The sequence below is a fragment of the Haliotis rubra genome, unplaced genomic scaffold (assembly GCF_003918875.1).
Source record: "Haliotis rubra isolate DU_JTF1 unplaced genomic scaffold, ASM391887v1 Scf28, whole genome shotgun sequence".
NCBI lineage: Eukaryota > Metazoa > Mollusca > Gastropoda > Lepetellida > Haliotidae > Haliotis > Haliotis rubra.
Genome location: NW_025766891.1, coordinates 1,814,460 through 1,886,548, shown reverse-complemented (window position 1 = coordinate 1,886,548; position 72,089 = coordinate 1,814,460). Strand labels below are relative to the sequence as shown.

At 40.8% G+C, this 72,089-nt stretch overlaps 2 protein-coding genes and 1 long non-coding RNA gene across 4 annotated transcripts; all 3 read right to left on the bottom strand.

Annotated features, from left to right (window-relative positions):
* Positions 1-18,335: 18,335 nt before the first annotated feature.
* Positions 18,336-30,961, bottom strand: LOC124281126 (uridylate-specific endoribonuclease-like). Of its 2 annotated transcripts, XM_046717142.1 has the most exons (7): positions 30,809-30,961; positions 25,364-25,483; positions 24,287-24,409; positions 21,420-21,573; positions 20,473-20,672; positions 19,365-19,591; positions 18,336-18,696 (listed from the first exon to the last, which is right to left on the bottom strand). In XM_046717142.1, exons 1-7 carry the CDS (start codon positions 30,870-30,872, stop codon positions 18,466-18,468), a joined length of 1,119 nt encoding a protein of 372 aa, XP_046573098.1. In that variant the 5' UTR covers positions 30,873-30,961; the 3' UTR covers positions 18,336-18,465. The 2 variants fall into 2 exon arrangements, with proteins under 2 accessions (XP_046573098.1, XP_046573099.1); XM_046717143.1 differs by lacking the exon at positions 24,287-24,409.
* Positions 30,962-32,139: 1,178 nt separating this feature from the next.
* Positions 32,140-61,587, bottom strand: LOC124281179. Its single transcript, XM_046717209.1, has 13 exons — positions 61,524-61,587; positions 59,815-59,928; positions 55,122-55,238; positions 54,308-54,425; positions 52,465-52,664; positions 51,174-51,397; positions 49,574-49,788; positions 43,921-43,972; positions 38,693-38,821; positions 37,117-37,343; positions 34,926-35,125; positions 34,093-34,319; positions 32,140-33,324 (listed from the first exon to the last, which is right to left on the bottom strand). The coding sequence occupies exons 1-13, from the start codon at positions 61,579-61,581 to the stop codon at positions 33,094-33,096; spliced, it is 2,112 nt and encodes a 703-aa protein (XP_046573165.1). The 5' UTR covers positions 61,582-61,587; the 3' UTR covers positions 32,140-33,093.
* Positions 61,588-62,424: 837 nt separating this feature from the next.
* Positions 62,425-62,697, bottom strand: LOC124281096. The gene is made up of 2 exons (XR_006899842.1): positions 62,668-62,697; positions 62,425-62,615 (listed from the first exon to the last, which is right to left on the bottom strand). It is a non-coding gene; the product is annotated as an uncharacterized LOC124281096 (long non-coding RNA).
* Between the last annotated feature and the right edge of the window lie 9,392 nt (positions 62,698-72,089).

Genomic DNA, 72,089 nt, shown 5'->3' with positions numbered 1-72,089 from the left:
CTGCAACTGTCGTCGAACTTCCAAAACAGGTTTAAGCTGTGAATCCCTGGTGAAAAGTAATCTTCACACAAATGCTTGTCTTCGTGAAATGAGATGTAATGCAAGATGTCCAGGGAAGGAATGAGCCAGTTTTATGCAAATGAAAAGCTCCCAAAAGTTACTGTTCCAGAAACTTTCAGCCTTGACTACAAGTCTCAATATGGTACCAAGCACCCTGCTGTCATATGAACACTGCCACTGCTTATTGCATGTTCAGTAGTAAGAACAACTTCACTTGACGAGTGAACACACGCATATGAAGAACCGTTCTATCAAACGTGACAGCGCATCATCTTCAGATGAATCGGGTCATACTCTATTTCAGGTGACCTCTATTTCACAAGATCTTTGATCGCATGCGTTGTTCACACTATTAACACTTTTCAGGAATTAACGGAAAGTGAGTCAGATAAACTTATCCTCCGAAAGCCATTCTAAAAAGAATTTGTTCAAATTGCGTTCGCATGAACCAAAGGCTTCCACTTATGGTGTAAATATAATGCAAACACTGGCACATTGCGATTAGTTGTCCAAAGGTTTGCTGTGCGTTCAAGAACACTTCTCCACTTTGTATCGTACACCCATACAATGAACTTTTTAGCATTTAATACCTTTATAGCATTTAATAACTTGTGCGAACAAATCATTGCCTCATCTTTAAACAACATCTATTCATACAGGAACTGATTTGTATGATTATGTATAATTTCAGTACAAGCAATAGCCCGTGATAATGCCGATTTTCACCAATAAAATTACTAAAAAACTTTATGTAGCTTAAAAATTCTTCAGTGATATTCCTATGGGGTCGTCGGGGTAGATTAGCTGTTAATCTGAAGACCCGGGTTTGATTCCCCACATGGGTACAATGTGTAAAGCCAATTTCTGGCGTGCGTCTTCGTGATATTGCTGGAATATTGCTAAGAGCGCCATCAAACTCACTCACTCACTCCTATACATATTCTGAAAATTTCTCAGAATAGAAGAAAATGTTACTAGGTATGAAATCTGAATTGTGATTTGTTTACATTAAAAATGGCCCGTCTCCCTGATTACAGTGTTCGTTTTACGCCTGATTAATTTCTCCTGGTTTCTTCTGGACACAAACAGTGTCTAAAATGGTCATTGGTGGCTAGAGTGATCATTGGTGGATAAATGTATGACGAACAAAGAATGTCCGTATTACAGATGAGTTTGAAACATACTTGAACAAGTCGTTTCATAACAGAGCGATGGGGTAGCCTAGTGGTTAAAGCGTTCGCTCGTCACAAAGAAGACCCGGGTTCGAATCCCCACATGGGTACAATGTGTGAAGCCCATTTCTGGTGTCCCCTGCCGTGATATTGCTGGAATACTACTGAAAGCGGCGTAAAACCAAACTCACTCACTCACGTTTCATAACCGACATTCACTAAACGTAATTTAAAATTCGAACCAATATAGCAGAAAATCCACTTCCGTCTTCGCGTATGCGTAATTTCTGAAACATTCTAAACAGTTCTTGGGTTTGACTGCTTCGTTTAAGAATGATGTCACGAAAAACAGATCCCGTAATCAACTTTCAAACGCATTTCTCCGAGTAAATATCTAATATTTACATTTCACAACATACAATATGTTTCAGCAATATTTTCATTTGCCTAAGGTGATAGTAGATGATGTGCTATTTAAAAAGTGGGTGTATGTAATAAAAATGTGCCATAATCTTTGAATTGTATATCTCTGATATTGATAGTTTAACAGTGTACCAGGGGCATCTGACTGAGAGTTGTGTTAGTGGTTGAACGTCAGATTTTGTTAGATAATTGGCCATCCTATTGTTCATAATAATAATAATAATAATGTGTCCATGTATAAAGCGCCAATCTCCACACCAGGTATGCTCATAGCGCTAACAATCAATAAGGCATTATTGAAGTCCATAGAACGTTTTGTAAAGAAAGGTTTTGAGATGGCACTTAAAGTGTTCAAGGGTTGGAGACAGCTTAAGTTCATCAGGGGAGGGAATTCCATTTGACTGATGCCATGTTCTTGTAAGACTTGCAGCCAAATGATTTGAGGTTCCACTTTGGTACATAGAGCAGATTAGCCGAGGATGAACGCAGAGTTCTTGTTGGCATGTTGGCATCAAGTTATTGTCCATGCATATCAAGTGAATCACCCCAATTCATCAACACAATTATGTATTCTAGGTATACTTCTCACCGAATGTCCAATATCAACTTGGTTCGTTCCATCCCATTTTTATCAATGAAATGTATAGCAACACATGTATAACTATAAATTTCGAATTTTTCGAAAGGAAAACGCAAACTCCAAATTCATATACAGTCACACAAGTTGGTCCCCAAATAAAATCACAATGGAATATCACCTGCTTGTTGAATATAATACAGGTAATTGCAAACCAATTTCAAAATTTGTGAAGTGTAAAATATTGTTATTATTCGACTTCAAAGTGAAGGTTGAAAAGGAGACACATATATTTCCGTGGAGATTCGGGGGTCAGCCCTTCTATAAAAACTCAGATAAAACCTGGTTTGGAAATAACCCAATGCCACCAAACCTCCTCACATCTTGCCGTGTTCACGGTGCTAACAAACTGTGGACGCCCAGTTTCGACCCTTGCCGAAGAAATTTCGATCGATCGTGGCGTCACCAGTGGCTATACCTGTTTGCTGGTTGTTTAATTCCGCTCTCAGCAATGTTCCAACTATGTGACGGATGTTTGTAAATAATCGGGCCCGGACCAGACAATCCAGTGATTGAGATCATGAGCATGACTAGCATCAACCAAGACAGCTTGCTCACCACCCGATCCCGTTAGTCACCTCTTTCAACAAGTATGGGTTGTAAAAGACCCATTGAAACATAGATCCGCACGTGTAAAAGAATTTGTCCTATGTCCTGCCAACTGCTCAGTCAAATTCAGTTTTTCATTTAACTTAAAATTCAAATAAAACGGCGACGTCAGGCCAAGCCGATGTGATCGATAAACAAGATCTATATTAAAATCTACACGGCTTAAATTGTGAAGTGCGTCAAAAGTTCGTTCATGATTGTTCTTGTTTTTCCAACACGACGTGATGTGTTCATTAAATATTTTAATGCCAATACTATGTGGTGCTTATTTTTGTCCTGTTATTTACCTGTTATCGGCAAATCTGTGTCAAACAAAAGTGAGAAAAAACATATGAAACTAAACAAATAATTGCTAACATCTGAGTTAATTGAGCAACATCTGAGCGTGAGTTGTTCACACGTTTTATGATGGTATAGATTCGAGAAGATAGGGTTCGAATTGGTCTTCAGCTGCTCATGATGTTTGTTGTAAGATGCGACCAACGGGATCGGGTTGTCAGGTTCGCTGACTTGTTTGACACAAACAAACAAACAAACGAACAAACAAACAAACAAACAATTAGTCAAAGTCACAGAAAAGACCTGTATGTTAACGTTCTTATTAAGTTACGACATATTTCATGCCCATGGTCCACATGACGAAGTAACGACAACTTCCACCTCACTGCAACCGACCGCCTCCGTGGTGTAGTGGTTCGAGCGTCCGCCCGGAGAGCGGAAGGTCGCAGGTTCGATCCCCGACCGCGTCATACCAAAAAGACGTTAAAATATGGTACTTGTTGGTCGCTGCCTGGCGCTCGGCATTAATGGGTACAACAAGGACAAGTCGGCTCGGAGTCAGTATAATGTGTCTAAGTGGGGTATTCATGCTTCACTGCGGCATGGTATCTCAGTGGGCTAGCACTATAAAACCAGCTTAAGTCTGGGCTAGTACAAGCAGCCGCACGTCGTTATATGAGCGAAATATTCTCAAGCACGACGTTAAACCCACTTTCACTTCACCTCACTGCAACCATTACTACAACCTTCTGCAAGGACCCATTCTGCTGGCTGCTGTCATCCTTAAATCCGTGAAGATCCGGGGTTCGTATATTGATCTTCAGCAACCCATGGGTTGCTAGGTTGTCCACTAACGGTTCGGGAGGTCAGACTCGCTGATTTGGTTAATCGAAGCTGATGTTGATCACTGGATTTTCTGGTCCAGACTCGATTATTTACAGACCGCCGCCAAAAGCTGGAATATTGCTGAGTTGGGCGTCAAACAACACACAATCAAATCAAACAATTAAATTTGTTCAGGTGTGAAAGACTCAATAAGTGAGAACAAACAAATGAAAACTCTTTATTTTGATTAGGAGAGTAGTACGCTATACTCTACCAGAGGGCTAACAGTCCGCAGATGACGTCCAATGACGAGTTAATGTCAGTACGTCTTCATTTAATATCAGACTAACTGACTGACTGAGTTTGGTTTTTAAGCCGCTTTTAGCAATATTCCAGCAACATCACGGCGGGGGGACACCAGAAATGGGCTTCACACATTGTGCCCATGTGGGGATTCGAATCCGGGTCTTTGGCGTGACGAGCCAACGCTTTAACCATTAGGCTACCCCACCGCCCCTCTAATATCAGACATTTAGTGCTCAGGTTTAAGGAGTTGGTATCAACACCACAAAGGTCATCGACCATGGAAAATGTAACAAAAATAATGATGCTATAGAATATTTTGTTTAAAGCGGTCACTCAATAGTATGTAGGTGGTAGGATGGAAACAATGACCCTGGTTCACAACGCTTAAAGACATCAGAAACAAATCAAAGACACTATTGTTACAGGCAAACTATTTACACCATTCGAATCACGAGCCTCGATTACTGCTAGACCTGAACAGCTTTTTATCTGCTATTTTTCCAGACTGCCTGGTTTTCAAGAATGTTAATCATTTTTTTAAGAAATGAGGCAGAATTATATTTTATTAATTACTAGAACATGTTTTATAGCCTTGACTAATTGAAAATCGTTTCTTCGAAATTTCTTTTATATTTGCTGAACGTTTTAGTCCCAAGTTTAAAGCAAACATTATAGAAACAAAACGAAAAAAAAAAAAAAAAAATAAAAATCTAAAATAACCTATTGTGCGTGTAAAACATTTAAACGAAAATTACGTGATATTTATGGCCAATTTTCAGTGTATTAATTACATGTAATGGCACGTGTGGAGGAGATGGTAGTCTCCGGTTCCAATCAGATAAGCAAACGGCGCCAAAGTATTGAAAAGACAATAAATAAAAAAGTCAATGTAGTGTATCTATAGTTCATTTTCAAAGAGTCTCTTTTCCGACTCATAATTGTATACTGGAACTTTTAAATGTCAGATTATGATGAGAGGGCCACATCAAAGAAATTAGTTGTTCGTTTGAAAAGTGTTTTTGTTGGCAAACTATTTGGTAATGATTTGAATAACATTTAAGAGTTGCAACAGACCCGCGACGACCCGGATAAGAATAAGTGTTCAGTCACACTAGCTCATGCTTGTCGTAAGAGGCGCGGTGGGGTAGCCTAGTGGTAAAAGCGTTCGCTCGTCACGCCGAAGGCCAGTGTTCGATTCCCCACATGGGTACAATGTGTGAAGCCCATTTCTGATGTCCCCCGCCGTGATATTGCTGGAATATTGCTAAAAACGGCGTAAAACCATACCCAGTCAGTAGTCGTAAGAGGCGACTGACAGGATCGGGTGGTCAGGTTCGCTGACCTGGTTCATGTATGTCATCGAATCTCAGCTGCATATATCGACGCTCATGATGTCAATCACTGGATTGATGTTCACGAGATCTAGACATGATATGTTCACTGCAGTGAATGTATTGCCGTAGCCGGAGCTACTTCTATGGAATAAATGTTAATGTACACATATGCATTTCACCAAATACATTTGGTCAGCAAGCACATGCATGGGGTGACCAACCTCCGGCGAAGAAAACTCGTACAGATCAGCTGATCGTTGCGTCATTCAGAGCACCGGCACGGAGTCATTGAGTCTGAATAACTCTCAAGTCAACGCCTCTCTTGCAGTGAGTTTACATACGTTGCGAAAACTTGTTTTACGAGTTGGCACATTGAAAAAAATATATGTACAAGTGGCTGTATTTCACTCGATTGACAACGCTTTAACTTGTCTGTAGCTTATTGACACTGTAAATGGTTCAGTTTTTTCTCTTGTCATTGTCTCACCTGGTGTCATCACTGATTTTCAGTAAGTCAATCACTTGATTCACAGTTTGTTTCCCCCTTTACATCAGAAGGAATTTGCCCGGAGAGCGGAAGGTCGCGGGTTCGATTCCCGATCGCGTCATACCAAAAGACGTTAAAATATGGTACTTGTTGGTCCCTGCCTGGCACTCGGCATTAATGGGTACAACAAGGACTGGTCGGCTCGGAGTCAATATAATGTGTCTGAGTGGGGTATTCATGATTCACTGCGGTATGGTATCTCAGTGGGCTAGCACTATAAAACCAGCGTCAGTCTGGGCTAGTGCAAGCAGCCGCACATACACATACACACGCATGCACGTCGTCATATGAGCGAAATATTCTCAAGCACGACGTTAAACCCACTTTCACCTCAGCTCAGAAGGAATTTGATTCTAAGGATTGTCTAGACTAGGTATTCCTTTGCGTTAACGTTCATTATTAGCATATTCCTGAAAACAGGATGTTATCACTGATTTTTAGTGATCTGTTTTGCCCTTTAAATCCAACATGTTTTGGAATCTGTATCGGCAGATATTCGAGACTGGCTATTTTCTGGCTTTGACGTATAATTGTTTGTCATTGTTTTAACAATGAAATTTATTTAGTAATTAAATGTTTTTACGTAGAAACACCACGTGTAACGACATCGTAATATTTCCATGCTGATTGCGTATTGATTCGTAATTAAAGTATGTTAATATTTTCCGGTTAGCGAATAGACATTGTGAACATTATTCACATATCAGTCGAGCATGTAACCGCCAGGCTTTAAATTGCAACACGTGAATATTTACTTCGGAGATAAATATAAATTTAAGAAGACTCAACCGGCTTTCAAAATTCTATTAATATCCGTATGGGATTGAGATGATAAATCCGTTAAGAGTGGTTACAAAAGAAAACAACGAAAAAGCTAAACAAAAAATATGAAAAACAAGAACACGACGAACAAAGGGAATAAACGATTGATTAAATAATCATTTATTAACACACAAACTATTTAACTGTCAGGCCGCGTCATCCTAAATAACCCCTCCCCCATCCACCCCGACCCTCCCGTAGATCTCCTCATCTTCTCGCTGGGCGGGAACATGCAGGTGCGTGGATGCTTGTTAACAACCAATACATCCTTCATTAAAGATCGTGTCCCGGCGATGAGGCTCACTTAATATCACATGGCACTATGCGGGTTGTGGTTTTATGTTAACGATGGCTAATTTCCAAAGTTCAAATGGATATTAGTGATTCTGGAAAGTTCATATACGTCAGCTTGGAGATGTAAATCAGCAGGAATATAGAGACTGCAATATTCATCACCGTGTGAAGCTGTAAATGCCATGGTATTGTTTCGGTTATGAAGGTGTTTTTAAATCAGTACATGGTAAAGATTGATATTGTGGTATTCGCTAAATTTACAGTAGCGAAAGTCTTAACAAATATCGTAAGATGTAAATACTTCTCGAATCAAATATTTTCGTTTTGTAAAAATCTCTTTCGTGATTCAATAATATTCAAAAGGGGGTTTAGTCTACTACTACTACTACTTTAACGGGATCGGGTGGTCAGGCTCGCTGGCTTGGTTGACATATGTCATCGGTTCCCAATTGCGCAGATCGATTATTTACAGACCGCCGCCATATAGCTGGTATATTGCTTAGTGCGGCGTAAAACCAAACTCACTCACTACTACTACTACTACTACTACTTGTACTACTACTACTACTACTACTACTACTACTACTACTACTACTGACTGATAATAATACCCACCTCACAACATTCCAAGGTTTTCCATGTCACATCATAAGAGTGGTGTACAAGATTGACATAAGCAGTCAACGAAATTAAAAAGCTCTCGATATAATGGCAATACTACTCGGGTTAAAATATGATAATTCATGATACATTATAATACACCATTTATTCTTCACTGAAATAGCAAGCAATGACATCTCAGTGATGCGTTTTGAAGAACAATATTGCATCACTAAATCAGTCAAAACTTGCTGCCTAATTAATTTGGGGATTGAGTAGCCTAGTGTTATAGCGTTCGTCAGCTGAAGGCTTGCGTTCGATTCCCCACATGGGTGCAGTGGCACACATTTCTTCTGTCCACCGCCGAGACGTATGGGATAACACTATTCCGCCGTTCCACCGCTGTATATCTCTTCCTTGAACACATTTTTCACGTCGGTCGCCAATACAATGTTCAAACAGCCTACATGTCATGGAAAATAATTGTGTGTCCATGAACGGTTACACAGGTAACTGCACAAAAATACAACTTCGACTTCACACATCCCGTCGCCGCGAAACCGAGAAATTGCTTACTCATTCATAAATTACCATATGCCTGCGTAAGCTAGTTTCGGTGCCATTCTTAGTTCAAAATTATTTTTCTAAATGTTGCTCTAAAGGTAAAGCCCCAAAACAAAAGTAAAGAAAAAAAGCCGTTGTTTCGTATGGTTCCATTGGGAACTTACAAAATCAATGTATCAGAGAATAAACTATATGTGGACATCATGTAGCTCGTATCATACGGATGTGGATTTTACACCTGGAGTACAAAGGGCCTCGTTTTCTCTAAACATGGTTCACAGTTTAAGTGTACATTTCAAAGTTAGATGGGTACATATCCAAGCTTGGCTAGATAGATCAATTGACATTATCAATATAGAACCCAGTGGCATTTGTGACAATTATCTTTTCAAAATAATACATATTTACAGTATTTATGCATTTTCGAAAACTATCTCAATCGACTAATATTATAAGCACTCTGAAATGATATTCATTTTGCTCACGTTGATCGCATAATGGACACGGAGTGAGTGAGTTTAGTTTTACGCCGCTTTTAGCACTATTTCAACAATATCACAGCGAGGGACACCAGAAATGGGCTTCTCACATTGTACCCATGTGGGGGATGGAACCCCGGCGTACATAGCAACCTTGTGCTACTTATTAATTTTCAGCTGTAAATGTTCTCCTCTAAACTAACCAAAATATTTAGACACTTTAATTTCAATTTTCATAATACTCGTTCTAACAAACCATCATATTCTCCATTAAGTTACATCGTGGACTGTTTTTAATAGGAGGTATCAGTTTGATGAAGTACAATACTTAAAAACATTTTCTTCTCCAACTGTTCGTGGCAGCAACACTAAACCAAAACGATAAGAACTCAAAACATGTCTCATATTTGAGACCAAATTTGTTTATTTTATGTTTTTGTTTGTAGATTTGACACATATATACACCACTAGGAACACGCTGATATACAACGGATATCGGGCACAATCGTAAACTATAATATAAGTTGTTACCGCTATGTATAACAGAAGAAGGTTTCAACTTGCAATGTAAATGGTGCCCTTCTGAGGCTTGTCACTGATTGCTCTGTTTTCATGCACAGACTTTAAAGCTACATTCACATTGTAACATATGTTATAATTGGGATCGCCTGACTGTATTTCTATGAACCTACTGATACCTCGTGTCTCACCTACTGATACCTCGTGTCTCATAGGCCTACTGGCCGGGTGGTGTATATTGTAATCTGTCCTGTCTGTATGTTCATATGTTTCTATACCGTGTGACACGTAAATAAAATATTACTCACCTACTATTTACTCATATAAGGTGCTAGAGGTCCGACTTGTAAAAGTTTTTACAAGCCAGAATGTTAATTTAATTTATACTCTCAAATCTATTGATCCTCCAAATTTCAAAGACGTACATAAGATTCTACATCAAGCAATCAAAATTCCATTCAGATATGAAGATGGTTACAAGAAAAGTATTTGAATTTAAATTTCAACTGAACATGTGGTCGCAACCGTTTTCCTAGACTAACGTAGTGTGTATAACGTCATATTTTTCACACACATCAAATACACCCTAACAATTTTTCTAAAATTATAAAATCTTCACTATTACTTGCAAACACCTTTCACTGAAAATTAAAAATTAAAGGTGTATGTGAAAGAAGTTTTTAGAACAATAACTAGAAACACTCAAACAACGCCCTGTAGTATTTCAATGGCGGATCAGATCAGATCGGCGATATGTCATATTTTTCACACACCTCAAATACACCCTAACAATTTTTTTAAAATTATAAAACTAACGCCTAGTCTCTAAATATATATTATTTTAAAACAAACAAATAATGCCTTTTAAATTGAAACGAAGCCCATGTGGGATGACAGACACAGGCCTGAAAGTGAGGAAATCTAGACTTGCTCCATTCAGGGCTTTAGCATTGTAGAAAGAGGAATGGAAAATAATACGGTTGAGGGACTGTGAGACAGACAACGGTTCTCCCCAATTCTTCTCCGCGAGGAACAAAGCGGACAATGGTTGGGGCATGCGAGTCAATAAAATTGGGATCGTTGCGTGTGATTGTCCCGGAATGTGCTCTTTGGTCATCAGATCGGAACGCAGCGAACACTGCTCGTTTTCATCCAAATTACAAAATTGCTATCTATTATTGTCAATTTGATTAAATGTATCTGCGGCTTGTTCCAATTTTCAGAAAAAACCCTGTCATCGTAAATATAATCCTTCAATCCCGAGTTTACAAACTGAAAATTGCAATTTTAACAAAAATCCGAAATAAAAAATGAAATAATGTTTGAATTTCTAACGCAACGTGGCTACACACGTGTCAGAGAAGATATGACAATAATATTAATGATTTCCTCAACGAGCAGGGTGAACTTTAGCTGCGATGATTAGAGCTTAGATTTAGGCTTGAACTTTATACAAGCAGCTGCGAGTTATTTAGGCCAATTGAAATCCGTCAACAAAGTTCTCTGTGCTAATAAATAAAATATTTTAACCGATTAGTCATCGCACACGTGGAGATATGATCGTCGTTGCTGAAGCGCTTGACTTCAAATGCCAGAATTGAATGTAACGATTTTAACAGAAAGGACAATAAAGATAGTTGATGAAATAAATGCTGTATAAGTGAATGATAAATATGGAACCATATCACGAATATCGGTCAATCTGTACTTCAAACACGTTGGGCAATTTAACTCAAAAGATTTGAATTTAAATAAAAACAAAACGCTTTTAGAAAGTCATATGAAAAAGAAAACGAAATCTAAAGAAATTTTTAAAACGCAGTCAAAATAGACTCTGGAAGTCTCAATAGATTTTCTTCTATCACATGTGATAAATATGGAAACATATCCCGAATATCGGTCAATCTTTTCTTCAAACACTTTGGGGAATTTATCTCAAAAGATTTAAATTTAAATAAAAACAAATCGCTTTTAAAAATTCAAATGAAAAAAGAAAACAAAATCTAAAGAAATTTTTAAAACGCAAACAAAATAGACGATGGAAGTCTCAATCCATTTTCTTCTATCACATATCGTTGCTTGCTAACAACCTTTTAAATAGATACATTATCAAGTCATGAATCCGACCGACACCTATAAAAGAACAATCACTGTCGTAATGACAGCAATCAGATATTCGATACTAATAACTTCTCATATGACACGTCCTTTAGTGTACATGTGATCCATCCTCGGGGTTGTCAAACGGCGATAAACTGATGAATATGGACATATAATCAGAACGGTAGATGGAATAATAACGGAGACGCATCAACTCTAATTTGTAGCTTATTTGGCGTGGTCTGTGAATTCTTCACGTTTGACACCATTAGGCAAAATAAGTAAAAAATGACACATCGGAAATGTCATCTCTCGCTTCCTCGTACACAATGACATTACGTGTTGTCATTAGTTGTCATTAGCTGTCACACGGTGCCATTGTCATAATGGGCATAATAGATCGAGGAATTAATTACAATGCCGAAAGATGTTTAGAATGTGATTTGTTATTAACAAGCTATGTGGTAAATAGAGGCTAGTTTTAATTTGTTGATACGGAATAACCGTTTTGGACAAATGTTTGCATTTGATGGATTTAGTTAATGTTATTCTTTCGCTATCGGACCGCCTCCGTAGTGTAGTGGTTAGAGCGTCCGCCCGGGGAGCGGAAGGTCGCGGGTTCGATCCCCGACCGCGTCATACCAAAAGACGTTAAAATATGGTACTTGTTGGTCGCTGCCTGGCGCTCGGCATTAATGGGTACAACAAGGACTGGTCGGCTCGGACTCAGTATAATGTGTCTGAGTGGGGTATTCATGCTTCACTGCGGCATGGTATCTCAGTGGGCTAGCACTATAAAACCAGCTTCAGTCTGGGCTAGTACAAGCAGCCGCACATACACATACACACGCATGCACGTCGTCATATGAGCTAAATATTCTAAATAAGTACTACGTTAAACCCAATTTCACCTCACCTCACCTCTTTCGCTATCGCGATTGGTGACTTTTCAAACAATAGATATGCAGGTACAATACACCTTGAACTAACTGGAACGTGTATGACAACTGACATATTAGTCACTGTCTTGGTAAAGTACTAATTCTAGTAATTTGTTTGGTTAAGTGAGTGAGTGAGTTTTAGTTTTACGCTGCTTTTAACAATATTCAAGCAATATAACGGCTTGGGACACCTAAAATGGGCTTCACTCATTGTAACCATTTGGGGAATCGAACCCGTGTGTTCGGCGTGACGAGTGAACGCTTGAACCACGAGGCTACCACACCGCTCCTCGTCTGGTTAAGTCACGTCTGGGACTAGAACCAACTCTCTCAAAATGAGGCCCATATCCCCCCAGAACTCAGCAGCACTGTCCACGAAAAGGATGTGACACCAACGTGACAAGTGTAAGTTAGCAACCCATGGCCGAAGGCTATGACGAATGGTTTTGATCACACTTTCTCAGTAAAATGCAAATGCCAATTCTAAACGTTACACTGCACTGTGCATTTGTGGTTCAACAGTTAAATGGTTCTCTCTCACTTAAGTGGCGCAGGTTATCGTATCCCAGTAGCGTAGAACGATGCGCATGATGTCAATCACTGGATTGTCTGGTCCAGACACTTGTATTTACAGACTGCCGTCATACTTCTGAGTTAAATAGTACACCCACACACACACAAATAAAACCGCAAATAAAAAAAACAAACCCAAACACACAAACAAAGCAAAATTACTTTCATACGTTGGCGCAGGGTCTTGACGCAACAAGCATACTTATAAGACTGTCATAGTGATAAAGATAATTTTAATGATAATACCGCTTCCTCCTCTCCTTCACTTGGATGACATCGAGCTCCTTTGTCAAAGGTGACGCCAATCTGAAAAGCAACAATTCTCCTTGCCAAGTCCTTTTCTAATTACAACAGTATGACTCGACTGATGCAATACTCTGGCAAGGTAATGGATGATGGATCAGTCATGGTACAAGGGCGGGTCATCTTGTGGAAGATCAGGCCTACACCAGTCTTGGGATGCAAGTTCAGAATGCCCAAATTCAAGACAAATCTCGCTAAAAGAAAATCTGGAGCTCATTGCTAAATGCTTGAACAAGGTCACAAAGACCTCTTCTGTGCCAGTCCGATTCCTTTGGCGTAGTTGATTGGACAAAGCAAGACATCCTGACATCAGAGCCCATCATCCACGTTCCTCTCTTATATTTTAATCGTTTATATATGGCAATCTATTCGAATGGTCTGGGTAGGATTAATGTAAATGCTCTTATTGAATTATATTGTGTACCTCTGCACATATGTATTTATCTGATGAGTCTCTGGTGATGCATGTCAAAACTCGTGATGAAAGCAATGAGTTTCACAGCTATTGTAAGCCAGGATTCGAGGCTGATTTTGTTGATGGTGATGTACTACTGGACGGTACAGCCATAGGAAGTCTGCCCAGAGTCGGTCATTAAGGAGAAGATGACTGAGAAACAACAGTACCGTGTCCATATATGCACTGTGAGCTACAAAATAACAATCTGATCGACCCTTTTGCCTGGATAAGGTCGACTGGTTTAAAAATGAAACAGAGGGCTTTTTTTCTCCCGCCTAGGACCAGTCACTTCCCACTCGTAAACGCAGAAATATGATTTTTTAAGAAAATGATAACATCAACTTCAACTCTGCAATGAGTTTACTGAGAATGTTCAGCACCTTGTCAGTAGTTGTCCTTCCTTGGCACAAACAGCATGTCCCATAGGGCATAATAACATTACTCATTACCAGTATTATCATCTTCGACATCGATGTGGCTTTCACCCCGAGGTCCATGCATGGTGCTACATTGAACATGTCCAGAGAGTCATGGAAAATGATGCGTTTAAACTTCTTTGAGACAGGCCCATATACAGCCTGAGACATATTCCTGCTAACAAACCTGATCTTGTCCTTTTTGATAAAGCCAATGAATATATGTATGTTATTGAATTGTCTGTCCCTTTTGGCAGCAATGTCATTGACAAGATTCAGGAAAAACATGATAAATAAAGAGGACCTCATTGCATCCCATGTACACTGTTTCAGCTCCCAAAACCATTGGAATGGTACCTCCTGATCTCCACTTGGAGCACGGCACTTCCGAGACTCTGAGTAATGCATATTCTTCGGAAATTTCTTGGTGGGTTCGGCTTGGCAGTGAAGTCCAGTTCGCTGTCGACCCATCTTGAAGAAGGGACACGGGTACCGGACCTGATGATGAGCTTACCACCCAACTCCTCTCTGTTGCGTTTTATTCTTAATCTGCAAAACATGATAATGTTATGTATATTACACTACATGTCCATCTCCCAGCCGTGTATACAAACCAAGTTGCTATGGTAAAATTCATGGGTATATATGATGCAGCAGCCTCCACTGACTTCCCTAATGGCTCAAGGCAAAACTGTTGTGTTCAACATACTCCGATTACCCTAAACCTCCGAGGTGACACGCTCGCCAAAATTGTCCAACAATTTTATAACACATAATTTGCCGTGTACGTTATTTATTGAAAGCATCTACCCAGGCGACGGGCAGACGACACACAAGTCAGGCAATTGGTTCGCGTAGTGGTTAAGCAATGCTGACCTTTATTTGACGGGCAGAGGCGAGGTGTTGGGATTCATGGACGGACAACACGTTCACACGCATGCCGGAAATGAATCACCACCGAGCTCTGTCTAAGAGCCATAATAACAAGGGGCGGGGCACCTGACCTGACATTTCCATCAACAAGGGACAAACAAGTGCGCTTCATTTTCCGACTTCTTCGACACACACGCTCAGTCACACAGATTCCTGACTCCACTCTTGTGATCCTTTAGTCTTCTCTTGTGCCTTGGTAACTCGCATTGTGTCTGTTGCTCTCAGCAATGTTCCAGATACTTGTCAACACTGGTTCACTCACGAAGATATCCCGACTCAAATATTTCGATGTATTAACTCGCATTGTGTCTGTTGCTCTCAGCAATGTTACAGATACTTGTCAACACTGGTTCACTCTCGAAGATTTCCCGACTCAAATATTTCGATGTATTAACTCGCATTGTGTCTGTTGCTCTCAGCAATGTTCCAGATACTTGTCAACACTGGTTCACTCTCGAAGATTTCCCGACTCAAATATTTCGATGTATTAACTCGCATTTTGTCTGTTGCTCTCAGCAATGTTCCAGATACTTGTCAACACTGGTTCACTCACGAAGATTTCCCGACTCAAATATTTCGATGTATTAACTCGCAATTTGTTTGTTTGTTGATCTCAGCAATGTTCCAGATACTTGTCAACACTAACTCAGTGTCCCAGATGCCCGACTGCACTCTTGTCCTCATGTGACTCACAAGGTGTTTGTTTGTTGCAGACAGTAATGTGCCATACACCTTCAACACATTCTCAGTCTCACATATTCCTGAGTCTTCACTCGTGCAAATCTACAAACTGTTTGCTGCCTTCACCAATGTACTAGACTCACTTCAACACATTGTCAGTCGCACATGTTCCCAAGCCTTCTCTGGTGATAATGTACCTCGCGGGGTTTTATTGCTCGCTGGACGGCGACCCTTTTGGCCAAACAAACCAGTGGACAGTAGCAGGAACACCACCGCGATCCACGACATCGAGAACACCTTAAACACCTTGTCACCCAGTCTGACCATTTGGGTGCCTAATTATTTATACGATTATTTGACCGCCTCCGCGTAGTGGTTAGAGCGTCCGCCCAGAGAGCGGAAGGTCCCGGGTTCGATGCCCGGGTACGTCAAACCAAAAGACGTTAAAATATGGTACTTGTTGGTCCCTGCCTGGCTTTCGGCATTAATAGGTACGACAAGGACTGGTCGGCTCGGAGTCAGTATAATGTGTCTGAGTGGGGTATTCATGCTTCACTGCGGCATGGTATCTCAGTGGGCTAGCACTATAAAACCATTTTATGTCTGGGATAGTACAAGCACATAGGTGGATCCAGAGAGGGGTGCAGGGGTGCGCAACCCCCTTTTGTCCTGAAAGTTTATTAAATGACCATTGAAACTCTCGTGAAAATGAAGCGCGCACCCACCCCCTTCTCAAGAGTGTGCAAAACACACACCCTCTCAGAAAGCTGTACCCGCAAGCAGGCACACGTACACACGCATGCACGTTGTCACATGAGCGAAATATTCTTAAGTACGACGTTAAACCCCTTTCACCTCACCTCACCCCTTTTCACCTCACCTCACCTCACCTCACCTCACCTATTCGATTATTTACTGAATGTCATCATATAGCTGGTTAATAACGAAAATAAAAACAACAAAGAAACAAAAACAAAAAAAATACAAAAAACCCCAAAACAAACAAAGAAATGTCAGAGTTGGAGTTTTTGCCAACAGCAGTGTTTATTGTCGGTATAGACTGATAATGACACGACACTCAAACACCTGAACTGACTGACCCAGGTTCCCGGTGCGGAGACCCATTCTGGCACTCAGACGACGATTCTCAGTCTAGGTAGAAAGTACTGAGGTGTCAAGTTGACACTCCCAGGATGCGATAAGAACTGATAGGGTAACTAAAAAGGCTTTGTTTGAGTGTTGGCACACGTGACTGACCTGCTTTCTGTCAAGTATTTTAATATTAAAGAAATCACAGGTGTCCAGTCCAGCCACTGATGACCCCAGAATCTGATCTCGAAATCCGTACTGAGTCCAGTTGGCGATTGGCCGAAGACACTCTGTTTTCAGTTTATCTGAATTTCTAAAATATGAGTTCTTCTGAGTGTGAGTTCGAATCCCGCTTTTGCACCGATTTATATTCTTAATTTGCCACCACTAAACCCGTGCCCACTGCTTTCAGGGTGACCATCCAAAACCTGCATTTCCGTGGCATTTTTGCGGACAAGCCATTAAGACAGAATATTTATTTTTTGTGTTTCTCATCGCCCGACCCTTTTAACTTTATTGCCGATCCCCCCCTCGTCCAATTGTTTTCCCTTCCAACACCGCCGACTCGAAGCTAAAACGTACCGCCTCGTCGTATAAAATGTTTGTCTTGTAATCAGTCGCTGCCAAAATTCTAAAGAACGCGAGAAATTGTAATAAGAATTACAATAAATGAGAATCAAGAACATTATTCAGATAATTTTGTCTTTATTATTATTTTTTCCTTTTGTTCCCGACCGACTGATCCCTGTTCAGAATTTGGTGGTTACGTGAAACACATAAAAACATGATACTCTTAAATGAGTGGGTGAGTGGGTATGATTTTAGCAATATTCCAGCAATATCACGGCGGGGGACACTAGAAATAGGCTTCACACATTGTACCCATGCGGCGTTTCACATACTCACTAAATGTGCAAGTTCCCAATTAAAATAGGGTTGGGGTTGTTTGAAGCTATGTTTTATATAGCATATATGCCGCACTCGGAGACAGCTAACATTGTCGTAGATACCATCATTTTGTCAAAACTGTTAATTGAATAACCTTTGGGAATGGTGTCGTCCCTGTTTCATCTCGCAAACGTTGGGGTTAACATCGGTTCACAAATGAATATATTTTTAAAACTTCGATGCAAAATTAATTGTAAAATGTGCGTAAGAAATATTATTTTGATATATTTTTCAGCAGGAGCTATTTTAATGACACGTCTTTGTCAAAACTGTTAATGGAAAGACCTTTAATATTGGGAATGCCATCATTCCTGTTTTAATTCGCAAACGTAGGGGGGTAATTATCGGTTCACAAACGAACATATTTTCAAAACTTCGATTGAAATATATTGTGAAAAGTACATAAAAACAACATATTTTGAGATTTTGTTTCAGCACGAGTTTATTGAATGTGAGGATTGTCATTTTGTATCTGTGAATAAAATACTCGAGCGATGCCTTGATGTGAATGCCTGTAGTTACGGGCATGGGCTGTGATATTTTCCACCACTGGTCTAGAAGACGACGTACGCCGTTGCTAGTTGGGGCCCAGCCGCGTTGGAAGCGTCGTACTGTTTTATCCGGAACTGGTAACCATGGAGGCTGAAAGCACACTCCGAATTGGGTTTGGTGAGGAAGCACACGGTGCCGAGAGCCATGTCGAAGACCGGACTGGAGCCAATGATGAAGGAGTTGGTGTCTTTGTAGTGGCCGTTCCAGGTAAATGGGAATTTCAACAATTGTTGCTGCAAATGTATAATCGTTGGGATTAGTATGTGGGTTAGTGACTTGGTTTACTATAGAGGCCTATTTCCCTATCTGACGTTGTGTCAACCTGGTCCAAAACGTTTCTCAGCTACAAAAAAACCCACACACAACGTTTTCGCAAGATCGGTAACATCATGACACAACGTTGTCACAACCTTAGTATAACGTCATTTTATAACTGACTGAGTTTGGTTTTACGCCGCTTTTAGCAATATTCCAGCAACATCACGGCGGGGGACACCAGAAATGGGCTTCACACATTGTGCCCATGTGGGGATTCGAACCCGGGTCTTCGGCGTGACGAACCAACGCTTTAACCATTAGGATACCCCACCGCCCCTCATTTTATAACATTATTTCACAACGTAATAACAACGTTGCAAATTTACGTTGAGGAAACGTTATAATTTGGGCTCCTCACAACGTTATAACAACGTTTCTTATAACGATAGTGTTTTCTGTAAAAAAATTCACTTTGTGATGCTTTTATTCATTATTCAGCTACAGCTTCAGAAAACAAAACAAAAACCAAAAACAACAAAATAAGAATATAAATTGAAAATTTCTGGTCTCCCCCGCCGTGATATTGCTGGAATATTGCTAAAAGCGAAAACGAGCCGAAGGTTCAGGAGCAAGATGTACCTACCCCGTGCTGTTTGCTGTATCCCAGGTAGTTGATGTGACCAGCCTTCTCCTCGTAGTAGAAACGCACCCAGTTGTGGAGACCCTCGGTCTTCGTGCCCTTATATTCTCCTACAAACACGTGTTCAAAGGCGCTGCTGTCGTTGGGTTTTCCTTTAGATCTCGGGTAGGGGTCGAACCACAGTGAAAATATCTTCTTTCTGAAGGCAGTCATGTCACCAGTATATAGACCTGGAACGAAGGTAGGAAACACAAATATTGCAATGCTGGAGTGAGTGAGTTTAGTTTTACGCCGCATTCAGCAACATTCCAGCTATATGGCGGCGGTCTGTAAATAATCGAGTCTGGACCAGACAATCCAGTGATCAACAGCATGAGCATCGTTCTACCAAATTGGGAACCGATGACATGTGTCAACCAGGTCAGCGAGCCTGACCACCCGATCCCGTTAGTTTGCAATGCAATGGGGATGAAGGGTAAAAATATGCATCCCCGGTAACATGCTTTTGTTATCCCATCATCTGATATAGTGTCTTGGTTGAGAGTATGACACCGTAACTCAACTGCGTTCATCGATGCTCAGGATATTAATCAGCTAGAAGAAGCTAGACATAGTGTCATTGTAGACATGGAATTGCTCGTTTGTTTGAAATTCACTACGACCACATCAACTAAATCCTCCCCCTCCATCCCCGCTTTTCACACTGTACCCATGTGGGGAATCGAACCCGGGCCTTCGGCGCAACGAGCAACGCTTTAACCACAAGACTATCCTACCGCCTCGGCAATGGCCAGGCATCCAGTTGGAGTGATATGTTCATTACACTTGTACAGCTGAGACTTGGTATGGTATCCGATATCCGTGTGGCTGCAGTGAGTGGGTACCCAGTCGATATCAGTAAGGCAGCAGTGAGTGGGTACCCGGTAGGAAGTGTTCGATATGACAAGGCAGGGAAGGGGTACCCACAGGGAAGACATGTTTATAGAGCAGCATATGAGTACCTGATATTGATGTGTCAGCAGTGATTGGGTACATGGTGGGTTGAAATGTTTTTGATACAACAGTGAATGTCTAACAGGAGATGTAGCCACACATCCTGGACTTAACTTACCGTGGTCCTCGAGGTAGGTGTGAGTTTCCTTCATTACCGGAGACGCCATCACGACATCCAGAAAGTGACTTATGTCCACCCGATCAGACACACTCAGGGGATCAGACACACCCAAGCGGGGCTCGTAGTCGTCGTACAGTGCAAACAGAGTCTTGTACAGCGGGCGGGACAACAGGTTGGAGTTGACACTTGAGAACAGCCTTGAACAGTGAGTGAGTTTACTTTTACGCCGCACTCACCAATATTCCAGCTATTTGACGGCGAAATCGAGACTGGACCAGACAATTCAGTGATCAATATCATGAACATCGATCTACCCATTTGGGACACGATGGCATGTGCTAACCAAGCGAGTTTGACATCCCGATGCCGTTAGTCGCCTCTTACGGCGTAAGATATGTTTATCTTACGGCGACTAACGGGATCCGGTGGTCAGGCTTGCTAACTGGACCAGCATATCCCCTTCCTGACACCATATGCATCGATCTACTAAACCCCATACCCGCGAAGATCCGAGTTAGAATCGGTCTTCTGGAACTTATGCACGTTGTCAGAGGAACGGGATCGAGTGGTCAGGCTCGCTGGCTTGGTTGACACGTGCCATCGTATCCCAGTTGCGTAGATTGAAGCTCATGCTGTTGATTACCGTATTGTCTCGTCCAGGCTACATTATTTACAGACCGCCGCCATATAGCTGGAATATTGCTGAGTGCGGTGTTTGGACGTTACAGCAACTGTCAGGATTAAAACGACCGTTTGTCTACATTTAATCAACTAACTCCCGCCACCACATGTAATTTCCGTTCAACCATCATCGTCCAGATTAACTGATTAATCCATGGAAAGACTCTACAATCGGTCAACAATGCCCGAATGATAGAGATTTGACAGAATCTGTAGAAGAAAGATGGTATTCTTGTTGTATCCTTTGCGCTATGTCAACTCACGGTAACGGTGATGTGTCGGCGGTGTTGCCTGGATAGGTGCGGCTGCCGGTGTTCAGATGGACGTCCTGGGTGTCGAACCTGTCCGGGTCTATTGTCCACAGTCTGTCCGCCAGGGTGGCCTGAGTGAGGGTGGTGTGAGACGTCGTGCTGCCACCTTCATGTTTGTAGATTAATTTGTTAGCCTTGATAAAATATTTTGTGAAAAAGGTTTAAACGTCCTCTGGTTGCAGATACCCATGGCAGGCCACAAGACATTTTATCGAAGACAATGCACGCCGATGCTTACATAAAACGGTTGTATGAGTGAGTTTTTTTTTAACCCCGCTTTGAACATTATTCCAGGTTTTTAGGTGAAATGGGGATCAATGGGTTTGTAACGACGTGCATGGAATCTCTCAATCAGGGCTTTTATCTCCTTGATGTCTTAGAGCCAACTTTATACATATTTTAGAATGACGCAACCGGCGTTCAAAAACTACCATGCTCCCGTTGTTTGGTCAAACGCTTTATCTACCAGATCACGTAGGAGATCTTCGTTTAAAAAGAGCGTTAGTTGAATGTCGGTCCTAGACACAGGTCATACAGTTTGAAATAGGTCTTAGACACAGGTACAACAGTTTCGACCTTAGACGCAGATCCTTAATGTTGGTCCATGGCACTGGTCCTACAGTTTAATGTCGGTCTTAGACAACAGTTCAAGAGTTTAATGTCATTCCTACACATGGGTGCAAGAGGTTTAACGTTGGTCCTAGACACAAGTCCTAGACGTTTAGTGTCAGTTTCAGACACAGTCCCTAGACATTAAATGTCGGTCCTAGACACAGGTCCTAGACGTTAGATGTCGGTCCTAGACACAGGCCTTAGACGTTAAATGTCGGTCCTAGACACAGGTCTTAGACTTTCAATGTCGGTCTTAGACACAGTCCCTAGACATTTGATGTCGGTCCTAGACACAGATCCTAGACGTTAAATGTGGGTCCTAGACACAGGTCCTAGACTTACAATGTCGGTCTTACACACAGGTCCTAGACGTTAAATGTCGGTCCTAGACACAGGTCCTAGACGTTAAATGTCGGTCCTAGACACAGGTCCTAGACGTTAAATGCCGGTCCAAGACACAGGTCCTAGACTTTCAATATCGGTCTTACACACAGGTCCTAGTCGTTAAATGTCGGTCCTAGACACATGTCCTAGACGTTAAATGTCGGTCCTAGACACAGGTCCTAGACGTTAAATGTCGGTCCCAGACACAGGTGTTAAACGTTGAATGTCGGTTCTAGACATAGGTCTTAGACGTTCAATGTAGGTCCTAGGCACAGGTCCTAGACGTTCAATGTCGGTCCCAAACACAGGTCTTAGACGTTCAATGTCGGTCTTAGACACAGGTCCTAGACGTTCAATGTCGGTCCTAGACACAGGTCTTAGACGTTAAATGTCGGTCCTAGAAACAGGTCCTAGACGTTAAATGTCGGTCCTAGACACAGGTCCTAGACGTTAAATGTCGGTCCTAGACACAGGTCCTAGACGTTAAATGTCGGTCCTAGACACAGGTCCTAGACGTTAAATGTCGGTCCTAGACACAGGTCCTAGACGTTAAATGTCGGTCCCAGACACAGGTGTTAAACGTTGAATGTCGGTTCTAGACATAGGTCTTAGACGTTCAATGTAGGTCCTAGGCACAGGTCCTAGACGTTCAATGTCGGTCCCAAACACAGGTCTTAGACGTTCAATGTCGGTCTTAGACACAGGTCCTAGACGTTCAATGTCGGCCCTAGAAACAGGTCCTAGACGTTCGGTCCTAATGTCGGTCCTAGACACAGGTCCTAGACGTTAAATGTCGGTCCTAGAAATGTCGGTCCCAGACACAGGTGTTAAACGTTGAATGTCGGTTCTAGACATAGGTCTTAGACGTTCAATGTAGGTCCTAGGCACAGGTCCTAGACGTTCAATGTCGGTCCCAAACACAGGTCTTAGACGTTCAATGTCGGTCTTAGACACAGGTCCTAGACGTTAAATGTCGGTCCTAGACACAGGTCTTAGACGTTAAATGTCGGTCCTAGAAACAGGTCCTAGACGTTAAATGTCGGTCTTAGACACTGGTCCTAGACGTTAAATGTCGGTCCTAGACACAGGTCCTAGACGTTAAATGCCGGTCCAAGACACAGGTCCTAGACTTTCAATATCGGTCTTACACACAGGTCCTAGTCGTTAAATGTCGGTCCTAGACACATGTCCTAGACGTTAAATGTCGGTCCTAGACACAGGTCCTAGACGTTAAATGTCGGTCCCAGACACAGGTGTTAAACGTTGAATGTCGGTTCTAGACATAGGTCTTAGACGTTCAATGTAGGTCCTAGACACAGGTCCTAGACGTTCAATGTCGGTCTTAGACACAGGTCCTAGACGTTCAATGTCGGTCCTAGACACAGGTCCTAGACGTTCAATGTCGGCCCTAGAAACAGGTCCTAGACGTTAAATGTCGGTCCTAGACACAGGTCCTAGACGTTTAATGTCGGCCCTAGAAACAGGTCTTAGACGTTCAATGTCGGTCTTAGAAACTTACACGAAGGGATAAACGTAATTTCAGATACATTTTCCTTATCACTCTAAAACGGTTAATCTTTTTCCAGTTCTTGATAAGGCTTCATAAAGGCTACATAACTCCGGACGAAGATAAGTCATGACACAAATTTTCGAACTCAGCCTTGAGTTGTTTCTTAAAGATAAGCCTGCAGTGTTTCACTCATGTAATTTCCGCATTAGAAGACTGACGGGGAGAGTTTAGGGGGTTTAAGGTCACGCTCCAATGGTCGAGAAAAAATTCCTTATTATTAAGCTTTATAAGAGTGTATCACTTGGTCTCAAACCTCCGCACACCGTCGAGAAGTCGCTGCAGCAGTTAGAGTAGCTAGAGCAAGCGGCGTTACACTGGCACTTAGCGCTGGGGTCGTAGTTCGACTGACACCGTTTGACACATGACTTGTCTCCACCTGCATAGAAACAGTGATGGTGATCATTATGGTGTTAACAATGAAAACATGAACGAATGAATTCTAGTAAAAAATGTTTAATGGCCACGGTATGCCCTCAAGCTTTCATTCTAAGCACAGTTTTATCGAGAAAGATCTATATTCCATTGTGGCGTGTTCAGATCTACCCGCCTTTGGGTTTGGCTAGATGAGTTACTTAGATAGACAAGGACACTTATTTTCTGTATGCAGATCCCACGACCAGATCCAACAAGCAACAAGGATATTCCCATTCCTGAATTATATTCTCTGGGTTTGGATGTTGGTGTAAATACAATATATAACACTGAAACATCAGGTGAGTTGATGTAGGAATTGTAGAAACTTTCGTGCAATTAAAACTCGTACCCCTAAACTTGAGGTTCGAAGATGTTTTTATACGATATCGATACTATTGATACGGTTCGGTAATGATCTGCTGATCTCCTGATAATACAATACACGTGAAGATCCGGATTAGAATTGGTCTACAAGCAACCCATGCTTGTAACAAGCGACTAACAGGTTCGGGAGGTCACGGGACTTGGTTGACCCACGACATCGTACCGCTGTTGCGTAGATGGATGTTCACGCTGTTGATAACTGGATTGTCTGGTCCAGACTCGATTATTTACAGACCGCTGCCATATAGCTGGGATATTGCTGAGTACGGCGTAAAACAACCAGCCAACCAACCACCCTGACAGAAGACGTGTGGACCAGTCGCCCAAGGTGTGGCAACGCGCTGTGAAAAGTTGCATCCTTAGGACACGACAAAAATCTATGATCGTCAGCCCCGATTTGGTTCTAGGTTTCTTGGCACCACCATTATGCTCACGGGTTTCACTACCCTCCCGTATTGTGCTGACACCCCGCAAATACATGGAATACAGTTAGATGCGATGTCAGTGTCTCCTGACCCCAACACCTACCTACCGTCACATGCCTGGTGGTAGTCGGGGCAACAGTTGCCGTGCTTGCTGCAGTCGACGTTGCACTGGCAGGAAAGAGACGGAGTGTACGGCTGGAGGCATCGCTTCTGACATGACTCTGTCACTGAGCAGAGAAACAAAAATGATGTTAAGATACTTATCGATTTTGTTCGTACTAGGAATCAAAAAATGAAATGTCATCCTGTATATGGCTTCGCGACCTGAGATGGGGTACAACTTAAAGTAAAGTTAATTCAGGTATGACATTGTACGGATCCATACACATATCGTCACATGAGAACAAAAGGTCAAGGCATGTTAGTACACACTTTTCTATTGGAAATAAATGTATTTACATGAACAAATTTCCATCAAAGAATTGATTTATTGTTTTTTAGAGAATGGGATTAATGCACTTAATAAATTCTAGATTTGATGCATATAGATCCTTTAAAACAATAATCGAGTTGTCAGGCTCGCTGACTTGGTTGACACATGTCAAGGTATCCCAATTGCGTAGATCGATGCTCATGCTGTTGATCACTGGATTGTCTGGTCCACACATTTACAGACCGCCGCCATATAGCTGGAATAATGCTGAGTGGGGCGTAAAACTAAACTCACTAACGTTTAAACAATAATAGCGCCACAGATATATTGAACAAACATTGCAAGAAAAACATACAGTAGTAGTGATACGATATAGACTTGGTTTGACAGATACAATGACTAATCCTAATTGACGAACATTTAAAAGTTTGCTATGTTTGTATGTCAAATATCGAGGACGAATATCATATATACTGAGTCATAAAAGAAACTTCACATTCTTTCTTCAGGGCACTATAAAAGAACAAGAGATTGTAAGATGGTAAAATTGTTATTATTTTATTGCTGAGATCTGTGTGATATACTCGATACACTGACAGTGCCATAATCAGTTCCATTAGGCTACACCGCCGTTCCAAAACATGGGTATACAGAATGTCAAGTCACAAGAATAAAAATGCGAAATTTCTCAGTTCAATATCGTGTATGGCCGCCCCGCGCATTCACCACTGCCAAACGCCGTCTCCTCTTCGATTGCCTGATGCTTGTGAACACGTGGCTCGGGATTCCGCGCCATTGCTTTTGTAAGGCAGCGCCAAGTTCCTGCAAATTCTGAGGTTGGTTCCTAAGACCACGAAGCCTTCACCCAAGTGCATCCAAAACGTGCTCTATTAGATTAAGGTCAGGGGACCTCGATGGCCAGACCATGACGTTGATTCCAGCGTTTTGAAGGAAATTTCGTGTCAACATCGCGGTATGCGGCCGAGCATTATCATGCTGGAACTGTAGACCTGTGCCATGAGCCGCCATGAAAGGAACGAGTTCAGGGATGAGCACCTGGTCGCGGTAAGCAGCAGCTGTGAGGTTTCCACGGATGACCAGAAGTCTGGAACGGTTGTTCCCACAGAAAGCACCCCACACCATGCAACTTCAGCCCCCGAATCTGTCGACTTCCTGTACACAACATTGGGCATACCGTTCACGACGTCGTCTCCAGACTCTATGCCTGCCGTCCGCGAATCTGAGGGTAAACCTGGATTCATCGCTAAAGACGACTCGATTCCAGTCTCTCTGGGGCCATCGGAGGTGACGTTGGACCCACAGCAGACGTTGACGTTGATGAAACGGCGTCAATATTGGCCCACGATATGGACGTCGAGAATGGAGATTGGCAGCCCGCAACCGATTTCGAATGGTCTGTGAGGACAGTCGACCTCTAAACATCTCAGCCCTGGTTCATGTAGCCGGCAGAAATCTGTCACGTAGATGACGTAGGACGATTTGACGGTCTTCTGCTCGTGACGTCACACGTGGACGACCCGACCTTGGGCGATCAGAAGTGGTGCCAGTTTGTTGTAGACGACCTCGCAAGTCATACACAGTACGACGGCTGCATCCCATTGCTCTTGCGACGTCAATAACTGATCTTCCCGCTTGCAACATGCCAACATTTGACAATCGTGGCATTTCAAGTACCGTTAGAACTGTGGTTTAAAAGTGTTTTTTCAATTCTTGAGGCCAATGCAAACACGTGCATGTGAAGAAAACTTCGTTGCGAAGATCACGTGATCGACTGCACGTGCAAAACCTGATTTGGCACCAACATCATTTGCACGACGAATGGATGGGTTTGAGTGGGTTTTGCTAACGTTTTTCTAGAGTCGACAGATAGGGATCCCATTTTGGATACATAGATGTATCATCAAAGAAAAATTATTCATTATTTTTCAAATTACATTTGTGAAGTTTCTTTTTGGACTCAGTATATATGTTTACATGTAATGTTGAAAACGATTTGACGATAAACTATATTGAACAGAAGAGTTTGTCCAACACGACTACTGAAGCACATATCAGATTTTTATCATCAGAAGACGGGTATGTTCATACTAAACTATCCTTGGTTCTGATACATGAGACCGCCTCCGTGGTGTAGTGGTTAGAGCGTCCGCCCGGAGAGCGGAAGGTTGCGGGTTCGATCCCCGACCGCGTCATACCAAGACGTTAAAATATGGTACTTGTTGGTCCCTGCCTGGCGCTCGGCATGAATGGGTACAACAAGGACTGGTCGACTCGGAGTCAGTATAATGTGTCTGAGTGGGGTACTCATGCTTCACTGCGGCATGGTATCTCAGTGGGCTAGCGCTATAAACCAGCTTCAATCTGGGCTAGTACAAGCAGCCGCACATACACATACACACGCATGCACGTCGTCATATGAGCGAAATATTCTCCAGCGCGACGTTAAACCCAATTTCACCTCACCTCACCTCACCTCACCTCTGATACATGAATTAACATTACAAGAGATTTCCGAGTGTTACGAAGTTTTCCGAATGCATGTCAAAATACCGGTTTTCGATCAGCGTATCGCAAAACGTACGTTTTCATGTCTGAACCGGTAAATACCGGTAAACCGGTTATATTGCGCAGCCCTAGCTACCACAATGATAGATGTATCACTTACGGCGTAATTAACAATGAAACGGTTCCCCCCGGAAGCATAAATCTGTCACAGATCAATGATGATGTTGGCTTCAACTTTTACCTCTGCCTACAACATTATTATATACAGTGTTTGCCCTTAGCCATGAAAAGCTACCGGCCCTACGGACCCAGAACCATAAAAAGTTGTGGGTTCTGATCAGAATGTGTAGGCCATATATTTTAATATGGAAATAATACTCCTACTTATTGGGGATGAAAAAGATGTCGGCCATAAAGACCTGTAGAAAACAAAAGCTGTGGGTCAGAGTGGTTTTCAGTCGACTTCGGGCCTAAGGACCGACGTTAATTTCGAACGCTGATTATTACCGACAGATGTAACACCTATCACCCCACTTGGCTGGTTTTATAGTTTTAGGGCCACGTTGGCCAATAAGATGCCTATCTGCGCCCATTACCCACTTGGCTCAAAGTTTTGGAGTTACTCGCCTTGGGTCCAAAGAAGCAACGTAAAATCTCTCAGTGTACAAATCAGAACAGGTTTCACAAAACCAAATGCTTTCCATAGACTTCCACAGTACAATTATATTGTCTTAAAAATATCTAGGTCATTATAATAATAGCATTAAATGTATATATATATATATATGCACAGTATTGTCTTGAAGCCACTATAAAAACACAAATTCGGGCTTGGTTAACCACTTCCTTTTCATAGTACAGGAAGTGGAAAATGCAACCGCAGTTCCGTACAAAATGTGACCTACTTGAAGGTATCTCTGCACACATTCAATATAAATTAAATAAGACAGTACTAAGTATTGAAAAATATACTCAATTTTAATTACTGGATGGATGTGCATTTAAAAACACAAATCTTACACAAAATCATCCAATCACAGCCGTCAGATGATTCAGCCTCCTCTGAAGGCTGCGAAAAGTGTTTGTTAAACTATGCTATCTGATTTGGTGTAGAATAACCTGTACCACACGACCTGTGAGGATCCGGGTGATAATTGATCTTCAAAGAGTGAGTGAGTGAATTTAGTCTTACGCCGAACTCTATATTCTAGCTATTTGGCGGCGGTCTGTAAATAATGAGAAGGGTGGATTTTGTCCATCTTTTTGTTAAGAAGAGGTGGATTTTGTCCGGGGTGGCAATTTTGGGGTGGATTTTGTCCGGGTGGATTTTGTCCGGTCACCGTAAATAATCGAGCCTGGACCAGACAATCCAGTGATCAACATCATGAGCATCCATCTACGCAATTGGGATACGATGACATGACCAAGTCAGCGAGCCTGACCAACCAATCCCGTTAGTCGCCTCTATCGACAAGCATGGGTTACTGAAGATCAATTCTAACCCGTATCTTCACGAGTCGATCTTCAGTAACCCATGCTTGTCGTAAGAGGCGAGTAACGGTATCGGGACGTCGATGCTGATCAGTCAGAATAATGTCTTGAACGAATGTCTCGGGCGAAAGCTTGGGCGAGACGGTGCCTCTGTCGTGGCTGAAATCCTACAAAATCCTAGTTTGTCTGTAGCTATTGTCTGGCCGTGGTGAGTCTAGCATGTGAGTGACGAGCCTGTGTTAATGTGTCCTGCGCTGTACCTATGACACGTGGTCAACCAGCTCAGGATTATTTTATCCCCATATTAGATGTTCATTGTGGTATCAAAACCATTTCATCCCACCATGTACCCACTAACTGCTGTTACATTGATAACGGGTACCCAGTTGCTGCTGTATTGTCAGCATATATTCCTTGTGGGTACTCCTTCATTGCCCTGTCATTACAATTTACAACGACGCCTGGTTTTATTTACAATTTACAACGACGCCTGGTGTTATTACAATTTTCAACGACGTCTGGTGTTATTACAATTTACAACGACGCCTGGTGTTATTACAATTTACAACGACGCCTGATGTTATAACAATGTACAACGACGCCTGGTGTTATTACAATTTACAACGACGCCTGATGTTATAACAATGTACAACGACGCCTGGTGTTATTACAATTTACAACGACGCCTGGTGTTATTACAATTTACAACGACGCCTGATGTTATTACAATTGCAACGACGCCTGGTGTCATTACAATTTACAACGATGCCTGGTGTTATTACAATTTACAACGACGCCTGGCGTTATTACAATTTAAAACGACGCCTGGTGTTATTACAATTTACAACGACGTCTGGTGTTATTACAATTTACAACAACGCCTGATGTTATTACAATTTACAACGACGCCTGGTGTTATTACAATTTACAACGACGCCTGGTGTTATTACAATTTACAACGACGCCTGGTGTTATTACAAGTTACAACGACGCCTGGTGTTATTACAACAGGTCAGCGATTACATCCCACTACCATTCACGTAACAATAAATTGTACGAACGACGTGTTTGTTATTTGCGTTAACGTTAACGTTATACTTACGTAAGAATGTTTCTGCGACCTTCAGTAACAGAACACTAAGAAGCAAGTTTGTACAGCCCTTCATTCGTGAAATCACTCAAAATAACCCGTACAGCTGTTTCGTAAATATGAGTTACTGCTGGTTTCTTATCTCTTGGCAGTAGTTGTTATCTTGATCAAGTACAGAATGACTGTCATGTTGTTATATTCAGACCCAAACATACATACATACATACATACATACATACATACATACATACACACACACACACACACACACACACACACACACACACACACACACACACACACACACACACACACACACACACACACACACACACACACACACACACACACACACACACACACACACACACACACACACACACACACACATACATACATACATACTAACATTTGTATAGCGCCGATATCCAGCTCAGCTGCTCAAAGGCGCTTTGTTTTCCCTCGTTCACTGGATGTCAATCTCAACGGCACATCGTATTGTCAATCTCAACTCCCTGGGGAGCATACAATTATAATATACATTATATTACACACGCGTCATGGCACACAGGAAAAGGGGCAAACTTTAATACTACTGTAGACGTTGTGTCTCATTCTTGGGAATAGTGTTGTGTTACTCATCTACTGAAGAGCCATCATGAATGGCAGTATGAGAAATTGTGACGCCGTTACTCAATTCCAACGACGGCGGTCTGTAAGTAATCGGATCTGGAGCTCGTTCTTCAAAGCGATCGTAGCGCTAAGATGATCGTAACTCCGACACTTTAACATAGACCTACGACTGTCGTAGCGCTACGATAGCTTTGAGGAACAGGGCCCTGGACCAGATAATCCAGTGGTTGACTTCATGAACAACGGTCTACACAATTTGGATACGATGACGTGCTTTAACCATGTCAGAGAGCCTGATCACCCGATCCAAGCATGAGTTGCTGAGTGAACAGTGAGTGAGTATGGTTTTACGCCGCGTTTAGCAATATTCCAGCAATATCAGGGCGGGGGACACCAGAAATGAGCTTCACACATTGTACCCATGTGGGGAATCGAACCTGGGTCTTCAGCGTGACGAGCGAAAGCGTTAACCACAAGGCTACCCGGCTCCCTTGAGATGGTCCAACATCCAGTTGGAGTGAACTGTTCATGAGACAACTGTGACTTGGTATGGGACCTGCTGAACGGCCTGGTTCACTGTGTTTGCTGCGGTGACGCTACATCCAGCTTAAAATAGGTATCCAACAAATCATGTGATGTGTCCAGTTGCCAATGACCGTTAAACTTCCTAATTCTTCTCCAACCAACAGCTGCAAAAATATAACAGTTTATAACAAACACAGGAATAATTTATTCAGAAAGACATCAATGCTCGGACTAACAAACTAACAAGTACAAACACTAGTATATATACAAATTTGAATGAGTGAGTGAGTGAGTTTAGTTTTACGTCGCTTTTAGCAATACTCCAGTAATACCACGGCGATGGGCAACAGAAATTGGCTTCACCTCTGGATTCAAGAGGTTCCAATCAGTGCAACGATTATCCCAGTAATAATATAATAATAATTATAATATTTTGGGTATGGATTTTGTTTGGGCAACAGGAATTTGTTATGTTCCTGCCTCATTTTTATCTGAATTAAATGTATTCATGAACAGAATTTCTTATAGTTCACTTCAAAATGACAGCAAATCTATGTCGTATTCTTACTTCAAAATATCGCTTCCAGGGAATTGTATTTAACATTAAGAAGTTTAGAGAAGCACCTCACTTAGTTTAGATGTTTTCCACATCAGTTACGTATTGAAACTGGAAGGAATTATAATATAGATAGAAATGATAGAATATGTTTACAATGCGAAGAAGGTTATTTTGAGGATGAATACCATTTTCTCCTCGTGTGTTCCAAATTCAAACAGCTCCGCTTGAACCATTTACCTTAAACCTATTATACCAGAAGCTGAATTTAAATTCCTCATGTCATCATCAGATTGTAAACTTATTAATAATTTAGCCAGCTTAATTTATCATGCAATGTTTCTAAGATGTTAAAATTATCAATTTGAACTGCACAAACCATTATTTTCCATGTACAATCTAACCTATGTAGTTAAGGACCGATGGCTTACACTGCTGGAATAACGAAATGAATTGAATATACACACCACTCAATGAATTGTCAATGCACACTGGAGCATAACGGCGGCGACAAATAATACTCATTCATTCATTCATTCAATCAATCATTAACGTTGCATTAAGGCGAGTGGTCATCGTGTGTTTAGAAGACAGTGTAGGCGGTGGCTACTTGTACTCCGGACGTGTGGGCCTCGTCGTACTGCTTGATGCTGAAGTTGTGGCCGTTGAGGGTGAAGGGACAAGACGAGCTTGGCCTAGTCAGTATACAGATTGTGGCCAGGGCCATGTCGAACACTGGACTGGACCCGACTATGAATGAGTCAATCTTCTTGAAGTGACCGTTCCAGGTGAAGGAGAACTCGACCATCTGTGGCTGAAGCAGGAACCAACAAAAGGTATATTCGCTATTGGTTCTTTGCACGTTTGCTTGCATTTTGTTGGGTATTTTTAACACCGCTCTCAGCCATGTGTCACCTACATGTAGATAATCGAGTCTGGACCAGGGGCTCCTTTCACGAAGCAACCTTTACTAAGCTTAACCTTAACTCCCGTTCTTTAACATTGCACTAAGGTTACCTTAGTGGCTTACGATCACCTTAGTGTTTTGTGAAAGTAGGCCCAGCATATCCAGTGATTAACGCCATGAGCATCGATCCACAAAAACCTGATACCCTTCAAGATCCGGGTTAGAATTGGTCTTCAGGAACCCATGCTTGTCGTAAGAGGCGACTGGTCGGGTAGTCAGGCTCGCTGATTTGGTTGGCACATGTCATTGTGTCCCAATTGCGGAGATCGATGCACATGCTGTTGAGCACTGGATTGTCTGGTCCAGACTCGGTTATTTATGCGTAAGCTAGTGTGAAACTGTCCTCAAGAAAACTTACAGGAAATTCAGTGCATCGTAAAGTATGAAGATTCAGGATGTCATCCATTGCAAGAGTCATCCTTCAAGAATATGTTCAATGCACGTCCTTCAGAAGATTGAGTGGGTATAGTTTTACGCCGCTGATAACAATATTCCTGCAATTTCAGGGAGGGGCAACCAGAAATTGTACCCATGTGGGGAATCAAACCCGGAGTGACGAGCGAACGCTTTAACCAATATGCCACCCCATTGTCCCGTGCTGAGTTATACACCTACCCCGACATTCTTGAGGTATCCAAGGTAGTTGGCACGTCCAGCTTGTTCCTCTGTGTAGAAGCGCAGCCAACTGTGGAAACCCTCCACTATGGACGACTTGTACTCGCCGACAAACACGTGTTCGAACCCACTGCTGTCCTTGGACGACCCACCGGACCTGGAGTAGGGTTCAAACCAGAGAGAGAAGATCTTGTCTCTGAAGGCTGTCTTACTTCCGCTGTAGATATCTGATATAGATTAACGTTAAAAGCGGCCATGTTACAGTTTATGATTGTTACATTTCCAGAAAGCTATTGTTTATCGTTTGTTAATATCATGTTTTTCTCCGCACGATTATTATATCTATAATATATCTGTATTCCGGAGCGGTATTCATATAAGCACCATACTGCTTGTTTACCAATCCGGTTCCTCTTTTGGAAATAAATATGTTTAAACCAAATAGATCAGAATATATAAAATGGTTGACAATATATTTGAAGTAGTTGGATGGTGCCAGAACTATTGTCCCACATCGGTTTATTGTTCTAATTATTTTTAATGTTAAATACTTTATGAATTTATAATTTAAATGAGACTCGTCGCTATATAGCTGAAATAATATCGATGTCACGTTAAAATTCAATTCAGTCTCACTGTGTTTGATGTAACGAAAATCAGCCATTGATGTACTGGACATTCTACCAAAATATGTATTGTGATCTCCAACTATTTCATATGTGGGTTATATCAAATGGTTAATCTCTAATACGTCAATCAGCCTTAGCGGTGCGGAACTGGCGTTAAACGTAACGCTAACAACGCAACGTCATCTACATGCAATCAGTACGTACGCTGGTCGACGAGGTAGTTGTATGCTGTCTCCATGACGGGTGAAGCCATAGCAAGGTCAAGGAAGTTGTTGATTTCAGCTTTGTCCGCAATGGACACGAGGTCCGAGGCGCCCCTAGTTGGGATGTAGTTGTCCCAGAGTTCCATGAGTGCCTTGTATATAGGTCTGCTTAATTTCGCAGTATTCACATGGCTGAACAAACTGCAACAGATTAAAGAACTTCTATGAACGACGTAGATGAATCTTATTTGGCGTCGATGTTGGCAACGCTATTTCTCACAGAAGCGCGAGTGAGAAACCCATCTCAGATGTCTGGTTGTGTGAGATCGAGTTACAGTAGTCTGTGATTGCTACATGGCGGTGACCTAAGGTCAGATTGTGACGGACTACTTTCTTGGAAGGAATTCTTCAAAAGTTATAGTCTGTTTGCAGTGAAAACGTACCGATGAATTTCACTTTAAACAGAAACGTAAATCGAATAAAGTGAAAATAAGATTGCGAATCCTCATAATTTTACCTTGCCAATTGAGCATTTAAATCTCAGAATTTTATTCAACTTAGGATAAAAGTTGTTTAACAAACGATCATGGTTTCAAACCGCTATTATTGGTTTGTATTACAAGGGGGTTAGTCGCCTGAATTGATTTCAGTGTTCGTAAGAGGCAGGCTCAAAGGAGGATCTGGTGGACCCGTTTGTAAATTTGGTTGATTGAGAGTCATGGTTTACATGCTCATGCTGTCAGTCACTGGATTGTGTGGTCTATCCCCGATCATTTACAGACCGCCGTCAATCAGCTTAAACACTGCGGCGTTAAGCAATAAACAGAGCTTATGTCTAGGATACAGACCGCGAGAGCAAACTATGCTAATTATGGGGAACAATTGATAATTGCTCTACTGGAATTCGTCGGGACAGTGGAACGGACGTTTTGCTGTCACGGTGTCATGGTGTTACGCCAACCGCAACGTACCCTGGACGTAGACACACACACTGAACCTAGGTTGTTCGAAGGAGAGGCTATTACGTATAGGTTTGAGTGACTCAACCAGCAATTTAAACCCCCTTTTTTAACCGAGCGAGTATTTGTCCACAAATTCCAATCACCGTTTTTTTCAATAAAATTAGTATTTTCCAACTATGTACAAATCGTTTTAGTTACGTGACGTGATGTCGTTTGATTTGAAAGATTGAGACCTCTTTGAAGCAACGAATCCATGCCTTAGCATTTCGGTACTGACACTTAAAGCTATTTTCGCTTTTGCGCTCAATATATCGAAGAAGTACGTTTTAGTCAATATGGCGTCAACTATCGCCAACGTACAAAAGCGGTCAGTGTGACCTGTCGAATTCCACGACATAATCCGTATTGTGTCCATCCTTTTATGGTCATCATGTTTTTTAATCTCTGGTCACAGAAATACAGGCCACGGCTAAGAATGTAGGTCAAAGGCTTGGTGTATCGGGATTGTTTTTTGTATTGTGTTTTGGTCACACACCATCAAGACCGCCACATTCGTAGCGTTGATAACAGTTAATTGATGGAACGGATGGTTGTTTCCAAACTGGGCGGGAAAGATGAAGTAGCCTAGTGGTTAAAGTGTTCGACCGTCATGCCGAAGGTCCGGGTTCGGTTCCCTATATGGGTACAATGTGCCTAAACCATTTCTTGTATCCCCTGTCATGATATCATAGAAATGTTGCGCCGTAAAACGCTCACTAAACTTAGAGTCTGTGTGTGGCTCTATGCATAAACATACCCGTGAAGGTCAAGGTTAGAATAATGATCTTCAGTAACCCATGCTTGTCGTAAGAGGCGACTAACGGGATCGGGTGGTCAGGCTCGCTGACCTGGTTGACACATGTCATCGGTTCCCATGCAGTTGCGCTGATCGATGCTCATGTTGTTGATCACTGGACTGTCTGGTCCAGACTCGATTATTAACAGACCGCCGCCACATAGCTGGAATATTGCTGAGTGCGGCGTAAAACTAAACTCACTAACTCACTATGCATAAACAGACGAAACCGTCGGCCATGGCGATTTAGCAAAACAAATCTTAATATACGTTCTTAGTAAACATTTCGTAAAACGGTTTTGCGTCAAAATAGCTGATTTTAAGAATCTCTCACAGTTCTGTATACCAAGGTTGAAGTATGTTCAAACAATACAGCATGTATAATGTCCACCTACTTATCCTTGGAGACATCGGTTGACTTCCCACTTGCTGCGTGACCTCCAAGGTTGATGGTGATGTCCGCCATGTCAAACTTATCAGGGTCAACCTGCCAGAGCACGTCAGCAATGTTGTTCTTCGTCACCGGAGTGTGGGGTCCAGGGGTGTTGGGTCCTGGGGTGTTCTGTCCCGGCGTGTGGGTTGTTACTGCAGGTGCCCCTGTGTGACTTGGAACAGGGGGTGCCTGTATCATAGCAACGGAAGAGTGGATGAATATTGTTTTATGTCGCGTTTAACGTTATCCAAGACAGTCGGTCCAATCATAGAAGCCAAAGCGTGTCTGAGTATGGTTTCATGTGGTATTTCACAATATCCCGAACCGTGAGTGAGTGAGTTTAGTTTTACGCCGCACTCAGCATTATTCCAGCTATATGCCGGCGGTCTGTAAATAATCTAGTCTGGACCAGACAATCCAGTGATCAACAACATGAGCATCGATCTACGCAATTGGGATACAATGACATGTGTCAACCAAGTCAGCGTGCCTGACCATCCGATCCCGTTAGTCGCCTGTTACGACAAGCACGGGTTAATGAAGATCAGTTCTAACCCGTATCTTCACGGGTCCCGGACAGTGGATCCAACCTGACTTAGTGCACGGATGAATGTATCACAGCAACAGAAGAGCGTCTGAATGTTGTTTTATACCGCCTTTTAAAAAATATCCCAGACATATCACGGCGTGGGTACTTGTCTTCATTCATAACGGGAATGCAACGTTGAAATGAAATTGGAGTTCATAGTTCTCTTTACATGCATAACAAACGGTACATTTCGCATATATGTATGGTGTTATATATATGCACACAATAAAGACGACAATCTGAAGATCCTTAGTCCAGATATAATAATTTATTTCTTCAATTTTTACCCGGTTTCCATTGTCAATGTGATCATCATGAGAAAATAGTGCGTCTTTAAAAATTGAACATTGTCTGAAGATCTGTGAAAAGCAACATTCCCCTTTTAGAGAATACCCATGTGTTTATCCCCCGATCTAAATTATGTGTCTTCCCCACGGCCTTGCCATTGTGTCTACCCGTCTGTCGTATCTATGTGTCTCCCTTGACCTGTCTACCTCTCGCGATAACCCATGTGTCTCTCTGTTGGCCTTACCCGTGTAAGTCCAAACTTTGCCCATGTGCTAACCCACCGATGTTACCTTTGTGTCTACACCGCCTCCGTGGTGTAGTGGTTATAGCGTCCGCCCGGAGAGCGGAAGGTCGCGGGTTCGATCCCCGACCGCGTCATACCAAAACACGTTAAAATATGGTACTTGTTGGTCCTTGCCTGGCGCTCGGCATTAATGGGTACAACAAGGACTGGTCGGCTGGGAGTCAGTATACTGTGTCTGAGTGGGGTATTCATGCTTCACTGCGGCATGGTATCTCAGTGGGCTAGCACTATAAAACCAGCTTCAGTCTGGGCTAGTACAAGCAGCCGCACACACACATACACACGCATGCACGTTGTCATATGAGCGAAATATTCTCAAGCACGACGATAAACCTAATTTCACCTCACCCACCTCACCTTTGTGTCTACAAGAGTAGTCGAAGTCGAGGCAGCAGTCGCCGTACTTGTGACAGATGTAGTTACACTGGCATCCACTTGCCTTGTCCAGTTGAGCGTAACAACGACCTGAACAGCTGTCGTCCGACACTGCCACAGAAAACAGAGACAATGCATGAAACGATTATCTAAAGTAAAACAAAATAAATTTCTTTATTCAGTTTAGAGGTAAATTTCAAAATTTGTTATTATTGTCTGTGTTACGATTCAATAGAGGATAGTGGTGTGGAAGTTAATGTATTATGAAACCCTTTCGGGCCAAGGTTTGTGTGGAATCGTACAGAACAGTCGGAATAATCCACTTCAGGTTTTGGACATAAAGTGGCATATTCCCATATTCCATCGAATTTAGCCTGTCACTCGTTCAACCTTTATATCCAGCCGAGGCTGATTTTGGTACAGCGATTCCTGTTGTTGATAGGTTATTTTTACTATTATTTACATTACCCCCAAAAACATCACTCGTTACGAGTAAGTGAGTGAGTTTGGTTTTACGTCGCACTCAGTAATATTCCAGCTACATGGCGGCGGTCTGTGTATAATCAAGTCTCGATCAGACCAGGGATCAGCATGAACATCGATCTACGCAACTGATTTAGTTCACGTGTCACCGCACGATTGCTGTGTACATTGATAAAGTATTTCTTGCAGCATGTGACGTCACCCAGTGTACAATGACGTCGTTCTTTGTGTCACAATTGTAAGAGCTCACAACGGGAAGCAGGTCTACCGAAATTTGATGACCAATTTAATCACACTCCAGCGCAGTGATGACTTAGCACAACATCACTCCCACGGGCTAATTTGCATATCACGTGACCGGACTTTTCTCTTGTTTGTAACCAAACGCGCATATTTGTAAATTAGAAATGACTGGGCTAACGGAAGCTTTTCGGTGCGCTCTTCTTAATGTTTACGCTGTCATATGGATTTTTTTCGACAACTGCGACAGTGAGGTTTATGACAATACAAATTTATACATCAAAGATGATGCGACGCTTGCGCTCCATTGAGCTTCGACGACAGCAGGGGCGGTGGGATAGTCTAGTGGTTAAAGCGTTGGCTCGTCACGCCGAAGACCCGGGTTCGAATCCCCACATGGGTACAATTTGTGAATCCATTTCTGGTGTTCCCCGCCGTGATATTGCTGGAAAATTGCTAAAAGCGGCGTAAAACCAAACTCAGTCAGTCAGTCAGTCGACGACAGCACGTGGAACCCCACAACCTATGTAAACAAAGGATTGCTACGCAACTCGAAATAGTGTCACACGTTTTAGGATAATTTCTCAGTGAAAGTAAAGTTTTAACCATTCTATCAAAGATGTTTAACTAGATGTGTAGATTCGTCAAAAATAAAAGCGTTAAAACATATGTACAATATATTGAATGGGCTGCGCACGATGTGACGAATCATTCCATCTCCCTGACCTCTGGCAGAGGAATTATGCTGACAGCATCCTATGTACAATTTAATATTTGACAATGTCGATTAACGTAAACCATGATATTTTAATATTAATAACTACCCGTGAAGATCCGGGTTAGAATATTGTTCTTCAGTAACCCATGCTTGTTGTAAGAGGCGACTAACGGGATCGGGTGGTCGCTGACTTGGTTGATATATGTCATCGGTTCCCAATTGCGCAGATCAATGCTCATGCTGTTGATCACTGGATTGACTGGTCTAGACTCGAGTATTTACAGACTGCCGCCATATAGATGGAATATTGCTAAGTGCGGCGTAAAACTAAACTCACTCACTCACTAACATTAATAACCAACAAGATAAGGCCATAGGTGTGATATCAAATTTATAAAAGGGGTATACAATCATTAATAACACACACGTATCTCTTAAATATTCACAAAGACTTTCATATTTTCAGAACCAACCCACATCCATGACCAAATTAGATGTTGGTTGTACTGTCAGAGTGTCATATGTAATTATACCCCTGGTAATATTGCTCCTGCTCTTACTCCCCGCATAAAAAGATTCCCGTATCCTGAAGTGCAATTGAGAGGGGTACCAGGCTATATATTAGGAGATGTAGACAGTGTGTATTCAGTTGTACGATAAGTACATGTAGATTTAAATTGAATTTGGAACCGAAAAGTTCTAACAATTCTAACACAAATACATATGCTTGTGATGGAACACGTCGTGTTTTCATAACGAATTAAACAACAAACGTCTTTGAGAGGCATTTTAGAAGTTGGGTGATACGATATTGCACAAACTTTATTTCGTGACAATGATACAAGAATCTGGATCGAAACGTCGAATTCACGTAATTACAGAAGTTGTTGTCCATAAAGTTTGTTCAATATTAAACAACAAACAGGTGGAAACAAATTGTCCAAGCCATTGCTGAATAAATCAGGTGATGTGAACATAACACCAGTTGTTCTACAAGCATCAGTACGGCAGAACCAATTTCTGCCATGTCTCAAAGCGAGATCACCAGAGGTGCTATCTCAAGTCGGCATGTCCACCTAGTTTTTTTAGGCCAAAGAAGTTGACCGCACCTCTGATTGTTGGACTTGATGGCCTGTGATCAGATAAGGTGCTCATGACGAAGTTTCTTTTCTCACCTGTACCACGAAGTGACAGATTATGATCCCAACGAGAGACCTTGTCCGAAACAAAGGATAGGCCTTGCAAACAAAGCCGTTCAAAACAAAGTTTTCCTTTCTCGGATATAATCATTTTATGCTGAACATTTTGCACCAGAGCAAGATTTGTTCCGTTTAATAATTTTTATCAAGTCAAGGTCGGTAGGGTGAAAAATTATATCTGTTAAAATTCCATTTTTCTTTCGATTTATCAATAGCTTAGGTAGATATCTAGTCAAGTCAAGTCAAGTATTTTTATTCCGTATGTAGGCCACAGGCCAATATACAACATACATACATTTGTTTACAAATTTAGATACACTTTAAAGGGCATACATATCAATAATACACGTGTTATTTGTTCAAATAGATTTCTTGTCAGTATAAATATAATATTTACTATAAACATATATACACACCTTTATAAACATTTAAAATGGAAAGATGTGTGGTTTAAAGAAAATTTATTGGAGTTTGATTGCTCTGATTTTATAAACATGAAAGATATATTTACATAAATTTCTTAAAAGTGTTTCATTATTTGTTGATAACAGGGACTTAAATTTATAGTAGTTTGGTTGTTTCTGATATACAACCTACGTGGGCGGGTGAAAGAAACCAGATTTGAGATCCCTCCTTTCGACTGCGGCGACTAGTCATAATGCGATGACTTTTGAAATTTTAAAAATACAATAATGGTTAATAATAATAGTATTGTAATTATGTAGCAATATTGCTTGTGACAGCACATGGTTGTTATTTTCACATTTCCCTCTTGTGGAATAAAATGTTTCTTATTTAAAATATAATCTGTTCCACAAAGGGTGTGTGTCCAGACATCGGTGGGAGATAGACAGCTAACCGTATAGCAAGGTCACAGCTTTAAGGGGCGGAGAGGTAGTCTAGTGGTTCAAGCATTCCCTCGTCACTCCGAAGATCCGGGTTCGATTCCCCACATGGGTACAATGTGAGAAGCCTATTTCCTGTGTCCTCCGCCGTGATATTGCTGGAATATTGCTAAAAGCGGCGTAAAACAAAATCCACTCACTCATTCAACTGAAGAGATTTTTCTTTTGCCATGTGAACTGGCCATCAAGTTTAAAACCCATGTGTCTCTTTGCCAACTTGGGGCGGTGGGGTAGCCTAGTGGTTAAAGCGTTCGCTCGTCACGCCGAAGACCCGAGTTCGATTCCCCACATGGGTACAATGTGTGAAACCCATTTCTGGAGTCACCCGCTGTGATATTGCTGGAATATTGCTGAAAGCGGCGTAAACTTAAATTCACTCACTCACTCTTTGCCAACTTAGTTTGTTACGATATGCATCAGACAGCTGACGATTAATCTAATTGCAACAAGAAATATGTCCCCGTTGCAACGCATTTGTTGCCCAGTCTGGTGACGACTTGAAATGATAAAGTAAACAGACACACTGTCCTTACTCCTATTAACGAACTGCACAATTTTAACGTATGACGGTTGTTTGTGTGGCGAAGACATCATTTATGAACATATAATGTCAGTTTTGGTCGACATCTAAAAGTTCGCCAAAGCAGTTTCTAGTTGGGCTATTACCATCAAATGTGCCATATGTTTCTGAAACTAACACATTAAGCATTCTCATGTACATAATACTATACGGCCACAAGACTGATCTAACATTTCTTTCGATATGGCTGGTCTGGATTATTATGATTAGTGAACGTTCAGAGTACTGCAATTTTAAAGTATGTGCGCAACGAAAGCATTTATTGAAAAAGTCACTTCCAGACGTTTACACACATAGACTATGAAGTGAGTAGCTCAGAGATTCACATTTCTAAAAATGTTGTATGCGTAGTGGCTTGTGAAGTACTGAAGTCAAGTAAAAAGGAACAGTTTCAAACATTTTTACTGAAAGTTAACAACAGATATCAGAAGATGACGACAAACTCTTAAATGGCTAAATCTGAGTCTATTAACGTGTGCTTTCAAGTTTGAGTCAGAAGTATGTATATGTATATATTTATATATACACACACACACACACACATATATATATATATTATACACATATATATATATATATATATTTATATATCATATATATTTATCCAGTAAATCGAATCATGATCAGAATATATGTGCGTTATTTGATATCAAGTGAAATATTCGACGTATTTACTAATTACCACGTAAACAGTTCGACATCCAGAAGATCGAAAGAAGTTTCCATTTTGATAGCTCTCATATCTTTCATATCTATATGACATTAACACATGAAAGATGTTCATGTGCATACAACGCAGGCATCAAAGTACGGGCGGATGTATAATTTCCTTTGATATTAGCTTAAAAATTAAATGTCAAATGGCATATAAAGACAATGCCAAGTTCAAAAGAATGCTTAATGAAATACTCATGCAATTACATTTATTAACAAAAATTAAAATTCTTTGATTCATATCAGATATATTTTGCGAAACAACCCAACGACCTTCTAGAACTATTTGTAGGAACAAAATGCAATGCTCTTAACTGAAGATACCAAGGAGAACAAGAGCAATTGACAAGGATGAGGATTCAGCCACTTACAGATGAATGCAGCAGTGATGTGTAGCCCAAGTAGGGAGGAGACAATGATGGTCAATACGTTCATGGCGCTGGCTTCGTGAAGACTGACCCAAAGTCTTAGGAGCCCGCCTTCTTATCTTGCTCCGTACATTAACAGTACATATATTTGTATAACGTTCGATAACGAACCAGCAAGAATGGAATCACGAAGCTCTCATACGTGTAGCCATTGACACGTGGTCAGATGCGTGTAAAAAACGATTTACGACTCCGTGCAAAATTGCAGTACGTCCCACCCCTAAGATATTCTGGAAGATGGATCGAACACGACCCGTGCAGATCCGGGTTAGAATTGATCTTCAGTGACCCATGCTTGTCGTAAGAGGCGACTAACGGTGGTCAGACTCGCTGATTTGGTTGACACATGTCATCGTACCCCCAGTAGCGTAGATCGATGTTTATCCTGTTGGTCACTGGATTGTCTGGTCCAGACTCGATTATTTACAGACCGCCGCAATATAGCTGGAATATTGCTGAGTGCGGAGTAAAACGTAACTCACTCACTCAGTAAACGGCATATAGGAAGTCGGTTCACAAATTCTGCGATGCTTTTGTCAAGTGGGCAGGGGCAGGTTCCGATCCCCTTTTTGCGAACGCGTGGTGTCATCACAATTTGATGTTTGTTCAGAAACACATGCTGCATGTGATTTAGACGGAATCTTTTAGGAATGTTAGGAGTTTTGTCGCTTCTATTCTAGGTTCCAAGCGTAGAGAGTGTGCGCGTGTGCCACCACAACATAGGGGTGTATGGTTTTATGCTTAGACTGACTGACTGAGTTTAGTTTTACGCCGCTTTTAGCAATATTCCAGCAATATCACGGAGGGGGACACCAGAAATGGGCTAAACACATTGTACCCATGTGGGGAATCGAACCCGGGTCTTCGGCGTGACGAGCCAACGCTTTAACCACTAGGCTACCCCACCGCCCTTTATGCTTAGAGGCCAGGCCACAAATCAGTTGAAGTTAAGCAGAATTGGTCACGGAGAGTCGATGGATGGGTGACCGGGTTTGGCAGCTTGACCTGTGAAAGTCCATATGACTTCAGTCCTGCCCAACAACGAAGCACATGTGACACATGTGGCCCCACCTTATTCAAGGGGGTTTGTTCAAAATCGCCTCTGTTCTACCAGCAGTGAATGGGATAAGATGGTCACATGACTGTTACCTTCCAGCGCCTCAAAGGCAGCTTGGGTTAACTTGGTAATAAATGTTGGGTATAACTTGTACGCAACTCTTGTATTTATATAAATGTCATCACATCCTTCTGTTTACGTCAGGACGTCATGTGTGTAGGTAGTGTCACGTGATCTTTGGTGCGACTGGTTTCACTACTTGCCACCGTCTCCTGATAGGATACTGTTGTGTGGTGCCGGATAACAAACCAATCGTCACTTTGTACACAAATTGTGTGAGTGACGGCTGCTATCGGTAGGGCAAGACGCTCTAACCGTTTACCTGAACATCTGGTTGTCAAACTGTTCATTGCAGCCTTGCCCTTGACGCCTGATAGAGTCTGCTTTGACGGATAATTATGGCACACCCACTCACTCACCCACATACAGACGTACACACACTTAAACACTTACACTCACATACATACACAGAATAAAACGCTCACATTTACACTAACACCCACGCACACACTCATATACATGTACACACTAACACACAGAGACACACCTACACTAACTCTCACACACACACGCGTGGACATTCACACCCATACTAACTAACTCACACCCACACACTCGCACATACACGCTCACATATACACCCACAACCACCCCCTATCCCCTCAACCACCTGACCCCAACACACACACGCATGCATGCACGCACGCGCGCGCGCAAACACGCACAGACCCCTATATCCCGTGATTATTCGCTGAGAAGTCCAGCAAACCACTGGATGTGGTGGTTCAAACTGGGTATTGCCTCAGAAATGTCACCATATGTTCGACTATAGTTGAATTCGTAACACGGGTACGTCACCTAGTGATGCAACCATTATGAACCATTTTCAACCACCGGCTGCCATGGTCAACCATTTTCAACCACCGGCTGCCATGGTCAACCATTTTCAACCACCGGCTGCAATGGTCAACCATTTTCAACCACCGGCTGCCATGGTCAACCATTTTCAACCACCGGCTGCCATGGTCAACCATTTTCAACCACCGGCTGCCATGGTCAACCATCTTCAACCACCAGCTGCCATGGTCAACCATTTTCAACCACCAGCTGCCATGGTCAACCATTCTTAACCACCAGCTGCCATGGTCAACCATTTTCCACCGGCTGCCATGGTCAACCATTTTCAACCACCAGCTTCCATGGTCAACCATTTTCAACCACCAGCTGCCATGGTCAACCATTTTCAACCACCGGCTGCCATGGTCAACCATTTTCAACCACCGGCTGCAATGGTCAACCATTTTCAACCACCGGCTGCCATGGTCAACCATTTTCAACCACCGGCTGCCATGGTCAACCATTTTCAACCACCGGCTGCCATGGTCAACCATCTTCAACCACCAGCTGCCATGGTCAACCATTTTCAACCACCAGCTGCCATGGTCAACCATTCTTAACCACCAGCTGCCATGGTCAACCATTTTCCACCGGCTGCCATGGTCAACCATTTTCAACCACCAGCTTCCATGGTCAACCATTTTCAACCACCAGCTGCCATGGTCAACCATTTTTAACCACCGGCTGCCATGGTCAACCATTTTCAACCACCAGCTTCCATGGTCAACCATTTTTAACCACCAGCTGCCATGGTCAACCATTTTTAACCACCGGCTGCCATGGTCAACCATTTTCAACCACCAGCTTCCATGGTCAACCATTTTCAACCACCAGCTGCCATGGTCAACCATTTTCAACCCCATATCAGTTAGCTTACTACTGCAAACATTGTCAGCCATTGTATCTCTTTTTGTCCTCATTTACCATTGTCAACTATTATCTAACCAACTCATTGCCTTTCTCAGCTTACATAATCCACCGTTATCACGCAGTAACTAACGTAGCGAACCTTTATTATAAACCTATGGCCAATGTTGTCTATTGTTCTTGCAGTTGCTTCGCATTATGGAATAACCTCAGTAGAGGTTTTACGATTGCAGGAGGTTTTACAATGTCACGCTACGCGTTCGGCTTCAAATGAAATTTAGAGACTATCAATTCGGTCTAACATTCATCTAATTTCAAAACACAGTACGTTTATCTCCTAAACATCTCATTATTGAAAACTTTCAATATTTAGTGGCCATAACTGGTTTCGAACCAGCAACCCATCGCTCTCTGGCTTGACGGTTTTATCCACTACGCAAGAAGGATCGCTGTGAGGAATGAAATTGTTTGTCAGTATGAACCATGTGTTTCTCACAAGACAGGTACTGCGGGCAGCGCACGTGCAGGACACGGGTAGCGCGTGCAGAGCACGAGCATTGTGCGTGCGGGGCATGGTGTTGGCTGCCAGTCGCATCCCAGTTGACACCGGCTGTTCCATCATTTGCGGGCTGTTCCGTCAATGTTGTTCTACTCAGTACATGCACAAATTGAAAATAATACATATGTAATTTTTGTTGTCTTAGACGGTTTATAAGTTTGATAAAAGACTCCCCCTCGGTTTTGGTTGAGAATGTAAAACTTCAGTGTCAGGAAATCCGCTGGAAATTCCTTCCGCTGAGGTTTTACATTCTCAACCAAAACCTCGGAGTCGTCTTTTATCCTACGCTTAACCCTGATCAACTCTAGTTCTTATCTAGCCGAATCAACCATTATACCCAACCTGTGACAAACCATATAAAACCTTGCCAACTATTCAGTTCTTGTGCACTTCTGTTAACCGTTATCTAGCCCAGTCAACCATCATCAGCTCTTATCTACTCAACCGAACCATTGTGTCATATCTTACCAAGTCACCCATTTATATATCCCAGCAAACTATTTCCTTGTCTTTTCAAACCTGTCAACCATTCATTCAATCCTAGTCAACCATTGACAGTCCATATCCAACTTTGTCAACCATAGCTTACCTTTATGAAGCCAGTCAACCATTCGCAAGTTTTAACTGAGCAGCGTAGATTCCGAAACAGTGCACAAAAATAACATTTCAAATAGTACGTTTTAGACTGTTTGTTATTTCCCATGTGGGGCGGTGGGGTAGCCTAGTGGTTAAAGCGTCAGGCCGAAGACCCGGGTTCGATTCCCCACATGGGTACAATGTGAGAAGCCGATTTCTGGTGTCCCCCGCCGTGATGTTGCTGGAATATTGCTAAAAGCGCCGTAAAACCATACTCACTCACTATTTCTCCCACTTTCACTGAGTTCACATAAAATATCATGTCATATAACGATTGAATCATAAAGTATGGTAAAGCCAGATGGCAACAAGTCAGTTGTGTATCGCCGATAACGTATCTGAGAACAGGTGTTACAGGAGACTCAAACAAACGCCAGGCGTTTCGGAATCCTTTGGTCGATGTTCGAATATTGCTAAAAGCAGCGTAATACCATACTCACTCACTATTTCCAACGCTTTTCACAGTTCACATAAATATCATGTCATATAACGGTTGAATAATGAAATACGGTAAAGCCAGAGATCCAATAACGTGATGGTGCCTGACAAGGCAGGTCGTGAGATAGGAAAGACAAAATATAAATATATTTTCGACACGATGTATCCACGCACCTAATGTTTTCTTTCAACATATTACATTAAACAGGTAGATTAGAATGCAGATATCACGCCAGCATTCCATATGAAGCTCTTAGATATTCCCATGGCTAAGGCTGCAAAGGTGTGTATAAAATCATGGTGATATTAAGCTTGTAATATTTTTCGGGACATACTTTTGGTAAGTGGAGTCTAACTTGAAACATAGTATCCATCTGTTGTATAGTAATTTACCAGTGAAGGTCCGGGTTAGAATTGATCTTCAGTAACCCATGCTTGTCATAAGAGGCGTCTAACGGGATCGGATGGTCAGCCTCGCTGACTTGGTTTGCACATGTCATCGCATACCAAATGCGTAGATCGTAGCCCATGCTGTTGATCACTGGATTGTCTGGTCCAGACTCGCTTATTTACGGAACGTCGGGGACCGCCTCCGTGGTGTAGTGGTTAGAGCGTCCGCCCGGAGAGCGGAAGGTCGCGGGTTCGATCCCCGACCGCGTCATACCAAAAGACGTTAAATTATGGTACTTGTTGGTCCCTGCCTGACGCTCGGCATTAATGGGTACAACAAGGACTGGTCGACTCGGAGTCAGTATAATGTGTCTGAGTGGGGTACTCATGCTTAACTGCGGCATGGTATCTCAGTGGGCTAGCACTATAAAACCAGCTTCAGTTCTGGCTAGTACAAGCAGCCGCACATACACATACATCCGCATGCACGTAGTCATATGAGCGAAATATTCTCAAGCACGACGTTAAACCCAATTTCACCTCCCATCACAGAACGCCGCCATATAGCTAGAATATTGCTGAGTGTGGCGTAAATTTGTTAATACTTCCACAAGTATCGTACATGCCATCAAAGGTATTTGAAACAAAATCTAGTTTCTGGCCACATCCTTTGATCTTTATTGAAACATTACAGAGAAGGATACGCCTCGGTAACCACTATGCCTTGTCTGTGAGTCACGACACTGAACGGGGTGCTGTCGATCTTATAACTACAGGTGCCAGTAGAGTTGCTGAGGGCACAGATGGTGCTCAAGTTGATGTCAAATATAGGGCTGCTGCCGAGGAAGAAGCTGGTGGCTGCTGAGATGGTGTTACTTGGCACCGTGAACACTGCTTCCACCAGGAACTGGAATATAGAAGAATATATATTGAAATGTTCCTTTTCGGCACAGTAAACACTGCCTTAACCAGGAACTGGAATATAGAAGAATATATATTGAAATGTTCCTTTTCGGCACAGTAAACACTGCTTCCACCAGGAACTGGAATATAGAAGAATATATATTGAAATGTTCCTTTTCGGCACAGTAAACACTGCCTTAACCAGGAATTGGAATATAGAAGAAGAGATATTGAAATGTTCCTTTTCGGCACAGTAAACACTGCCTTAACCAGGAATTGGAATATAGAAGAAGAGATATAGAAATGTTCCTTTTCGGCACAGTAAACACTGCCTTAACCAGGAATTGGAATATAGAAGAAGAGATATTGAAATGTTCTTTTTCGGCACAGTAAACACTGCCTTAACCAGGAATTGGAATATAGAAGAAGAGATATTGAAATGTTCCTTTTCGGCACAGTAAACACTGCCTTAACCAGGAACTGGAATATAGAAGAAGAGATATTGAAATGTTCCTTTTTCGACACAGTAAACACTGCCTTAACCAGGAATTGGAATATAGAACAATAGATATTGAAATGTTCCTTTTTCGACACAGTAAACACTGCCTTAACCAGGAACTAGAACATAGAAGAATATATATTGAAATGGTCTTACAGCACAGTAAACATTGCCTTAACCAGGAATTGAAATATAGAACAATACATGATTTGTGTATTGTTGGTTATGGGCAGATTCAACACTTGGAATGTTAGTACTAGATGCAGTGAAGACAGCTTCAACTAGGAACTGGAATACAGAAGTAAAGATGTTGTAATGTTCTTACTGGGCACTTTATAACCCTGCCTTAACGGGAACTGGAATACAGAAATCATACGTTTGTGGTTTGTTGTTTATGGGCAAAGTCAACACTGCGTCAAATGCAACATTCAAAACAAATCCCAGAATATTATTTCCGGTTACGGGGCGGTGGGGTAGCCTAATGGTTAAAGCGTTGGCTCGTCACGCCGAAGACCCGGGTTCGAATCCCCACATGGGTACAATGTGTGAAGCCCATTTCTGGTGTTCCCCGCCGTGATGTTGCTGGAATATTGCTAAAAGCGGCGTAAAACCAAACTCAGTCAGTCAGTATTTCCGCAGCTTCAACTAGGATCTGGAATAACCCCCCAAAATATTTGTATGGATATTGAGACTGGTCACTGTACAGCTCTAACTAGGATCTTTGAGCTCTTCATATAATACTGAACCTTTATCAAAGGAATACACTCATCCAATTTCTTAAGTGGGTATAAGAGGAAACCAAATACCAGGCGCGTGGCAAGCGAGTGCTTTCGTGCAAGCCGGATAGGTTGGAAAGCTTTATATTTAAATAGTATAGAAGCCCAACCTACGTCGGTTTTCTTGGTGTATCCCCTGTAACTGATTCTGCCGGCTTTTTCTTCAAGATAGAATCGAACCCAGTTGTGAGGCCCAATGAGACTGGATCCTCCCTCTTTGCTTAACATCATCATTTGAAAGCCGGTGATGTTAGACGTTGATCCGCTGCTCGTGTAGGGCTTAAACCAGAGCTGGGTTAGAGTGCGGCGGTAATCTGACAAGTTGCCGCTAAAATAATCTGAAAAGGAAAAGTTAGTTTAAAACCATGACTTAGACTGCGGTTTTTCAAACTGTAAAGGTATGTTTGACCAGATCAAGTAAAATTACGTATAGTTAAGTTAAGTTATGAGTCAGATTTTATGCCGCTTTTAGCAATGTTTCAGCAGTGGGGGGACCTCTGAAAAGGGTTTCATACAAGTCAGCTGTGTATCGTCGATAAAGTATCTGAGAACAGGTGTTACAGAAGACTCAAACAAATGCCAGGGGTTTCAGAATTCTATGATCGAGGGGTTGAATCTCGGTTCGCTGACTTTGTCAGCACACGATCCGTACAGTGGGGTGTCGAAATAATGGTAAAACAGAAAGTCTGGCATTGTTTTAGACCTTTCCTCCCACATCAAGCTGACACACTGTGAGGTAACTGAAATACTGTTGAAACTTGCCTGCGATCTTTATCTGAGAGACACAAAAACGTTCAAGAGGTCACCGCGCTTGATGTACGGTTTAATGAGTGAGTTTAGTTTTACGCCGCACTCCAGCTATATGGCGGCGGTTTGTAATAACCGAGTCTGGACCAGACAATCCAGTGATCAACAGCATGAACATCGATCTACGCAATTAGGAACCGATGACATGTTTCAACCAAGTCAGCTAGCCTGACCACCCGATCCCGTTAGTCGCCTCTTACGCCAAGCATGGGTTACTGAAGATCAATTCTAACCCGGATCTTCACGGGTCTGTACGGTTTAAGGCGTCGAACACCGCAATGACGAATTGCGTTTCATAGCGGAGCCAGGATCCGCTAACAGTGAGGTTCAATATTCCAGTTCCACTTATATTATGATTTCTGGTTCTTAAGTGCGGTCCAGCTATTCAGAAAATATGTAATCTGCGTGAATTTGAATTTTCCTCCTTCATTAACCGGGAGGTCTTCATTTAACCGACACTGGGCAGACATGGTTAACTATGATTAGCCCTCTTTATGGTAGCTGAACCCACACATCAGTCGGTTTCATGGTATCATTATGTATTGTTGCATAAGAAACCGAAACATTTTTTATGTAAAACATTTTTTGTGGAACTTACTGTTTTCAAGGAGATGTGCATGCGCTGCTCGTGTCACCTCCGACGTAAACAACGAATCTAAAAAGGCATCCACAAGAGATTGGTCAGCTGGAACCCCGGGGTTTGTTTGACCAACTGGAGGGTCATAGCTGTTTATAAGAGCGATGAACGTCTTGTATGTAGGATGCGTAAAACGGCTCTCATTCACTTTGGTAAATAATCTGAAAAAATATCATTATCGTTAAAATTGTCTGTATTATGTTTCCTTAATGATTTATACAGCATATCAAAAGGAACACATCCAAGGTGTTGCGTCTCGGCCCTAAACAGTTATTACGAAATGGGAAGAGATTGTTATAAGGCAGTAGATTTTTGATAGTGTGTCTACTTTGACGTCGCTTTCAGTAGGAGCTCAGCTTGCTGGAGGAACACCGGAAGTAATGCAGGTCTCAGACAAACGTAGATAATTTTCTGGGTTTCATCTTTTTTTATTATTTGGTACATGTTTCAGCTTGTTCTAGCCCCATCATCAGGTCAACTAAGAACAGTAACTAAATGTTGGAATGGGACAGAGTTACTGTTCTTTAGTTCTACCTGATGATGGGGTCAGAACAAGCCCTGAAACGTTGTACCAAATAATAAAAAGATGAAAGCCAGAAAATTCTTTATGTTCATCAAATAGCATCTTCTAAAATGACACTCAAGCATCTAGGTCTCAGACGATTACCACTTCGGCTTGGCTTTCAGAAACAGAAGCCCTGAGCTGGTTGATTCTAGGACTCAAACATAGGTTCTTGCACGGCTCCTCTTCGAACTCAACGCTTTTAGCTCACTCACTCACCGCCTAGCTGCAGTGCAAACGCGACTTTCAAACTGAAGTGTTTGGGATACCAAGTGAAATTATACCGAGGGGCGATGCGGTAGTCCTTTGGTTAAGGTTGTCACGCCATATACAAATTGAATCCGAATTCTCACTCATTCTGAGGTAACTGAGTTCAATGTCAGGTGTGCTACCTTGCAAGACACGCCTCAGACTACTACATCAATGTTCTTAGTTTATCGTTTTGTTTGTTTATTGTTTAACGTCATAATCGGCATAATTCCAGTTGGACCAGACAATTCAGTGATTGACATCATGAGCATCGATCTACGCAATTGTGATACGATGACATTCATCAACCAGATCAGTGAGCCTGTCCATCTGCGGCCATAAGTCGCCTCTTGTCACAAGCGTGGGTTGTTGAGAACCAGTTCCCGGTTCTTCATGGAATTCAATCATTCAAGTGTTCGTACTAATGTCAAGTCAAAGATGTTTATTGTACAAAAGGCCTCCGGCCCATATACATTGGAGTTATACATATACATTATACATATGGTGCAATAAGTAGTAATTAGTGATCCAAACAGAAAATCATGATACAGGCAGTAAATTATGTACAAGTAGTGAAATACGATGGACCTACAACACTTTTTATCAGATTGTTACGTTTAATAAGAGCATAATTGATATAGTACGGCAGCTTTATTATTACATGCTGGTCAGTTGATGAAAGAAGTAGTTTAAATGCTAATGTAGGCGGCTTACATAGATAATATTCAGCTATATTTCGTACGCAAATCTTTATACAAAGGACATACAAGTAAACAATGGATTTCATTTTCCACATCTATATTACACATTGGGCACATTCTCTTGCATCGTTTAGTATAAAAACGTCTTCCTTCGTTTACCATTATGTTGATCAAACCTAACCTAAAACGTATAAATGGATATCTTAATTTCTTTGATGTTAAAAACGACTTCTTTCTTCAACATGCTGTGCAAACTACCAGTTTGTTGAATATTACAACAAAAACCACTCACGGTTGTGCTGGTTGGCTAAAACTGTCGTTTACGGCCATACTGGATCCGTAGTTGACTGTGATTTCGTCAGCTTCAAATCTGTGCACATCAATCTTCCACAACTTGTCTGCTATCAGAGCTGATGTAGAACAGGAAGACATTGCACTTCGAACGGCCGTACTGTGTTATTTTAGTAACACCATAGATTACCTCGTATTATTATAGTGACGTCATACAGATGGAATTTTGTCATGATAATGACATCATACAAACAGTATAGAATGTGTCATAGAAATAACATCATACAGATAATAATATTAATATGGCCACTAGCATAGCGCTGAACGCCACGCCCCAGGGACATGATCTAAGCACATACAACATAATGGACATTATTACGGATAACCCAAGCTGCCTGTTAGGCGCTAGAAGGTTAATAGTCGTGACTTATCCCACCGGGTACCCATTTTCTACAGATGACTAAAGATGAGCGTAACGTTATATAGAGGTTATTCTATCATCATTGTGACGTCATATTGAGGTTATCCTGTCATCGTAATAACGTCAAATATAGTGATGTAAGAAAAGAGGGTGTTGTTATATAAACGTAATATACAGGTATTCTGTCATCATTATAACGTCTTATAGAGAACATTCTGTTATGGTAGCAACAGCATGTAGACATCGGGGTTACGGTTAGAGAGGGGGACGAGAAAATCGTGGTAACGTATTTGCTGATTTTGTTGAAACAAAAAATAACATTTTATCTTAGAGAACATCTGCTATGGAAATGGTGAAGAGATTCTGATGCTTATGCATATATAAACCACGTCACCTTGAGCACAAAGTGTCTTGTAGTCAGCACAGCAGTTGCTGTATTCGGAACATCGATCATTACATTGACAGGGTAGTGCAGAGTCATAGAAGTTGTGGCACTTCCCCGCACACGTGCCTGTAGAAAACATAGACAGATACCTGCATTAAACTATGAGAAACAGAAAAAACAGAGATATCCATTAACTGGGGAAACATAAAGCACAGAGACCTCCATTAAAATGGGGAAACATAAAGCACATAGACCTCCATTAAGCTAGGGAAACATAAAACACAGAGACCTCCATTAAACTAGGGAAACATAAAACACAGATAACTCCATTAAACTAGGGAAGCACAAAGCACAGAGACTTCCATTAAACTGGGGAAATATAAAGCGAAATCACAGAGGTATCCATTTAAAAAGGGGAAACATAAAACACAGAGACCTCTATTTAACCGGGGAAACATAAAACACAGAGACCTCCATTAAACTAGGAAATCGGAAAGCACAGAGGTATCCATTAAACTGGGGAATCATAAAACACAGAGACCTCCATTAAACTAGGGAAACATAAAACACAAAGACCTCCAATAAACTGGGGAAACATAAAACACAGAGACCTCCATTAAACTGGGGAAACATAAAGCACAGAGACCTCCATTAAACTGTGGAAATATAAAGCACAGAGGTATCCATTTAAAAAGGGGAAACATAAAACACAGAGACCTCCACTAAACTAGGGAAACATAAAACACAGAGACCTCCATTAAACTGTGGAAATATAAAGCACAGAGGTATCCATTTAAAAAGGGGAAACATAAAACACAGAGACCTCTATTTAACCGGGGAAACATAAAACACAGAGACCTCCATTAAACTAGGAAATCGTAAAGCACAGAGGTATCCATTAAACTGGGGAATCATAAAACACAGAGACCTCCATTAAACTAGGGAAACATAAAACACAAAGACCTCCATGAAACTGGGGAATCATAAAACACAGAGACCTCCATTAAAATGGGGAAACATAAAACACAGATAACTCCATTAAACTAGGGAAACATAAAACACAAAGACCTCCATGAAACTGGGGAAACATAAAACACAGAGACCTCCATTAAACTAGGGAGACATGAAACACAGTGACCTCCACTAAACTAGGGAAACATAAAACACAGAGACCTCCATTAAACTGGGGAAATATAAAGCACAGAGGTATCCATTAAACTGGGGAATCATAAAACACAGAGACCTCCATTAAACTGGGGAAACATAAAACACAGAGACCTCCAATAAACTGGGGAAACATAAAACACAGAGACCTCCATTAAACTGGGGAAACATAAACTGGGGAAACATAAAACACAGAGACCTCCATTAAACTAGGGAGACATGAAACACAGTGACCTCCACTAAACTAGGAAAACGTAAAGCACAGTGGTATCCATTAAACTGGGGAAACATAAAACACAGAGACCTCCATTAAAAAGGGGAAACATAAAACACAGAGACCTCCATTAAACTGGGGAAACATAAAACACAGTGGTATCCATTAAACTGGGGAAACATAAAACACAGAGACCTCCAAACTGGGGAAACATAAAAACACAGAGACAGAGACCTCCATTAAACTGGGGAAACATAAAACACAGAGACCTCCATTAAACTGGGGAAACATAAAACACAGTGGTATCCATTAAACAAGGAAAACGTAAAGCACAGTGGTATCCATTAAACTGGGGAAACATAAAACACAGAGACCTCCATTAAACAAGGAAAACGTAAAGCACAGTGGTATCCATTAAACTGGGGAAACATAAAACACAGAGACCTCCATTAAACTGGGGAAACATAAAACACAGAGACCTCCATTAAACTGGGGAAACATAAAACACAGTGGTATCCATTAAACAAGGAAAACGTAAAGCACAGTGGTATCCATTAAACTGGGGAAACATAAAACACAGAGACCTCCATTAAACTGGGGAAACATAAAACACAGAGACCTCCATTAAACAAGGAAAACGTAAAGCACAGTGGTATCCATTAAACTGGGGAAACATAAAACACAGAGACCTCCATTAAACTGGGGAAACATAAAACACAGAGACCTCCATTAAACTAGGGTAACGTAGAGCACAGAGACCTCCATTAAACTAGGGAAACATAAAACACAGAGACCTCCATTAAACTGGGGAAACATAAAACACAGAGACCTCCATTTAACTAGGGAAACATAAAACACAGTGACCTCCATTAAACTGGGGAAACATAAAACACAGAGACCTCCATTAAACTGGGGAAACATAAAAACACAGAGACCTCCATTAAACTGGGGAAACATAAAACACAGAGACCTCCATTAAACTAGGGAGGAAAACATAAAACACAGAGACCTCCATTAAACTGGGAAACATAAAACACAGAGACCTCCATTAAACTAGGGAAACATAAAACACAGAGACCTCCATTAAACTGGGGAAACATAAAACACAGAGAGACTCCTCCATTAAACTGGGGAAACATAAAACACAGAGACCTCCATTAAACTGGGGAAACATAAAACACAGAGACCTCCATTAAACTAGGGAAACATAAAACACAGAGACCTCCATTAAACTGGGGAAACATAAAACACAGAGACCTCCATTAAACTGGGGAAATATAAAGCACACATATATCCATTAAACTGGGGAAACATAAAACACAGAGACCTCCATTAAACTAAGGAAACATAAAGCACAGAGACCTCCATTAAACTGGGGAAACATAAAACACAGAGACCTCCATTAAACTGGGGAAACATAAAACACAGAGACCTCCATTAAACTGGGGAAACATAAAACACAGAGACCTCCATTAAACTGGGGAAACATAAAACACAGATACCTCCATTAAACTGGGGAAACATAAAACACAGAGACCTCCATTAAACTGGGAAACATAAAACACAGAGACCTCCATTAAACTGGGGAAACATAAAACACAGAGACCTCCATTAAACTAGGGAAACATAAAACACAGAGACCTCCATTAAACTGGGGAAACATAAAACACAGAGACCTCCATTAAACTGGGGAAACATAAAACACAGAGACCTCCATTAAACTGAGGAAACATAAAACACAGAGACCTCCATTAAACTGGGGAAACATAAAGCACAGAGACCTTTATTAACCTGGGGAAACATAAAACACAGATACCTCCATTAAACTAGGGAAACATAAAGCACAGAGACCTTTATTAACCTGGGGAAACATAAAACACAGAAACCTCCATTAAACTGGGGAAATATAAAGCAAACATATATCCATTAAACTGGGGAAACATAAAACACAGAGACCTCCATGAAACTAAGGAAACATAAAGCACAGAGATATCCATTAAACTAGGGAAACATAAAACACAGAGACCTCCATTAAACTGTCGAAACATAAAGCACAGATACCTCCATTAAACTGGGGAAATATAAAGCACAGAGGTATCCATTAAACTGGGAAAACTTGGAAAACATGGAGGCCTGCATTAAACTAGTTGAACTCGGAGTGCACAGAGACCTGCAGCAAACTAAGGAGACACACGGAGGCCTGTTATTTACAAGTGAACACAGGACACACGGAGACATGCATTAAACTAGGGAAACACAGCACACAGGAAACCTATATGAAACAAGAGAAACTCAGACCACTGGGAAATTTGCAATAAGACTTGAGAAACACAGAACACACGGTCACCTAGAACTAGAGAATGATAGAACACAGGGACCTGCATTAAGCTGGAGAATCATAAAACACAGAGAGAAATGCATTAAAACTAGAGAAACACAGAACATAAAGAAGCCTGCAATAAACTAGAGAACCAAAGAACATAAAGAAGCCTGCAATAAACTAAAGAAACACAGAACATAAAGAAGCCTGCAATAAACTAGAGAACCACAGAACATAAAGAAGCCTGCAATAAACTAGAGAACCACAGAACATAAAGAAGCCTGCAATAAACTAGAGAACCAAAGAACATAAAGAAGCCTACAATAAACTAGAGAACCAAAGAACATAAAGAAGCCTGCAATAAACTAGAGAACCAAAGAACATAAAGAAGCCTGCAATAAACTAGAGAACCAAAGAACATAAAGAAGCCTTCAATAAACTAGAGAACCACAGAACATAAAGAAGCCTGCAATAAACTAGAGAACCAAAGAACATAAAGAAGCCTTCAATAAACTAGAGAACCAAAGAACATAAAGAAGCCTGCAATAAACTAGAGAACCAAAGAACATAAAGAAGCCTGCAATAAACTAGAGAACCAAAGAACATAAAGAAGCCTGCAATAAACTAGAGAACCAAAGAACATAAAGAAGCCTGCAATAAACTAGAGAACCACAGAACATAAAGAAGCCTGCAATAAACTAGAGAACCACAGAACATAAAGAAGCCTGCAATAAACTAGAGAACCACAGAACATAAAGAAGCCTGCAATAAACTAGAGAACCATAGAGCATACGGAGACTTGCGCTAACCTGGGATGTCTGTTGTTAAAAAGAGAAACATAGAGGACACAGGTACCTACATTAAAATCTGGGTAACAAAGGCCACGCATCACACTAGGGATGTACAGAGCACAGGGAAACCTGCATTAAAACTAGGGAAATAACGTCACGGTGACCAGAACAGTCCACCTTCAACAGTGTTATAATGTCCATCCCTTTACTCACCGCATTCCTGTTTATAGTCGGGGCAACAGTCCCCAAACCGTGTACACTGGTCGTTACAGAAACACACGCTGTTGGCGACATACTTGTGGCATCTTCCTCGACACGACCCGTCAACTACAAGAGGCAAAGATACAGGGGACCCGCATTTAGTGTACCCTTGTTGTAGAGCCATTATCAGTGTATGAAATAAGCCAAAAATCCAGCCAGACATCAGGGGCTGGTAACTTCAAAATGTTATCAGCCCAAACTGAATTTAACCAGAACTTACTCAGATGTATGGAACATCTCAAATGTTTACCAGACCATCGGGCTGGCTAGCTGTAAATTTAGACCGTCCGTTAGAAATATAGACCGTACCAGGCGGTCGGACGGGCTTAATATCATACACTGCTATTATCCTTGCTTATTTCGAACAACTGATATATGTTCGATAATCATAGTAAATTTGGTCTAGAGTAACTGGAAGAGATAAGATCTACCAGAAATGGTTTGTTTTGCTTGTTGTTTGAACGCCGCACTCAGCAATATTCCGTAAACAATCGAGTAGTCTGGACCAGACAATCCAGTGATCAGCAGCATGAGCATCGATCTACGCAATTAGGACCACTTGGTGATAACTTTACAACAGGACAGACAATATCCCTTTTCAGCAAACTATTATTCCGCAAAAATCTCAAAGATAAATATCGTACCGGGTGTAAACGGCGCATTCCCAGGGAGGAATTACGTCCCTTAGATATGTCACAAACCTATGAACGTGGGGTCGAATCCCAGTTTCGCCCTGATTATGTTTCATGGTTTGTAAGCACCATATCCGGGTTTCAGCTTCTGTACACGTCTTGCATCATGAATTGCATTATTCAATCTTTCCTCCAATAGGAAGCTGATGGCCATCCTTCCCCAGGAAGCTGATATGAAAGCAACACTGTCTAAACGCACAGACAAGCTGAAGGATAGTTCATTTTCATTTTAGTGATCACGGTACGTGGTTGTATAAATGAACCAAATATCAGAGCTTGACCACTATTACGGTGTTTTAATCTGTTGTTTTTTTCTTGGTGATATCGGATGTTGATAAGCGTTGTGGAATCTCATCACCGCATCTCAACAACATCATGACGTCATGGTTTCTCATGAAAGCTGTCTAGACGTTTTGACGTTCCAAAAGTCTTGCCACGAGGTGTCTCACCAATACGTATGCCGTATGAACCATTTATATGAACCACCCGTGAAGATCCGGGTTAGATTTGGTGTTAAGAGGCTACTGCGGGTATCGGGTAGTCAGGCACGATGACATGTCATCGTGACCCAATTGCGTCGAGTGATGCTCATGCTTATTTCCAAACCGTCATCACCCGGCTGGAATATTGCTGAGAGCGGCGTTCAACAACAAACCAAGTAATCTATATGAACCAGTGATCGAGCAATGCAACTACGCTGTGATGAACTGTGGTGGAGGGGGATTAAAAAATATGCTTTTTAATGCGATTTCTCGATCATGGTATTATAATATATTATACACTGATAACAGCTCTCCCTGCTTTCTATTGACAGTTAAATCTGTATTATCAGCTATTCCGCTTTGGCGATTGTACATTTGCATGGTCGAATATTCCCTAATATATAACAGTTGACATTTTGTAACTGCAACATGAAGGATACATAACCATGAAAAATACGACATTTTCCAAACACATGTTAGTACTTACACAGAAGTGCTGACACGAGTGGTACACTCAACAACACACACACCAAGCCTGTAGCCATTTTCGTTTGAATCACGATAAGATAACATATCTTGTGTGAAAATGAACAAAAATATCCAGATTAGTCACCGCTGGAGCGAGCCTTGTGTTTCCTTCCCCATCAATAACATCACACGTGTCTCATTGGGGCTTAAGTGTTCGCCCGTCACGTTGAATGCCGAGTTCGCTTCCCCACATGGGTACAATGGGTTAGGGGTAGCCCAGTGGTTAAAGCTTTCGCGAGTCACGCGTTAGATCCGGACTCGATTTTCCACATGGGTACAATGTGTGAAGCCCATTTCTGGTGTCCACCTGCCGTGGCATTTCTGGACAATTGCTGAAAGAGGCATGAAACCACATCAAGCACTCATCATTCGGGGCTCTAGGAGACAAGTCGCTTGGCAGTTTTTTGCGTCCCTTTGTCTCCAGGATCCGCTGATTGACAGTTCTTTCATGTCTTGGTTCTATGTTGACCACGCAGTTTTTCCTTTCATAATATACTCTTGGAATTTTACTTCAAAATACCAGATAATAATCAGATTGTCTGTCGAAACAGATTCCATTGGTAGCATATGCCAAAATTGTGAAGGAAATGATATACTTGATCACCGACAATCTGTGATGACACCGGGGGCGGTGGGGTAGCGTAATGGTTAAAGCGTTCGCTCGTCACGCCGAAGGGTACAATGTGTGAAGACCATTTCTGGTCTGCCCCGCCGTGATATTGCTGGAATATTGCTTAAAGCGTCGTAAACCAAACTCACTCACTCACTCACTCACTGTAATGACACCGGGTGTTCGGGAAACGTGTACGTATGTCTTGGAAACAAATCACTGAGGGTATGAAAACAAATACAAAACTCCCTTTGAACAACAGAATAATATTTTATTGGCATCTTCAGAAACCGTTTGGACATATGAGTGTCTACATTAATGACAGTCTAAATGTGTTCAGAATAATACTTGATGGTTGTTGGGTCTACAATGACAACAATGACAGTCTAAATGTGTTCAGAAATAACACTTGATGGTTGTTGGGTCTACATTAATGACAGTCTAACTGTGTTCAGAAATAACACTTTATAGTTGCTGGGTCTACAATGACAACAATGACAGTCTAAATGTGTTCAGAAATAACACTTGATGGTTGTTGGGTCTACATTAATGACAGTCTAAATGTGTTCAGAATAATACTTGATGGTTGTTGGGTCTACATTAATGACAGTCTAAATGTGTTCAGAATAATATTTGATGGTTGTTGGGTCTACATTAATGACAGTCTAAATGTGTTCAGAATAATACTTGATGGTTGTTGGGTCTACATTAATGACAGTCTAAATGTGTTCAGAAATAACACTTGATGGTTGTTGGGTCTACAATAATGACAGTCTAAATGTGTTCAGATATAACACTTGATGGTTGTTGGGTCTACATTAATGACAGTCTAAATGTGTTCAGAAATAACACTTGATGGTTGTTGGGTCTACAATAATGACAGTCTAAATGTGTTCAGATATAACACTTGATGGTTGTTGGGTCTACAATAATGACAGTCTAAATGTGTTCAGATATAACACACTTGATGGTTGTTGGGTCTACAATAATGACAGTCTAAATGTGTTCAGAATAACACTTGATGGTTGTTGGGTCTACATTAATGACAGTCTAAATGTGTTCAGAATAATACTTGATGGTTGTTTGGTCTACATTAATGACTGTCTAAATGTGTTCAGAATAATACTTGATGGTTGTTCGGTCTACGTTAATGACAGTCTAAATGTGTTCAGAATAATACTTGATGGTTGTTGGGTCTACATTAATGACAGTCTAAATGTGTTCAGAAATAACACTTGATGGTTGTTGGGTCTACAATAATGACAGTCTAAATGTGTTCAGAATAATACTTGGTGGTTGTTGGGTCTACATTAATGACAGTCTAAATGTGTTCAGAAATAACACTTGATGGTTGTTGGGTCTACATTAATGACAGTCTAAATGTGTTCAGAATAACACTTGATGGTTGTTGGGTCTACATTAATGACAGTCTAAATGTGTTCAGAATAATACTTGATGGTTGTTTGGTCTACATTAATGACAGTCTAAATGTGTTCAGAATAATACTTGATGGTTGTTCGGTCTACGTTAATGACAGTCTAAATGTGTTCAGAATAATACTTGATGGTTGTTGGGTCTACATTAATGACAGTCTAAATGTGTTCAGAAATAACACTTGATGGTTGTTGGGTCTACAATAATGACAGTCTAAATGTGTTCAGAATAATACTTGGTGGTTGTTCGGTCTACATTAATGACAGTCTAAATGTGTTCAGAATAATATTTGATGGTTGTTCGGTCTACATTAATGACAGTCTAAATGTGTTCAGAATTATACTTGATTGTTGTTGGGTCTACATTAATGACAGTCTAAATGTGTTCAGAAATAACACTTGATGGTTGTTGGGTCTACAATAATGACAGTCTAAATGTGTTCAGATATAACACTTGATGGTTGTTGGGTCTACATTAATGACAGTCTAAATGTGTTCAGAAATAACACTTGATGGTTGTTGGGTCTACAATAATGACAGTCTAAATGTGTTCAGATATAACACTTGATGGTTGTTGGGTCTACAGTAATGACAGTCTAAATGTGTTCAGATATAACACACTTGATGGTTGTTGGGTCTACAATAATGACAGTCTAAATGTGTTCAGAATAACACTTGATGGTTGTTGGGTCTACATTAATGACAGTCTAAATGTGTTCAGAATAATACTTGATGGTTGTTTGGTCTACATTAATGACAGTCTAAATGTGTTCAGAATAATACTTGATGGTTGTTCGGTCTACGTTAATGACAGTCTAAATGTGTTCAGAATAATACTTGATGGTTGTTGGGTCTACATTAATGACAGTCTAAATGTGTTCAGAAATAACACTTGATGGTTGTTGGGTCTACAATAATGACAGTCTAAATGTGTTCAGAATAATACTTGGTGGTTGTTGGGTCTACATTAATGACAGTCTAAATGTGTTCAGAAATAACACTTGATGGTTGTTGGGTCTACATTAATGACAGTCTAAATGTGTTCAGAAATAACACTTGATGGTTGTTGGGTCTACATTAATGACAGTCTAAATGTGTTCAGATATAACACTTGATGGTTGTTGGGTCTACAATAATGACAGTCTAAATGTGTTCAGTTATAACACTTGATGGTTGTTGGGTCTACATTAATGACAGTCTAAATGTGTTCAGATATAACACTTGATGGTTGTTGGGTCTACATTAATGACAGTCTAAATGTGTTCAGAATAATACTTGATGGTTGTTGGGTCTACATTAATGACAGTCTAAATGTGTTCAGAATAATATTTGATGGTTGTTCGGTCTACATTAATGACAGTCTAAATGTGTTCAGAATAATACTTGATGGTTGTTGGGTCTACATTAATGACAGTCTAAATGTGTTCAGAAATAACACTTGATGGTTGTTGGGTCTACAATAATGACAGTCTAAATGTGTTCAGATATAACACTTGATGGTTGTTGGGTCTACATTAATGACAGTCTAAATGTGTTCAGATATAACACTTGATGGTTGTTGGGTCTACATTAATGACAGTCTAAATGTGTTCAGAAATAACACTTGATGGTTGTTGGGTCTACAATAATGACAGTCTAAATGTGTTCAGATATAACACTTGATGGTTGTTGGGTCTACAATAATGACAGTCTAAATGTGTTCAGATATAACACACTTGATGGTTGTTGGGTCTACAATAATGACAGTCTAAATGTGTTCAGAATAACACTTGATGGTTGTTGGGTGTACATTAATGACAGTCTAAATGTGTTCAGAATAATACTTGATGGTTGTTTGGTCTACATTAATGACTGTCTAAATGTGTTCAGAATAATACTTGATGGTTGTTCGGTCTACGTTAATGACAGTCTAAATGTGTTCAGAATAACACTTGATGGTTGTTGGGTCTACAATAATGACAGTCTAAATGTGTTCAGATATAACACTTGATGGTTGTTGGGTCTACATTAATGACAGTCTAAATGTGTTCAGAAATAACACTTGATGGTTGTTGGGTCTACAATAATGACAGTCTAAATGTGTTCAGATATAACACTTGATGGTTGTTGGGTCTACAATAATGACAGTCTAAATGTGTTCAGATATAACACACTTGATGGTTGTTGGGTCTACAATAATGACAGTCTAAATGTGTTCAGAATAACACTTGATGGTTGTTGGGTCTACATTAATGACAGTCTAAATGTGTTCAGAATAATACTTGATGGTTGTTTGGTCTACATTAATGACAGTCTAAATGTGTTCAGAATAATACTTGATGGTTGTTCGGTCTACGTTAATGACAGTCTAAATGTGTTCAGAATAATACTTGATGGTTGTTGGGTCTACATTAATGACAGTCTAAATGTGTTCAGAAATAACACTTGATGGTTGTTGGGTCTACAATAATGACAGTCTAAATGTGTTCAGAATAATACTTGGTGGTTGTTGGGTCTACATTAATGACAGTCTAAATGTGTTCAGAAATAACACTTGATGGTTGTTGGGTCTACATTAATGACAGTCTAAATGTGTTCAGAAATAACACTTGATGGTTGTTGGGTCTACATTAATGACAGTCTAAATGTGTTCAGATATAACACTTGATGGTTGTTGGGTCTACATTAATGACAGTCTAAATGTGTTCAGATATAACACTTGATGGTTGTTGGGTCTACATTAATGACAGTCTAAATGTGTTCAGAAATAACACTTGATGGTTGTTGGGTCTACAATAATGACAGTCTAAATGTGTTCAGATATAACACTTGATGGTTGTTGGGTCTACAATAATGACAGTCTAAATGTGTTCAGATATAACACACTTGATGGTTGTTGGGTCTACAATAATGACAGTCTAAATGTGTTCAGAATAACACTTGATGGTTGTTGGGTCTACATTAATGACAGTCTAAATGTGTTCAGAATAATACTTGATGGTTGTTCGGTCTACGTTAATGACAGTCTAAATGTGTTCAGAATAATACTTGATGGTTGTTGGGTCTACATTAATGACAGTCTAAATGTGTTCAGAAATAACACTTGATGGTTGTTGGGTCTACAATAATGACAGTCTAAATGTGTTCAGAATAATACTTGGTGGTTGTTGGGTCTACATTAATGACAGTCTAAATGTGTTCAGAAATAACACTTGATGGTTGTTGGGTCTACATTAATGACAGTCTAAATGTGTTCAGAAATAACACTTGATGGTTGTTGGGTCTACATTAATGACAGTCTAAATGTGTTCAGAAATAACACTTGATGGTTGTTGGGTCTACAATAATGACAGTCTAAATGTGTTCAGTTATAACACTTGATGGTTGTTGGGTCTACATTAATGACAGTCTAAATGTGTTCAGATATAACACTTGATGGTTGTTGGGTCTACATTAATGACAGTCTAAATGTGTTCAGAAATAACACTTGATGGTTGTTGGGTCTACAATAATGACAGTCTAAATGTGTTCAGATATAACACTTGATGGTTGTTGGGTCTACAATAATGACAGTCTAAATGTGTTCAGATATAACACACTTGATGGTTGTTGGGTCTACAATAATGACAGTCTAAATGTGTTCAGAATAACACTTGATGGTTGTTGGGTCTACATTAATGACAGTCTAAATGTGTTCAGAATAATACTTGATGGTTGTTTGGTCTACATTAATGACTGTCTAAATGTGTTCAGAATAATACTTGATGGTTGTTCGGTCTACGTTAATGACAGTCTAAATGTGTTCAGAATAACACTTGATGGTTGTTGGGTCTACAATAATGACAGTCTAAATGTGTTCAGATATAACACTTGATGGTTGTTGGGTCTACATTAATGACAGTCTAAATGTGTTCAGAAATAACACTTGATGGTTGTTGGGTCTACAATAATGACAGTCTAAATGTGTTCAGATATAACACTTGATGGTTGTTGGGTCTACAATAATGACAGTCTAAATGTGTTCAGATATAACACACTTGATGGTTGTTGGGTCTACAATAATGACAGTCTAAATGTGTTCAGAATAACACTTGATGGTTGTTGGGTCTACATTAATGACAGTCTAAATGTGTTCAGAATAATACTTGATGGTTGTTTGGTCTACATTAATGACAGTCTAAATGTGTTCAGAATAATACTTGATGGTTGTTCGGTCTACGTTAATGACAGTCTAAATGTGTTCAGAATAATACTTGATGGTTGTTGGGTCTACATTAATGACAGTCTAAATGTGTTCAGAAATAACACTTGATGGTTGTTGGGTCTACAATAATGACAGTCTAAATGTGTTCAGAATAATACTTGGTGGTTGTTGGGTCTACATTACTGACAGTCTAAATGTGTTCAGAAATAACACTTGATGGTTGTTGGGTCTACATTAATGACAGTCTAAATGTGTTCAGAAATAACACTTGATGGTTGTTGGGTCTACATTAATGACAGTCTAAATGTGTTCAGATATAACACTTGATGGTTGTTGGGTCTACATTAATGACAGTCTAAATGTGTTCAGATATAACACTTGATGGTTGTTGGGTCTACATTAATGACAGTCTAAATGTGTTCAGAAATAACACTTGATGGTTGTTGGGTCTACAATAATGACAGTCTAAATGTGTTCAGATATAACACTTGATGGTTGTTGGGTCTACAATAATGACAGTCTAAATGTGTTCAGATATAACACACTTGATGGTTGTTGGGTCTACAATAATGACAGTCTAAATGTGTTCAGAATAACACTTGATGGTTGTTGGGTCTACATTAATGACAGTCTAAATGTGTTCAGAATAATACTTGATGGTTGTTTGGTCTACATTAATGACTGTCTAAATGTGTTCAGAATAATACTTGATGGTTGTTCGGTCTACGTTAATGACAGTCTAAATGTGTTCAGAATAATACTTGATGGTTGTTGGGTCTACATTAATGACAGTCTAAATGTGTTCAGAAATAACACTTGATGGTTGTTGGGTCTACAATAATGACAGTCTAAATGTGTTCAGAATAATACTTGGTGGTTGTTGGGTCTACATTAATGACAGTCTAAATGTGTTCAGAAATAACACTTGATGGTTGTTGGGTCTACATTAATGACAGTCTAAATGTGTTCAGAATAACACTTGATGGTTGTTGGGTCTACATTAATGACAGTCTAAATGTGTTCAGAAATAACACTTGATGGTTGTTGGGTCTACAATAATGACAGTCTAAATGTGTTCAGATATAACACTTGATGGTTGTTGGGTCTACATTAATGACAGTCTAAATGTGTTCAGAAATAACACTTGATGGTTGTTGGGTCTACAATAATGACAGTCTAAATGTGTTCAGATATAACACTTGATGGTTGTTGGGTCTACAATAATGACAGTCTAAATGTGTTCAGATATAACACACTTGATGGTTGTTGGGTCTACAATAATGACAGTCTAAATGTGTTCAGAATAACACTTGATGGTTGTTGGGTCTACATTAATGACAGTCTAAATGTGTTCAGAAATAACGCTTGATGGTTTTTAGGGGCACATAGGGAAAAGGAAAGCTATATTTTACATATTTCATGGGTGGCCTGGAAGTGAAATCGGATACGAATCTGGACAAGATACAGAAAAAAAAGATTCAACTCTGACAGGAATTTGTTTTAAATTTTGTTTTCCTTCTGGTTTAGCTTCAGAAACAAAGAACTAACGTTGACAAGAATTGTATTCGAAGTTTTACATATTTGGTCTTGGAACAGAAAAAAAATCGAAAGTTGACAGAAATCTTTAAATTTCTATATATATTTCGGTTTGGCTACAGAAAAACAAAGAAGCGATTTTTTTCTAATTTCTACTTATTTTGGTTTGGCTACAGAAAAAACACAACTAAAACAGACATGAAATCTTTATAATTCCTACTTGTTGGTTTAACCGAGGACAAAGTTAAACTGTAATATTTGCTTAAGTGTCCGTACACGTGGACTCATGTCATGTCATGTCATGTCACCATGTCCTCCCTGTCTGATAGCATCCGTCGTGTGGGAATGAACACCCGCAAGATAGCTTGCTAATCACACTGAATCACAGAACGTGAGGTACATTTTTTCCAGATGGTTCAACGTGAATGTCAGCGCATACGTAACCATCTTCCAGAGGTAAGAGCCTCCGCAAACCTCAATCAAAGTAATTTGTCTCATATTGGCTTGACATGATACACCCTATTCGCTGTCTAAGAAATCCAAATACTTGTTATGAATTATTATATTTTTTTGATTAATAAATAAACGCGACACTGGTTATTAGCGTGTTGGTTTGGATTTTGTTGTTCTGGGAGCCGATCCACAAAGCATTCGTAACACTACGTCATTTGTGGGCTTCTGATAAACTATATAGTTACGATAGTTCGTAACATTACGAACGCTTTGTGGAATCGGGACCCGGTTCTAAAACGTCTGAGACCACTTGTAAAATTATGCGTTTTTCAGTTATATTTGTGAAAGATTTACTGTTGTTGTCGTTTTGTAATCACATGAAGAATATAATCATCATTCCGGTCATCTTGAATGCCCGCACTATCCGTAACCTTTTAACCTTATATGAACCAGGGTTTCCATAAACTGACCGTTATAGCCATTTTGTGCACGGGTTAGCTTTCCGTCATAAGCAGTATTTTGGTAAAAAGAAATACTGAAAATTTATTGAATTCCGATTCTTTGTGTGTTTTCTTCTTATAACCATATAAATTAGAACAGTCAAAGTAAGTTATTCCTTTTTTACTGTCATATACTGCTAATTATATAACTGTTTCATATTCCCAAATGCATGTGTAAGGTATTCTTTATAACCACATGACGTATAAGTAAAACTATAGATATCCTTCTAGTAATACTCTTTACGAAATTAAAACTGTTCGCTAACATTTATAGCCATATGATATACAGTTGTAACCATAGCATATACATTTATATCCACATGTTATATACATATCCATATCCTGTACATATATATCCATCTGATATACATCTATAACCATATCATCACATGACGCTGAACATCGTTGTTCAAATAAAACATACAGTACGTTAAACTACAGAAATGACGAACACGGACCACAATATATAGTTCGTGTTAACCGTAGTTCGTATATTCATTTAGAATGAACTTTACAGCAAGAGGCTGGAAACAAAACCAGTTCGTTATATCCATCAGTTCGTTATAAGGGTGTTCATTAGTTTACTGTATAAGGACACTTGCATATACCAGAAAATATATACACAAAGATATACACGAAATATTCTAAAATACTGAAGTTTCATTAATCTAATATACATATTTCGTCGATTTGGACAGACACACCAGCACAAATATCATAATTTAATTCTGTTATTTTCATGACAACCAGAGAATACAAGCATGCAGTGATTTGGCAAATGTAAGTAGACAAGCAACAAACGTTCGAATATATAAATATCGATACACATTTATGATTGCATTTTAATGGCATGATTATAAGAATTGGAGTCCAGCAACCCATGCTTGTCATAAGGAGCATGTAACTAACTGACACAGATGGTACATGTAACAGAATAACAGAATAATACTTAACTGTCTTTTTCGGGGATTTGTGTTATATCAACAGAGCTACTGACACTTCAGGGAACTACAAATACATAACATACTTACATAGGTTCATGAATATAAGTATCTTCACATTTGTTTTACTGACTGACTGACTGAGTTTGGTTTTACCCCGCTTTTAGCAATATTCCAGCAACATCACAGCGGGGGACGCCAGAAATGGGCTTCACACATTGTACCCATGTTGGGATTCGAACCCGGGTCTTCGGCGTGACGAGCCAACGCTTTAACCATTAGGCTACCCCACCGCCCCTCACATTTGTTTAAAGAGATATGATACTAGGAACAAAGGATGTACGGGCTCTCTTTGTTGTCACAATTGGAACTTTCTAGCGGCTGCCTGAAGGAAGGAGGTTGTATTCCGAATGTAAGCAGTGAGTTGGGTCAGATATAAGTTTGACAGCTTGATTAACGATTTGCCGCTTATATATTGATGATAAACATTCAGATTTGACTCCAACTATTTTACTTGCAGTGTTAATTTTTTTGTCTATTTTAGATTTGAGATGAACTCAGATAATCGTATCCTAATTGCGTAGCTCAATGCAAAGAATTGTTTAATCCAGCCACCATTATTTACTGACCGCGGTCACATAGCTGGAATATTGATTGAGTCGTCAAACACAAACAAATAAACAAAAGCAATATTTGCAAAAACAATATTTTCCATTTCCATTTTGAAGAAAACGACTTTGTAAAATAAATTGATTTTGGTAATAACTGTTAAGCACTTCCTGTTTACATACAAAACGTGTCAAACAATGACAGTCACTCCAACTGACGTAAAAGTACAAGCGCACTATTTCTGGTGTCAACGATGACAA

Excerpts from the sequence above, each read along its gene's own strand:
- LOC124281126 (XM_046717142.1), bottom strand. The coding sequence starts at position 30,872 with ATGAAGGGCTGTACAAACTTGCTTCTTAGTGTTCTGTTACTGAAGGTC. Across the intron at positions 25,484-30,808 it reads GGTCGCAGAAACATTCTTAC|TGACAGAGTCATGTCAGAAG; the intron begins GTAAGTATAACG and ends TTCTCTGCTCAG. Across the intron at positions 20,673-21,419 it reads GCCGACACATCACCGTTACC|GCTGTTCTCAAGTGTCAACT; the intron begins GTGAGTTGACAT and ends TCACTGTTCAAG.
- LOC124281179 (XM_046717209.1), bottom strand. The coding sequence starts at position 61,581 with ATGGCTACAGGCTTGGTGTGTGTGTTGTTGAGTGTACCACTCGTGTCA. Across the intron at positions 38,822-43,920 it reads CATCACTGCTGCATTCATCT|TGTCGGACGACAGCTGTTCA; the intron begins GTAAGTGGCTGA and ends TTTCTGTGGCAG. Across the intron at positions 37,344-38,692 it reads CTACTCTTGTAGACACAAAG|GCACCCCCTGTTCCAAGTCA; the intron begins GTGAGGTGGGTG and ends GCTATGATACAG.